Here is a 72,089-nt window from a genome sequence, read left to right as displayed (position 1 = left end):
AAAGCCTCCAAGAAATATGAGACTATATGAAAAGACCGAATCTACGTCTGATTGGTGTACCTGAATGTGAGGGGGAGAATGGAACCAAGTTGGAAAACACTCTGCAGGATATTATCCAGGAGAACTTCCCCAAACTAGCAAGGCAGGCCAACATTCAAATTCAGGAAATACAGGGAACGCCACAAAGATACTCCTTGAGAAGAGCAACTCCAAGACACTTAATTGTCAGATTCACCAAAGTTGAAATGAAGGAAAAAATGTTAAGGGCAGCCAGAGAGAAAGCTTGGGTTACCCACAAAGGGAAGCCCATCAGACTAACAGCTGATCTCTCAGCAGAAACTCTACAAGCCACAAGAGAGTGGGGGCCAATATTCAACATTCTTAAAGAAAAGAATTTTCAACCCAGAATCTCATATCCAGCCAAACTAAGCTTCATAAGTGAAGGAGAAATAAAATACTTTACAGACAAGCAAATGCTGAGAGATGTTGTCACCACCAGGCCTGCCCTAAAAGAGCTCCTGAAGGAAGCACTAAACATGGAAAGGAACAACCGGTACCAGTCACTGCAAAAAAATGACAAATTATAAAGACCATCGAGGCTAGGAAGAAACTGCATCAACTAATGGGCAAAATAACCAGCTAACATCATAATGACAGGATCAAATTCACACATAACAATATTAAACTTAAATGTAAATGGGCTAAATGCTCCAATTAAAAGACACAGACTGTCAAATTGGATAAAGAGTCAAGACCCATCAGTGTGCTGTATTCAGGAGACCTATCTTACATGCAGAGACACACATAAGCTCAAAATAAAGGGATGGAGGAAGATCTACCAAGCAAATGGAAAACAAAAAAAGGCAGGAGTTGCAATCCTAGTCTCTGATAAAACGACTGTAAACCAACAAAGATCAAAAGAGACAAAGAAGGCCATTACATAATGGTAAAGGGATCAATTCAACAAGAACAGCTAACTATCCTAAATATATATGCACCCAATACAGGAGCACCTAGATTCATAAAGCAAGTCTTTAGAGATCTACAAAGAGACTTAGACTCCCACACAATAATAATGGGATATTTTAACACCCCCCTGTCAACATTAGACAGATCAATGAGACAGAAAGTTAACAAGGATATCCAGGAATTGAACTCAGCTCTGCACCAAGCGGACTTAATAGACAGCTACAGAACTCTCCTCCCCAAATCAACAGAATATACATTCTTCTCAGCACCACATCACACTTATTACAACATTCACCACATGGTTGGAAGTAAAGCACTCCTCAGCAAATGTAAAAGATGAGAAATTATAACAAACTGTCTCTCAGACCACAGTGCAATCAAACTAGAACTCAGGATTAAGAAACTCACTCAAAACTGCACAACTACATGGAAACTCAACAACCTGCTCCTGAATGACTACTGGGTACATAACGAAATGAAGGCAGAAATAAAGATGTTCTTTGAAACCAATGAGAACAAAGACACAACATACCAGAATCTCTGGAACACATTCAAAGCAGTGTGTAGAGTGAAATTTATAGAACTAAATGCCCACAAGAGAAAGCAGGAAAGATCTAAAATTGATACCATAACATCACAATTAAAAGAACTAGAGAAGCAAGAGCAAACACATTCAAAAGCTAGCAGAAGGCAAGAAATAACTAAGATCAGAGCAGAAATGAAGGAGTTAGAGACACAAAAAACCCTTCAAAAAAAATCAATGAATCCAGGAGCTTGTTTTTTGAAACAATCAACAGAATTGATAGACCACTAAGCAAGATGAATAAAGAAGAAAAGAGAGAAGAATCAAATATACTCAATAAAAAATGATAAAGGGGATATCAGCACCAATCCCACAGAAATACAAGCTACCATCAGAGAAAACTATAAACACCTCTACGCAAATAAACGAGAAAATCTAGAAGAAAAGGATAAATTCCTGGACACATACACCCTCCCAAGACTAAACCAAGAAGAAGTTGAATCCCTGAATAGACCAATAACAGGCTCTGAAATTGAGGCAATAATTAATAGCCTACCAACAAAAAAAGTCCAGGACCAGACGGATTCACAGCAGAATTCTACCGGAGGTACAAGGAGGAGCCAGTACCATTCCTTCTGAAACTATTCCAATCAATAGAAAAAGAGGGAATCCTCCCTAACTCATTTCATGAGACCAGCATCATCCTGATACCAAAGCCTGGCAGAGACACAACCAAAAAAGAGAATTTTAAAGCAATATCCCTGATGAACATCAATGCAAAATCCTCAATAAAATACTGGCAAACCGAATCCAGCAGAACATCAACTAGCTTTTCCACCATGATCCAGTGGGCTTCATCCCTGAAATGCAAGGCTGGTTCAACATATGCAAATCAATAAATGTAATCCAGCATATAAACAGAACCAAAGACAAAAACCACATGATTATCTCAACAGACGCAGAAAAGGCCTTTGACAAAATTCAACAACACTTCATGCTAAAAAGTCTCAATAAATTAGGTATTGATGGGACCTATCTCAAAATAATAAGAGCTATTTATGACAAACCCACAGCCAATATCATACTGAATGGGCAAAAACTGGAAGCATTCCCTTTGAAAACTGGCACAAGACAGGGATGCCCTCTCTCCCCATTCCTATTCAACATAGTGTTGGAATTTCTGGCCAGGGCAATCAGGCAGGAGAAAGAAATAAAGGGTATTCAATTAGGAAAAGAGGAAGTCAAATTGTCCCTGTTTGCATATGACATGATTTTATATCTAGAAAGCCCCATCGTCTCAGCCCAAAATCTCCTTAAGCTGATAAGCAACTTCAACAAAGTCTCAGGATACAAAATCAATGTGCAAAAATTACAAGCATTCTTACACACCAATAACAGACAAACAGAGAGCCAAATCATGAGTGAACTCCCATTCACAATTGCTTCAAAGAGAATAAAATACCTAGGAATCCAACTTACAAGGGATGTGAAGGGCCTCTTCAAGGAGAACTACAAACCACTGCTCAACGAAACAAAAGAGGACACAAACAAATGGAAGAACATTCCATGCTCATGGATAGGAAGAATCGATATCGTGAAAATGGCCATACTGCCCAAGGTAATTTATAGATTCAATGCCATCCCCATCAAGCTACCACTGACTTTCTTCACAGAATTGGAAAAAACTACTTTAAAGTTCATATGGAACCAAAAAAGAGCCCGCATTGCAAGAGAATCCCAAGCCAAAAGAACAAAGCTGGAGGCATCACGCTACCTGACTTCAAACTATACTACAAGGCTACAGTAACCAAAACAGCATGGTACTGGCACCAAAACAGAGATATAGACCAATGGAATAGAACAGAGCCCTCAGAAGTAATACCACACATCTACAACCATCTGATCTTTGACAAAGCTGACAAAAACAAGCAATGGGGAAAGGATTCCCCTTTTAATAAATGGTGCTGGGAGAACTGGCTAGCCATATGTAAAAAGCCGAAACTGGATCCCTTCCTTACACCTTATACAAAAATTAATTCAAGATGGATTAAAGACTTAAATGTTAGACCTAAAACCATAAAAACCCTAGAAGAAAACCTAGGCAATACCATTCAGGACATAGGCATGGGCAAGGACCTCATGTCTAAAACACCAAAAGCAATGGCAACAAAAGCCAAAATTGACAAATGGGATCTAATTAAACTAAAGAGCTTCTGCATGGCAAAAGAAACTACCGTCAGAGTGAACAGGCAATCTACAGAACGGGAAAAAATTTTTGCAATCTACTCATCTGACAAAGGGCTAATATCCAGAATCTACAAAGAACTCAAACAAATTTACAAGAAAAAAACCCCATCACAAAGTGGGCAAAGGATATGAACAGACACTTCTCAAAAGCAGACATTTATGCAGCCAACAGACACATGAGTAAATGCTCATCATCACTGGCCATCAGAGAAATGCAAATCAAAACCACAATGAGATATCATCTCACTCCAGTAAGAATGGCAATCATTAAAAAGTCAGGAAACAACAGGTGCTGGAGAGGATGTGGAGAAATAGGAACACCTTTACACGTTGGTGGGACTGTAAACTAGTTCACCCATTGTGGGAGACAGTGTGGTTATTCCTCAAGGATCTAGAACTAGAAATACCATTTGACCCAGCCATCCCATTACTGGGTATATACCCAAAGGATTATAAATCATGCTGCTATAAAGGCACATGGACACGTATGTTTATTGCGGCACTATTCACAATAGCAAAGACTTGCAACCAACCCAAATGTCCATCAGTGGTAGACTGGATTAAGAAAATGTGGCACATACACACCATGGAATACTATGCAGCCGTAAAAAAGATGAGTTCATGTCCTTTATAGTGACATGGATGAAGCTGGAAACCATCATTCTCAGCAAACTATCACAAGAACAAAAAACCAAACACCGTATGTTCTCACTCATAGGTGGGAATTGAACAATGAGAACACTTGGACATAGGAAGCTGAACACACACCGGGGCCTGTTGTGGGGCGGGGGGAGTGGGGAGGGAAAGGATTAGGAGATATACCTAATGTAAATGACGAGTTAATGGGTGCAGCACACCAACATGGCACATGTATATATATGTAACAAACCTGCATGTTGTGAGCATGTACCCTAGAACTTAAAGTATAATAATAATAAAAAAGAAGACCAAATACCGCATATTTTCACTTATAAGTGGGAGCTAAATGATGAGAACATATGGACACATAGAAGGGAACAAAACACACTGGGGCCTTTTGAAGGGTGGAGGATGGGAGGAGGGAGAGGATCAGGAAAAAGAACTAAGTATTAGGCTTAATACCTGGGTGATGAAATAATCTGTACAACAAACCCCAATGACACAAGTTTACCTATGTAACAAACCTGCACTTGTCCCTGTGAACTTAAAAGTTAAAAAAGAAGATACACCACAGTTTATTTATTCATTCATCTACTGAAGGGCATCTTGTTTGCTTTCAAGTTTTGGAAATTTTAAATAAAGATGCTATTGTAATAAAAAAAAACTTGTGTGTTTCCCTTGTCAAAGTAGATTTACACCTTCTCAGACAGTGATTTAAACCATATTGCAGGCTAGCCCAAGCTAGATTATTTCCCGTATCTCCATCCTTATTTATTATTATATAAATCCATTCCCATTTACCTGGACTGCACCCAGGTATCCTATCTCTAAATTGCATGGTTTTTTTTTGTTGTTGTTTTTTTCATTATACATTGTTGCTGAAAAGCTTGAATTAAAAGTGAGGGAAGGCTGGGTGCGGTGACTCACGCCTGTAATCCCAGCACTTTGGGAGGCTGAGGCGGGTGGATCATGACATCAGGAGATCGAGACCATCCTGGCCAGCATGGTGAAACCCTGTCTCTACTAAATAAAAAAATTAGCTGGGCATGGTGGTGCACGCCTGTAGTCCCAGCTACTCAGGAGTCTGAGGCAGGAGAAACGCTTGAACCCGGGAGGCGGAGGTTGTGGTGAGCTGAGATCGCACCACTGCACTCCAGCCTGGAGACAGACTGAAACTCCATCTCAAAAAAAAAAAAAAAAAAAAAGCGGGTGGAAATATAGCTTTCCCTAAAAATATAGTTACTCCTACATGAATGTGAAAACTAATGAATACCTATTATTTTGGTATCTGTAAATTTGGTGAGATATAGAATCATTTCTTCATTGTTTAATATTTATCAAAAGCTACAATGATCTGATCAACCTAATAAAATGATGAGAAAAACAAGAAAGTTGAAAATGAATCCTAAAGATTTCACAGAGTCTGTAAACTGTATAATACTTTAGCCAAGACCATAAAAACCTCTTTTTTTGGGAAAAGTCTTCTGGTCCTCAAATCCATGGTTACAGTATAAGCATGAATTTGAAACTTCTGAATGGTAAATTGTTCATTTATATGTCTGATAGTAAACAGGACTATATCTGATAAAATATAAAATCAATGATGCATTATAAAATCAAGTAGATCAATAAACCATGAGACAATAGTTTTTTTTTCCTTGATTCTAGTGGTTAAATTATGTTAAAACATTCCTTTGGCAGTCGTTATACTATAGCTTTTCCAGTAAGGAAGAAAATGCTGTATAATAAACAAATAAGGTTTTATTAATAAATATAACTATATCATGGCAATTTTGCATATTTTGAGGTCAGATATTTTTAGAAGAAATTTAGAAAAATTTTGACATATTTAGAAGTCAGAATTTTATTTTAGAAGAAAAGTTTTTATAGTGATGTTATTGGAGAAGTGTCCAAGATAGCTGACCAGAAGCAGGTTAGGTGTGGGGCTCTCACAAAGAGGAATGGATAGGGTGAGTAAATATAGCACTTTCAACTGAAACATCTAGCTACTTGCCTTGGGACTAATCAAGAAAACAACTTGACCCCTGGAGAACAGAGAAAAGCAAGGCAGGACGATGGCCCACCTGGGAGTGACATGGACCCAAGGGAAGTTCCCCGCTCAGGGAAGTGGTGAGTGAATGTGTGATCCCAAGAAACCAGACTTCTCCCACGGATCTTTGCAACTCTTGGGTCTGGAGATCCCCTCATGAACCCACTCCATCAGGGCCTTCAGTCTGACACACAGAACTATGTTGAGTCTCTGCAGAGCAACTGCTCGGGCACGTGCAGAGACCCAGGAGCTTTAGGTACTCCAGCTCTGGGCTTCCCAGCAAAAGTAATTGAAATTCCAGCAAAGTGGGAGGTTAGACTCCCCATAAATACTCCTAAGAAAGAGGCTGAATCCAGGGGACCAAGCAGCAATGGTCTGCGGACCCCACTTCCATGGCACCTCACAGGATAAGACCCACTGGCTTGGAATTCCAGCCAGGCACTGGTAGCAATGTTGTGCCTCCTTGGGACAGAGCTCCTGGGGAAGGGTGGGCCACCATCTTTGCTGTTTGGGTGATTTAGCCATTTCAGCCTGTGGGCTTTGGAGAGTCTGAACTGACCTGGGGTGGAAGGGATCCCCCAGCACAGCACAGCTATTCTACCAAACTGTGGCCAGACTGCTTCTTTGAGTGGGTCCCGGATCCATTCCTCCTCACTAGGCAGGACCTCCCAACCGGAGTCTTCAGCCACCCCTGCTGGTGTTCTCTAACAGAGATTTGAGAACTCCCAGGGACAGAGCTTCCAAAGGGAGTGGCAGGCTGCCATCTTTGCTGTTTGGGTGACTTAGCCATTCCAGTCTGTGGGATTTGGAAAGTGCAAGCTGACAGGGGCAGAAATGGTACTCCAGCACAGCACAGCACAGCTGCTCTATGAAAGCATGGCCAAACTTATTCATTAAGTGGGCCCTCCTTCCTGTTCCTCCTCACTGGGTGGGACCTCCCAACTGGGGCCTCCAGCCATCCCTGCTGGTGTTTTCTGGCTGACAGCGATTTGAAAAGTCCTGGAGACAGAGCTCCCAGAGCGAGGGGTGGGCCACCATCTTTGCTTTTTGGGTGACTTAGCTGTTATAGCCTGCAGGCTTTGAAAAGCCCAAGCTGAACAGCGGTGGAAGTGGCACCCCAGCACAACACAGCAGCCCCATGAAGACATGGCCAGACTGCTTTTTTAAGCAGGTCCCCGACCCTGTTCCTCATTACTGGGTGGAGTCTCCCAACCGGGATCTCTGGATACCGCCGCTAGTATTGTCTGGCTGACAGAAGTTTCAGGCCTCCTTGGGACAGAGCTCTCAGGAGGAGGGGCAGGCCACCATCTTTGCTGTTTGGGCAACTTAGCCATTCCAGCCTTCAGGCTTCAGAGTGTCTGAGGCGACCAGGGCCTGAACTGGAGCCCCAGCACAGCAGAGTTGCTCTACAAAAATGTGGCCAGACTACTTTTTTAAGTGGGTCCCTGATCCCATTCCCCCTGTCTGGGTGAGATCTCCCATCCGGGGTCTCCATCCACAGTGCATTTGAGCCAGAAACATGTATGTACCTCCTTGATGCAAAGCTCCCAGAGGGAGGGGCAGGTTGTCATCTTTGTTATTTTGCAGCCTTCACTGGTGATACCTCCAGGTACTGGTAAATTTGAGGTGACTAGGGACTGGAGTGGACCCCCAGCATACCACAGCAGCCGTCTGGAAAGGTGGCCAGATTGTTAAAAGAAAAAAAATCATTCTAAGGTCATCTACCTCAAAGACTGAAGATAGATAAGCCCACAAAGATGAGAAAGATCAGCACAAGAACACAGAAAACTCAAAAACTGAGAGTGCCCTCTTGCCTCCGAATGACCATGTCACCTCTCCAGCAAGGGCTTGGAACCAGGCTGAGGCTAAGATGGCTGAAATGACAGAAGTAGAATTCAAAATATGGATAGGAACAAAGTTCACTGAGCTAAATGAGTACATTGTAATCTAATGCAAGGAAGCTAAAAATCGTGATAAAACATTGCAGGAGCTGACAGTGAAAATAGCCAGTACAGAGAAGAACTTAACCAACTTAACAGAGCTGAAAAACAAAATAAAAGAATTTCATAATGCAATCACAAGTATTAATAGCAGAATAGAACAAGTGGAGGAAAGAATCTCAGAGCTTGAAGACTGGCTGTCTGAAATAAGGCAGACAGACAAAAATAGAGAAAAAGGAATGAAAAATGAACAAAAGTTACAAGAAATATGAGATTATGTAAACAAACAGAATCTATGACTGATTGGTGTACCTGAAAGAGATAGGGAGAACGGAACCAATTTGAAAAACATATTTCAGGATAACATTCATGAGAACTTGCCCAACCTAGCTAGAGAGGCCAACATTGAAATTCAGGAAATGCAGAGAACTCCAGTATGATACTCCACAAGAAGATCCTCCCCAACACATATAATCATTGGATTCTTCAAGATTGAAATGAAGGAAAAAATGTTAACGGCAGCTAGAGAGAAAGGCCAGGTCACGTACAAAGCGAAGCCCATCAGAATAACAGTGAATCTCCCAGCAGAAACCCTACAAGCCAGAAGAGAGTGGGGGCCAATATACAACATTTTCAAAGAAAATGAATTGCAACCCATAATTTCATGTCTGGCCAACTAAGCTCCATAGGCAAAGGAGAAATAAGATCCTTTTCAGACAAGCAAATGCTGAGGAAATTGTTACCAACAGATCTGCCTTATAATATCTTCTGAAGGAAGCAGTAAATATGGAAAGGAAAGACCATTACCAGCCAATACAAAAAAAGCGCTGAAGTACACAGACCAGTGAAACTATAAAGCAACCACATAAACAAGTTTGCAAAATAATCAGCTAACCTCATGATGACAGGATCAAATCCACACATAGCAATACTAACCATAAGTGTAAATGGGCTAAATGCCCCAATTAAAATATACAAAGTGGAAAGCTGGAAAAAGAACCAAGACTCATTGGTATGCTGTCTTTAATAGACCCATCTTACATGCAATGACACACAGAGTCTCAAAATAAAGGAGGAAAATCTACCAAGTAAATGTAAAACAGAAAAAAGCAGGGGTTGCAATCCTAGTTTCTGACACAACAGTATTTAAACCAACAAAGATCATAAAAGAAGGGCATTACATAATGATAAAGGGTTCAATTCAACAAGAAGATCTAAACTATCCTAAATATATATGCAACCAACACAGGAGCACCCAGATTCATAAAGCAAGTTCTTGGAGTACCTTTGAAGAGACTTAAACTCCCACATGGTAATAGTAGGAGACTTTAACAGCCTATTGACAATATTAGATATATCACCGAGACAGAAAATTAACAAAGATATTTAGGATCTGGGCTTAGCACTGGATCAAATGGACCTGATAGATATCTACAGAACTTTCTACCTCAGAACAACAGAATATACACTCTTCTCATTGCCACATGGCAGTTATTCTAAAATCGATCACATAATCAGAAGTAATTGCAAAAGAACTGAAATCATAAGAAATAATCTCTCAGACTACAGTGCAATCAAATTAGAAAAGGAGATTAAGAAATTCATTCAAAACCTTGCAATCACATGGAAACTTATTAACCTGCTCCTGAATGACTTCTGGGTAAATAATAAAATTAAGGCAGAAATCAAGAAGTTCTTTGAAACTAAAGAGAACAAAAATACAACATACCAGAATCTCTGGAACACAGCTAAGGTAATGTTAAGAGGGAAATTTATAACACTAAATATCCACATGAAAAAGTTAGAAAGATCTCAAATAAACAACCTAATAACACAACTAAAAGAACTAGAGAACCAAGAGCAAACAAATCTCAAAGCTAGCAGAAGACAAGAAATAAAGTCAGAGCTGAACTGAAGGAGATAGAGACATGAAAAACCATTTAATAGATCAATGACTCCAGGAGTTGGTTTTCTGATAAACCATAATAACTTAGATAGAATACTAGCTAGACTAATAAAGAAGAAAAGAGAAAATTCAAATAAACACAATCAGAAATGACAAGGGAAATACTACCACTGACCCCACAAAAATGCAAACAACTGTCAGAGTATATTAGGAACACCTCTATGCACATATACTAGAAAATCTAGAAGAAATGGATAAATTCCCAAATGCATACACCCTCCCAAGACTGAACCAGGAAGAAATTGAATCCCTGAACAGACCAATCATGAGTTCTGAAGTTGAGGCAGTAATAAATAGCATACCAACCAAAAAAAGGCCTGGGACCAGATGGATTCACAGATGAGTTCTACCAGATGTACAAAGAAGAGCTGGTACCATTCATTCAAATTGAAACTATTCCAAAAATCGAGGCAGAGGGACTCCTCCTTAACTCATCCTGTGAGGTCAGCATAATCCTGATACCAAAACCTGGCAGACATACAAAACAAAACAAAACAAAACAAAACAAGACAAAAAAGAAAACTTCAGACCAATATCCTTGATGAACATCAATGCAAAAATCCTCAACAAAATATTGGCAAGTTGAATCCAGCAGCACATCAAAAAGCTTATCTGCCATGATCAAGTAGGTTTCATCCCCAGGATGCAAGGTTGGTTCAAAATATGCAAATTAATAAATGTGATTCATCACATAAACAGAACTAAGGACAAAAACCACATGATTATCTTCATAGATGCAGAAAAGGCTTTTAATAGCCATTCATTTAAAAACTCTCAATAAAGTAGGTATTGAAGGAACATATCTCAAAATAATAGGAGCCATGTATGACAAACCCACAGTCAATATCATACTGAATGGGCAAAAGATAGAAGCATTCCTCTTGAAAACCAGCACAAGACAAGGATTCCCTCTATGACCATTCCTATTCAATGTAAAATTTGAAGTTCTGGCCAGGGCAAACAGGCAAGAGAAAGAAATAAAGGGCATCCAAATAGGAAGAGAGAAAGTCAAACTATCCCTGTTTTCAAATGATATGATCCTATATCTGGAAAACACTAGTCTCAGCCCAAAAGCTTCTTAAGCTGATAAGCAACTTCTGCAAAGTCTCAGGATACAAAATCAATGTGCAGAAATTACTAGCATTCCTATACAACAACAACAGTCAAGCTGAGAGCCAAATCACAAATGAACTCTCATTCAGAATTGCCCCAAAATAATAAAATACCTAGGAAGACAGCTAACTAGGGGGGTGAAAGATCTCTACAATGAGAACTGCAAACCACTGCTCAAAGAAATTAGAGATGACAAAGAAATGGAAAGACATTCCATGCCCATGGATAGGAAGAATCAGTAATGTTAAAATGGCCATATGGCACAAAGCAATTTATAGATTGAATGCTACTTCTATTAAATTACCATTGACAATCTTCACAGAAACAGAGAAAACTATTTTAAAATTTATATGGAACCAAAAAAGAGCTGAATAGCCAAGGAAAATCTGCAGCAAAAAGAACAAAGCTGGAGACACCATGCTACCTGACTTCAAACTATACTACAGGGCTGCACTAACCAAAATAGCATGGTACTGATAGAAAAAGAGACACATAGACCAATGAAACAGAATAGAAAAACCAGAAATAAGACCACACACTTACAACTATCTGATCTTCAACAAACCTGACAAAAACAAGCAATGGAAAAAAGGATTCCCTATTCAATAAATGGTGCTGGTACAACTGGCTAGCCATATGCAGAAGATCAAACCTGAAGAGCTTCCTTACACCACATACAAAAATTATCTCAAGATGGATTAAAGACTTAACTGTACACACCTTCCTGTGGAAAGCCACAAAATCACCACCAATTAGCATTTAATTATCAAGAATTAGAACATTTACAGACTGTGAAAAACATTTCATCTTTACAAATTCTGCCTCCCTCAGGTGATTATGAGCAGCTCTCGAGTGGCATAACTGTGATGCATCCACCTGGTGATAATGACACAACTATGTTAGAATTTGAATGTCAAGATCCTGTGCAGAAGGATGTAAAGATTAAGAATGCAGATTCATGGAAAAGTTTAGGCAAACCATTGAAACCATCAGGTATACTGAAGTCCTCAGGTGAGCTCTTCAACCAATTTAGAAAAGCAGCCATAGAAAAGGAAGTAAAAGCTCAGACCCAGGAACTGTACGGAGACATTTGGAACAAAAGACAAAGGAACCAAAAGCATCTCAAGAAAATCAGAGGGATCTGGGAAATTAATTGACTGTAGAATCTTTTTCAGATAAAATGCAAAACAAGTGCTATGGAGAAGAGCAGAAAGAACATATGCAGTCAATGGAAGCTCAAGATAAATGCAAACTCTGGTTTCTCGAAGACCGTAATTTAACATGGGAGAAAGCACAAGAGTGGAGAAGGAGAGAAGCAATGGCAGGTACCATTGGTATGACTTCAAAGAGACATGACAATGTTTGAAAACAACTTTGATTAAAACTCAGTTTTTAAATTAACCGTCAACTTAAAATGAATGGTAAAAGATCAAAATGCATATGGTAAAATGATTGCTTTCAGATAACAAGATACCAATCTTATATTGTAGTTTGACCACTCTAAAATGATTAAATGGTTTTCACTTACAAAAAAATAGAAAGAAAAGACAACTGTAAAACCCAAAACAATGAAAACCCTGAAAGACAACCTAGGCAATATTATTTAGGACATAGGAATGGGCAAAGGTTTCATGATGAAGATGCCAAAAGCAATTACAACAAAAGCAAAAATTGACAGATGGAATCTAGTTAAACTTAAGAGCTTCTGCATAGCAAAAGAAACTATCAATAGAGTAAACAGACAAACGATAGACTGGGGGAAAATTTTTGCAAACTATACATTTGACAAAGGTCTAATATCCAGCATCTATAAGAAATTAAACAAATTCACAAGAAAAAAAAAACAAACAACCCTGTAAAAAAGTGGGCAAAAGACAGGAATAGACATTTTGCAAAAGGCATACATGTGGCCAACAATCATATGAAATAAAGCTCAACATCACTAATCATTATTGGAATGTAGATCAAAGCCACAGTGAGATACCATCTCACACCCGTCAGATTGTCTCTCTCTCCACACACATACCATCTTATTTTTCCTGAACTGTTTGAGAATGTCTTGTTGATGCGATTCCTCTTCTCTCTAAATACTTTATTGGATATTTTCTAAGAATAAGAATTCGCTTACTTGATCATATAACACTTATCAAAATTAACAACTTGACATTGATATAATACTATTATCTAGTGTATAGATGTTATTGAGTTTTTGCCAGTTGTCCTAATACAGTCCTTATAGCAAAAGAAAACTCAGCATTATGTACTGTGTTCAGTTGTGTTTTGTATTGTGTTCAGTGTCTTATTTTATTGGGAAAATTTCAAGGCTTTATTTGTATTTTACAACATTGGCAGTTTTGAAATGTATAGGTCTGTAATTATGTAGAATGTCTCTCCATTTGGGTTTATTTTTTGTTTCTTATTATTAGTTTTAGCTTAAGCACTTTTGGCAGGATCACCACAGAAGCAATTCTGAATTCTTAGTGCATCATGTCAATAGGGCACGTGAAATTGATTGGTCCCATTACTGGCAATGTTCACTGGCATCATTTTGTTGCAATGGTGTCTGCAAGATTTCTCTACTATAAAGTAGTTAACAAGTATCTTGTGGGGATATACTCTGAGACTATGTAAATATCCTGTTTAGAACCAAAAAATTGGAAACATGTCAATATTGGAGATTGTTTAAATTATGACATATACAATGGAATATAATACAATCACTGTAAATAATGTCTTATGAGAATGTTTAAACTGTGAAAATATATTTATTGTGCTATGTTAAGTGAAAATAAAAGCTGGTTACAATGCAGTAGGTACACTATTGTCTCATAATTTGCACATACATACTCCAAGCCTGGACAGATATATGCTGCTGTAGGTTGGGTTTCCTAGAAAGCAGACTCAGGAATGGATATGAGCAAGAAGGATATTTACTAGGGAATACTCTCAGGTTCAATTCCTGTATGGGGGAAAGGAACGAAATGTGACTGGGTAGAGGGAGAAGTTTTGCTGTGGCTTTGGCCACAGCAAGTAGTCATCTGATTACACAGGCATGGCTATTTCTAAATTGAGGAAGAGTTCCAGAATTGAGGAAGGGGGAAAAGTGGAGAAAAGAGGGAAAGGGAAACCATGGGGCAATTGGGGAGTCTTTGTAACGACACAGAAATTAGTCATTGTATGTAGACTGCCCCCTTGGAAGGGGCTGTGACTTTAGGCTAGGTGTCACTCCTCAGCCAATGAAATTTCCAAAGAAGGCTGAAAGTGGAAAGCTGGCAGTCACAACCTTTCTAATAGTTTGAAGGATAAATCCCTGAAGGGGAGACTGGGTGGCACATCACAGCATCCATGGCATGTGCCATAATATTACTGATGCAATTACTAATTATTCTATTTTCTATTTTGCCTGTATGTGTTACAAATGTTCTAAAATAAACAATTATAATACTTACAATTAGAAAAACATCAATAAAACTTTTGTTTTCCAAAGAGAAAATTGCTGCACTGTTTTAGAAAGGAAATACTATGTATGCTTGTGGTCCTGGGACTTGAATATTTCTTTAGAGTTAGGATGGCATAATGAGCTTTGGTGCTGTGTGAAACTGGTTTCAAATCCACTCTACTTTATGGCCTTCAGCCTTAATATCTTACTTAATATCTCAGAATTTCATATTTCTCATTTGTAGTGGGAGAAAGCTGAGTGTGTGGTGGAGGGCTAGGTTTTGGGAGAGGGATAGCTGATACCTATCTTGTGAATGTGACAACTAGAGATAATATTGATAAAGTGCCTGTTACATAGACCTCAATAGACATTATTTGTTCATTTGTTTAGATTGTATATTTTGTTAAGGCCTCTGGATTTTGCTATTTGTTTTAAAATATCTATACACATATCTTCCCAAACATTATCTCTCTATAAAAGCCTAGAATAACTAAAAATGAAAGTTTTTTTCAAAAATGTTCAATTTTAGAATCTATCAGGAACAGAGGCAAGGCATTCTCTAGGTATTTTCTTAACCCTTTATTTTCAACTAAATGCTCATATATCAAACAAATGAACCGAGAGCAAGGGAAAAGCAATAGATTGTGTTCTGTCATGTATAGGACAACTTTCTAGATTTAAGGGTATATAATTTTTCTTGGTATTGTTCAATACTACATTGATTTAAAAATGTTCCTTTAATATAATGTTTTAAGCATCATAGTATAATCAACCTTCTGTACAAAATTTAAATCCTCATGACTACTTGTTGAAAAATTTGTAAGAAAGCACAATGTGGTCAATTAAAACAAAATGACTTAAATGCAGCTTTGGTATGCTGAGCAATATTAATTTCAATTAAAGCTTAGAAAATTTTGTTGTGTTTTTTATGTCATGCATTTCTTGCCACTCTCACTACCTCTGTGAAAATTCTAGTCTAATTTTCATTCTATAAATTATATTTTCTCTTTAATGCATTTAATTCTCACTCTAAATCATTGACTTGAGCTGATGAATAATAAAACTAAAATTTCATATTGGTATCAGTTTATATCTCTATTTGTCAGATATGTTCAGCAATGCTCCTTGAGCCAATCTGAGAAGTAATGGTGGCAAAGATTGTTCATAGGCTTTCAAACCTAGTACTGTATAGTGAGGACTTTCTGTGTTTGGGAGCTTTGCCCCTTTTCAAAAATTACTAGGTTATAAAAATTCCGCTCAATTTAACCATAGACACAACTTACTATTTAGAAAGGATTGGACAATTAATTTGTCAAATAACTGGGCACTTTGTTAAAAAAGCAAAATGTTGCTAATTTACAAAATCGTCAGTCAAATCAGTTGCTTAACATTGTGTAGAAACATAACATTTGAATGCATTTTGCAGGTTTAATACATTATGGTAGCATCGTATATGTATAGTATAATAATTTACAATAATTTACTAATATCTATTTGTAATGGATAATTTTGCGTGCCAACTTGAGTGAGCCATGGAGTGCCCAGATACTTGGTCAAACATTATTCTGAGTGTTTCTATGAGGGTGTTTTAAAATGAGATTGATATTTTAATTGGTAGACTGAGTAAAGTAGATTGCTTTCCCCAGTGTAGATGTGCTTCATCCAATCAGCTGAAAGCCTGAATAGAACAAAAGTCTGACCCTTCTCCAAGTAAGAATTTTTTCTGCCTGACAGCCTTCAAACTAGGAAATCAGCTTTTTTCCTGCCTTCAGACTTGAACTGAAACACTGGCTCTCCCTGGGTCTAGAGCCTGCTGGCCTTCAGACTGGGACTACACCATCAGCTCTCCTGGTTCTCAGGCCTCTGGACTCAGACTAGAACTAAATCATCTGCTCTCCTGGGTCTCCAGTTTGTTGTCTCACCCCACAGACCTTGGGACTTGTCAGCCTCCATAATCACAAGTCAATTTCTTATAATAAATCTCTTTCTATAGATATCCTAATGGTTCTGCTTCTCTGGAGAACTCTAACTAATACGCCATTATAATAACATAATTAGTCATATGTTTAGTGTTTATAATATGCCATTCGCCAATGTTCAAATAATCAAAACATTTAATCCTCAGAACATTTTGAATGAAGTATGTTTTTTTCTTGTGTCCATTTTTAGAGCAGGAAATGAGTCTTGGAAAGGATGAACAACTATAAAATTCCACACTGTTAATAAGCATTGAGGCCGGTATTCAAGCCCAGGATGCCCCATTCTAGAGGTACTATGTGTAACAATATGCTATATGATAGCTCCTTCTCCTTTAAAAATTACAGCAGGTAACCTTAGGAAGAAGTGACAAAGTGTATTTATCAAATATTTTCTTGGGTCCTCCCTTTAATGGATATAAGATATTGAACAGGTGGGTTTGTGTTTACTGTCTTATTTGAATTTGACTTGCACTTTTAGGCCAAAAGTTTAACCATTTCCTGACTTAACTGTCTTTCAACAGCCCTGGGAGTAAAATATGCACAGGTGTTATCCCTTTTATGAAACTGGCCCATACATAAAAGGCAACACAAATCAAGCTGAGACTAAGCCTCAATGTGCCTGATTCTTTGGAAAAAATATCTATTCAAATTATTTACCCATTTTTAAATTAGGTTATTTGGTTTCTCTCTCTCTCTCTCTCTCTCTCTCTCTGTCCGTGTGTGTGTTTGTTGTTTTTGTTTTTAGCTATTGAGTTGTTGTAGAAATTCCTTATATATTTTGGATATTAACCCCTTAACAGATAAATGGTTTGCAAATAATTTCTTCCATTTCATAGACTGTGTTTCTACTCTGTTGTTTCTGTTGCTGTGTAGAAGGTTTTTAGTTTCATGTAGTCCCACTTGCTTGTTTTTGCCTTTGTTGCCTGTGCTTTTGGTGTCATATAGGATTAATTGTTGCCAAGACCAATGCTGTAAATCTTTTCGCCTATGTTTTCTTTTAGGAGTTTTACAGTTTCAGGTCTTAGGTTTAAGTCTTTAATCCATTTTAAATTGATTTTTGTGTATGGTGTAAGAAAAGAGTCCAATTTTATTCTTTTGTATGTGGATATCCAGTTTTCCCAGCAGCATATGTCAAAGAGACTGTCCTTTCTCCATGGTGTGTTTTTGGCACCCTTGTCAAAAATTAGCACATATAAATGACCAACACATATATGGAAAGGTGCTTGACATTACTAATAGTTAGAGAAATGCAAATCAAAATCACAATGAGATATCACCTCACACTTGTAAGGATTACTATTAGAAAAACAACAAAAGATCACAAGTATTGGTAAGTATGTGGAGAAATTGGAACCCTTATACACTGTTGGTGGGAATGTAAAATTGTACAGCAGTTATGGAAAACAGTATAGAGGTTCCTCGATAAATTAAAAATAGGAATACCATATGATTTAACAATCCTACTTTTTGTGTGTTTATCTAAAAGAATTGAAATCAGGATCTTGAAGAGATTTGCACTCCCATATTTATTGTAGCATTATTCACAATAGCCAAGATGTGGAAAAAGCCTAAATATCCACCAATGAATGAAAATATAAAGAAAACGTGGTATGTACATATAGTGGCATATTATTCAGCCTTACAAAAGAAGCAATTGTGCCATATACAACAACATGGATAAACCTAGAGCAGATTGTGATAACTGAAATAAGCCAGTGACAGAGGGACAAATACTGCATGATTTCATTTCTATGAGGTATCTAAAATAGTCAAATTCATGGAAACAGAGAGTAGAATGGTGGTTGCTGGTGGCTGCGGGCAAGGGAAAATGGGAAGTTGCTATTCAATAGGTGCAAAGTTTTAGTTTTGCTATATGAATAAGTTCTAAAGATCTGCTATACAACATGGTGCCTATAGTTAACAATACTGTAATGTACACTTAAAAATTTAAGATGGTAGATCTCATGTTAAATGTTCTTAGCACAATAAAAAAAGAAGTGCTTGATACTTACTATAATTTTCTACTGTGTGTAGGCATAGCGCATTTCATTTAGCTCAAATAAATGCAAACACTGGGTAATTTAGGCTAAATCTAGAAATTTGAAGCCAAATATATTGCTAAGTATTATTGGACTTATTATTATTCTTTGAATGGTTCCTCAATGACCCTTCAAGTAAATCAGCCATTATTCCTTTCCAAAGCTGTCTAGAGGATTGATTTTGTTGGTGTAGAAGTAGCTAATCAGTCCATCATTGAATGTCCACACTTCCTATTACAAACACTCCATATTGGTTTTATCACTGTGATTTGGCAAGAATATAAAATTCTGGGTAGTTTTCATTGTGATGAGGGCAGGCCACCTGCATTTCAGCTTTGAAAAGTTACAACTTTGTGAATAATTTAATGGTTGCTATAGTTTGTGTCCAATAAAAGCTTAAAATAACATAGATTTCTTCCTGACTCCTTCTATGCATAGATGATACTCACATGTAATTTGAAACTTTTTCAGTATATTTGTTTTCTACTTTCAAAATTTTTCATATTGTCTACTGAATTGCCTGCATTTTTGAATTATAGGGAGGCAAGCCACAACTTCACTTGTGTTTGAAACTGCCTTTCGATAAATGGGCATAAATGCATTTTATGATGACCAGTTTATTTTAGAAATGCACCCAGATTTCCTGTTTTTAAATTGCACAGTGATTTCTTGATGGCAGTGTTTGCCTGAATGGACTGAAAATACATGGGCAATTCAGAAGACATAACCACCTTGAACACGTTTCTTGAAAGCCTCGTGGCTTCTAATTTCTCTTAGGTTAAATAAGAGTTGACTGCCTCATTTACTACGGCAGCCAGACTCAGCCTGAAGGGCAGCTGGTCATCCAGGTATCTTAGACGGTAACAAATGTAGTCGAAATATAGTGCCTTAAGTTTCACTATTACCTATTAAAATCCCTTTAGAAAACTTTTCAATGTTAATTAAAACACAAATATTCCTGGACAGTGTAATGCTACTATTACTTTAGATATTTAAATTTTACGAAGTGAAGAGGATTTTTTTCATAATTGACATTTAGCTTGCATTTAGTGTATGTAATCACCAGAGAAGTGAAGAGAGTATTAACATATATTGGTGCCTAATAAATCCCACGTGCTCTACCAAACATTTTAATTTGATATATGATAAATGCATTCAATTTATATAACAATTGTACAGTTAAAACTACTCATAGAAGAGTCTCTGTCTCTCCCAACATCCGTATTAGCAGTTCTTAGGGAACAAAGTAGCTTTGCCTGAGCTATGTGCCCATTCCTCAACTATCTTTGAGAGTAAGGAAGTAGAATACTCTGCTTGACCATACCTTGTTGTGATTCCACTCATGTGGCTGAAGTTATAGCAAGATTAGGTTCACCAGAACCACAAAACTTGGGGACCTCACAGGAAAACAGAACAATTATGTGAAGAGAGAAGGAAAGTATGATTAGAAAATAAACTTTAGAAAATCTGGGTGACAAATTCTAACATTTGATTTGATAGACATATATAAAAGTAAGTTGAAGGAAGAGAAAATAAATATAGAAGCAGAAATTAATGAATAGAAAAAAAAGCCAATCAATAAAAGTTAATTTGTAGAAAATACTGATAAACAAGAAAAACACCTGGGAAGAAGGAATAAAGAGAAAATGAACAAATGATATTGGGAATAAAAGGATAACATAAGAATAGATAGAAGGTATCATAAAAGACTAAACGATTTTGAAAACTAAAATCATATATATAATCTGTGCCCTATAGAAGCTTAAAATAATGTAGATCTCTTCCTGACTCCTCCATGAAATGATGTATTGGACACCTTTCTCCATCTTCCATGCAGTCAACCCACATTTTACTGTAGTCATTGTTGTGCCAAACAGCTTTGCATGGGTGTGACCTAATAGCTGTGGTCACCTCATTTTTCTTTCCAATGTGCAGGAAGCCATAACACTCATATGCATATGCCATCTGGAAGTAAGAGGGATTTAATAGCCCATGGGGTCATCCTTGTCTGATGAGGTAAAGGAGCTACTGGGTGAATGGTAAACCATTCTAAAGTGTATTCTATATGGCTTTCCATCAGATCCCTAGTGGAATCTAGCCCCACTTGGCCACAGTCATGATCAACTCAATAATGCAACCTTGGAAAGGCTATTTTTCCTTCCTTCTTTCACTCCTCTCCAATCTCACACACCCATTCCCTGGGATAATACCACTCAAATATATTATCTGCCTAGAAGCCCTTGTCTCAGGCTTTTGCCATATAGGAAATAATTTCATGCTTAAACAAATGGTCAGTTTTCCAGACAAATATATATGATCAGAGTGATACCGGAAGAAGTAGAAAATCTAAGTAGACTGATTATCATTAAAGAAATTGAACTGAAATTTAAAAATATTGCCCTAATTCCTACTCCATTCTAAAGTATCAGGCCCAAGTGGATGTGATTTTTATTACACTTTTGAGGAATAATCTCTATTACATAAATCTCTTTCAGTCTGGAAAATAAGGATATGCTCCCAGCTTACTTTATGAAACTATTAATGAATAGTTTCTGAAAAATAGACAAAGAAAGTATAACAAAAGAAAGTTATAGTAAGTCTCTTTTCTGGACATAAATAGAAAATTTCTAAATAAAGCATTAGAAAATTGAGAGAAATTTGGCAATATATAATAAGGTTGAAAGTGCTGATATCATGTGACTCAATACTTCATGTTTAGGTATATAACATAGAGAAATTCATGCACATCTACACATGGTTGGTTGCCTAATCAAGCTTTACAATACTAAGAATAGGAAGAAATTTAAATGTTTATCATAGTGAATTGATAAATGATGATATGTTGATGAGATGGAGTATTATATAGCAATTAAAATGATATAAACTAGATCTTTATATAATTAACATGGATAGATTGGTATAAATTAATGAGTTACCTTTATATATTAACATAGATTTCAAAAACATAATGTTGAGCCAAAATGTAAGTCAAAGGATGATGCCTATGCTATTTAACTTTTTGTATACACTTAGGAGGAGCAAGTGCAGTTTTGGCACATGGATGAATTGTGTAGTGGCGAAGTCTGGGCTTTTAGTGTAATCATCACCCGAATAGTGTACATGGTATCCATTAGGCATTTTCTCATCCCTCACTTCTCTCCCACCCCACTACTCTTCCATGTCTCCAGTGTCTATTATTCCACACTTTATGTCTATATGTACACATTATTTAGTTTCTGCTTATAATGAGAATGTGCAGCATTTGACTTTCTGAATTATTTCACTTAAGATAATGGCCTCCAGCTCCATTCATGTTGCTGAAAAAGAGACATTTCATTCTTTTTTTTGGCTTAATAGTATTCAATGGTATACATATATATCTATACCACATTTTCTTTATCCAATCATCCGTTGATGGGCATTTAACTTATTTTTAAGGCAGCCTAAACAATACTGAATGAATACTTGTAATGTGTAAGAACATGATGGGGAGTATACACACCAATTTCATGATCATTGATGGCTCTGGGTAGGGATGGAGGGGAATTGGTTTGAGGAAGACTACAAAGGAACTTGAACTCTATCTATAATATTTTATTTATTTTAAAGAAAAGAGACAAATTGTAAAGTAATTATGATAGTGTTGATATTTATTAGTTCTGGACAGTGGATAAAAGTACTTGTGGTTTATAGTTCTTTCTAGTTTTCTATATATTTTAATAGTTTTTTTTTTGAGACAGAGTCTTGTTCTGTCACCAGGCTGGAGTGCAATAGAGCGATCTCAGCTCACTGCAACCTCCGCCTCCTGAGTTCAAACGATTCTCTTGCCTCAGCCCCCTGAGTAGCTGGGGCTACAGGCGCGCGCCACCATGCCCAGCTAATTTTTGTATTTTTAGTAGAGACAGGGTTTCACCATGTTGGCCAGGATGGTCTCAGTCTCTTGACCTCGTGATCCACCCGCCTCCCAAAGTGCTGGGATTACAGGTGTGAGCTACCGCTCCCGGCCTTATTTTGATAATTTTCATAATAAAATTGCAACCCTGATTGGTAGATAGTGTTCTAATATTTTTATATTCAGGCAGCACGTACAGTTCATTAAGAAAATGAGAAGGTGCTGTAATCAGTAGAAAAAGGGCAAATATTTAAGAAAAAATATAAAAAATCAGAGTATATAATTACTATTTATGTAAATGAATACCATCAACCAAGAAATACAAATTAATAATGAGATTCCCCTCGGCTTCTTTAACATAAGCCATTGAAATACGTGTGTGTGTCTGTATGTATATGTGTATGTATATATCTATATATCTATGTATGCATTTATATACATCCTTATCAGTCTTTCTGTCCATTGAGCCATTGATCCTTCTATCCATCCATTCATCCATCCAATGCAGTGTTAGTGAGGGAAACACATAGAATATACTGATGACAGTGTAAAACCTTTCCTGTAAGCAATTTAGTGATATTTATTAATGTTTTTACCATTTTGCTAATTCTTCTCTAGTAATTTATCCTAGGAAAATAATTGATCTATGAAAAGACATATTTATTATACAGCTACTTTTCATAATGAAACATTGGAAATAGCTTAAAGATTTATAGTAAGTCACTGGTTAAATACCTTATGGTCCATTTATAGTATGAAATTCTATGTAACCATTCAAAATTAGATTTATATCTATGGATAGGAGTTAATTTCTACATCATAGTCTGAGGTATATATATATATGTGGTATATATATATGTATATATACCACATATATATATTATATATATATATGTGGTATATATATATGTATATATACCACATATATATATTATATATATATATATATATGCCATGAACATGAAGTCCTTGTATATACCATATAAAGCATACACACACACAAAGACATACATACTGGAAGGAAATACACCAAAATATTGACAATCATTAATTCTGAGTTTTGGGATAATGAGGGTGGTTGTTATGACATTATTTGTTCTTTTTAGATATTACAAACTTTCTATAATGAATGTATGTTTTTTATAAGCAGAGAAAAAAATCTGTTCCTAAGATGCTGAAATAATCCTTGTCTAGTACATCTATATATAGTGGAGTGAACCCTGCAATACACACTGCCACTTACTTTTACTTTTTAGTAACAGTATCCAATATCAACAATATAACAAATATCAACTATAATAGTAAATGGATGGTTAGATTATTGTGCAATACAGCACCATGTATAGGATACCTAAGTCAGGCCCATTTACTTATTGTGCCTCATCTTTTGGACAGTGATTAAATAAGGCTGCTAAATTATTTGAGTCCATTAACACTCCAAGGCTGTAAATAGCGGTGAAATTCTCCCTTTCACAGACACTGTACCTTTTAATTATCCATGAGAAGGGAAATTAAATTTATTTGGTACTCACCTAGGATCCTAGTCATTTCCAGAAAAAAGAGAGTAATAGTGGACTATTTTTCTGAATCCTAAAAGTTGAGTAAAATTATTCTCAAAGGCCATGCTTGAATATTTCAGTAGCCAGCTAGTACTCCTGCTATAATCTATCAAATATTGGGGTAGCCCCTTAAGGGTCTATGAGCTCTTGGAAATTGTCTAACAGTGAATAAAATACTTAGTACATTTTGGGGGAAATTATATAAGACACCAAGAGAAATGTTGCCTTGCAAAAAAGAAAATAGGTAAAAAATTTAAATGATTAATGTTATTAATAATATCCACACCTGTTTAGGTATATTTTTAAACATCTCCTAAAAGAAGACTGTGCATATTTATTAAAATAACTATTCATATTTCTTATTGTTAGGATATGGCACAAAGAATATTAGGAAAGCAATCTAATTTAGATTATAAGCATTTAAAAAACGATGGTAATATAGTGAGTAATGACTCATTTATCTAGAATAAGGTTAATGTAACCTTACCCCTTTTAGTACTCAAGGTTTTATTAGTTTAAACTAATTTTTTATTTTAAAAATATTTTTCCAATATGCCATGTACTGGACTAGGCTCAGGCAATGGATGTATCAATAGGCCAAAATCTTTTATAAGTTTAGATTATAATTATTGGCTTCATTCCTGATTACCCCACCAAGCTATGAGTTATCTGAGGGAAATTATATGTCTTATTTTTTAGTATATTAGCACAGCTCTTAGTGTATAGCAGGCATTTAATAAATGTTTAATGAATATAAAATGTCTTTTTATATTCTAATGCCTTTCTTAGCTGTCAGCTGTCATATCTTATGGTTGTCTGCTATTTATCCTTCTAATCTGATTTATATTCATTCATTTATATATCTGTGTCTATTATGTGCAAGATTCTATTTAAAAGCTTTGAGAGATACAAAGATGAGCAGCATATGGAACTTTCCCACAAGGAACTTATAAAGTTTCCTTTTTAGTTGATGCAGTTGAAAATATAAGAAGTGTATAAAAATGCACATAATAAAAGCATGTGCTAAGTGTCAGACACTAGTGAAAAACTGGACAAATCAAATAGCCTTGTCCTAGTCCTCATTACCCTGACCTTTCTGCAACCTTCATGGGGCATTAAAGGATGGCAAACTGATTCTTTATAAAACATAAATGAAGAAACTGGCATTGTGGAGAGTAACTTAGACATGGATCCTGCCAGTAAAGATCTTCTATGTTGGTAAAGAAGATAACACATTAACATAAATAACTAGAAGAATAAGGAGAAATTTTCAGTGCTATGTGAAAAATACAGACAATAAGTGATTGGGACTCAGGGAAAGGAAAGATCATTTTGGGTTTTCTTCATATGAAATAAGTATGTGGTTTTTGACAACTGGCTTCTCAGAAGACTTTTTCTCTTTCATAAAGTTTATGGCATGTTTTTCCTGATGGTTGAAGTTACTAGAAATCTGTTCTTTGGATAAGTGACATGTTACTCTGTATGCTTTTTGATACATTTATTTACAAAGGCAGAGAAATAGAAGAAAGAAGGAAATTTAAGAGCAGAGGATATGTATTTGTTGGAAATAGGATTTCTTCATGAATGCATTTCCAATTGGGAGGAGATGGATCATTGGAGGTATATACAATTACTTCTTTCCTGTGTATGAAAAGAGAAAAAAAATCCATATAGATATAGGTGATACAAAAAAATCAATGTGATTGATTTCTTAAGTTTCACATGGAAAATCTGTATCATTGCCATATAATTAAAATTAATATTTATATTCTCTATATGAGATATTAATACTCTGTAGTAAAAGAAACATAATAAGACAAAAGCAATAAATGGAGAGTATTTTAGACTAGCCAGGATAAAACGGTTACCATTTGGAGTACAAAAGATCACATCTTTTTGGTAAAATAGCAACATATAAATTGATTGAAAGGTTAGTTTGCTTAATTGTCAGAAATTATCCCCTGAATTTACCACTTTTCTGAGGGAGCGTGGTTCTTTTAGTGGAAGAATTGGTTAGGCTGGCTATTATCTGTGCAGAAGGATTGAGCTTTGCAAAAACAACACCTGGCACGATTAAACCGGACTGCCAAGGTACAGCCAATAGTGAAGGATAAGAGTGTAATAAAATTTTACTCATGTAGGCAGAACCACTCTACCAGAAATAGCAAAGTGAACCAGAAAAAAGGTAATGTGAATATAATTCAGTCTAAAAAGTTTATGAGACTGGCATGGTACATTATTTTGGGAAATTTCAAAAACCAATGTGACATAGCCTTTTCCTCAACAAATCCACATTGTTAGAGGTTCAAGGTGTTATTGCAAGGAATGATAATGATATATATGAATGCACAAGAAACTGTGAGTTTGTTAAATAAAGCACGTTTTTTATATATTTCAGCTTCTAAAGGTAGAATAAAAATGGCCACAGCCTGGGGATTGTATATTTCTATGCACGGCAGTTTCCATTGTCTACTTCCTTGCATTGAGCACATAAAAACTTAGCGGTTGGCGTGGTGATGTCTGTTCATTGAGAGATGCCAGCAGTGATTGTTAAAATAATGTGATTTATTCATTCTGCCTTTTGAATTTTTTAAATTAATTTTTTATTTCAATAGGTTTTTGGGAAACAAGTGGTGTTTGGTTACATGAATAAGTTATTTAGCAGTGATTTCTGAGATTTCAGTGCGCCCATCACCCAAGCAGTGTACACTGTACCCAATGTGTAGTCTTTTATCCTTCACTCCCCTCCCACTCTTTCCCTGAGTCCCTAAAGTCTACCGTATCATTCTTATGCCTTTGCATCCTCATAGATTAGCTCCCAATGATGAGAGAGAACATAAGATGTTTAGTTTTACATTCCTGAGTTCCTTCACTTAGAATAATGGTCTCCAATTCCATCCAGGTTGCTGCAAATGCCATTAGTTCATTCCTTTTTATGGCTGAGTAGTATTCCATGGTATGTGTGTGTGTATATATATGTGTATATATGTATACACACACGAGTATATATATGTGTATATATAACATTTTCTTTATCCCCTCTTTGATTGATGGGCATTTGGGCTGGTTTCATATTTTTGCAATTGCAAATTGTGCTGCTATAAAGATGCATGTGCAAGTATCTTTTTGGTATAATGACTTCTTTTTTTCTGGGTAGATACCGAGTAGTGAGATTGCTGGATCAAGTGGTAGATCTACTTTTAGTTCTTTAAGGAGTCTCCACGCTGTTTTCCATAGTGATTGTACTAGTTTATATTCTAACCAACAGTGTAAAAGTGTTCCCTTTTCACCACATTTACGCCAACATCCATTTTTTTTTATTATGGCCATTTTTGCAGGAGTGAGGTGGTATCCCATTGTGGTTTTGATTTGAATTTCCTTGGTAATTAGTGATGTTGAGCATTTTTCCATACGCTTGATGTCCATTTGTATGTCTTCTTTTTCCTCTTTTGAGAGTTGTCTGTTCATATCCTTAGCCCACATTTTGATGGGATTGTTTGTTTTGTTCTTGCTGATTTATTTGAGTTCTTTGTAGATTCTGGATATTAGTCCATTGTGGGATGTGTAAATTGTGAAGATTTTCTCCCACTCTGTGGGTTGTCTGATAACTCCGATGATTATTTCTTTTGCTGTGTTCCTTGTTCCCCCCTTGTTCGCCGCTGCCAACATATGTGGGGCCTCTCCCATAGGAACTCAGCATGAGTGCACCTATAGACAACCTTCCTGGAACAATTCAGGGTGATTGCATCCTCAGAGGAGGAGCACTCCCCAGGTTCAGGCTTGCATGAGAGGCAGAATCACAATTCCTTTCTATTCAGAACATCAATATTTCTACAGATGTAAAGAGGTGCCTGTCTGATCTGAATAGCCAGAACACTAGGACAGGAGTGAAGCTTGGATGTAGATAGCCTTCCTGCTGGCCTGGCAAGGGAACTGAGGTAACTCCCACTCTTGACCCTGATAAAACCTCAGTGCATCTAATTGAGAGCCTTCCCAGCCACCCTCATCAAGGTGGGGGCCTCCACCCACCACTGGATATTGCTTCTACCCATCTGCTTTAGCTACAGCTGGTTCCTACCCAGGGATACCTCCCCTACTGGTTTGACTCCTGAAGCATCAACTCAGCAAACAAAATACTGGGGAAAACTACTAGACGTAAGAAATGAGACAGACAGCAGCACCGTAATTGTGGGACATCAATCCTCCACTGACAGCACTAGATAGATCATTAAGACAGAATGTCAACAGTCAAAAAAGGAAAAATGGGCTTAAACTATACCCAAGAACCAATGGAATTAACAAATATTTACAGAATATTTTTCCCAACTAATGCAGAATATATATTCTTCTCATCAGCACATGGAATATTCTCCAAGATAGACCATATAATAGGTCACAAAACAAGTTTCAATAAATTTAAGAAAATTGAAATCATATCAAGTATTTTTTCAGACCACAGCACAATAAAACTGGAAATCAACTGTAAAGGGAAACCTCAAACTATACAAATACATGAAAATTAAACAATCTACTCTTGAATAATTTGGGGGTTAATAATGAAATCAAGTTAGACATTTAAAAACTATTTCAAATGAATGATAATAGTGACAAAACTTATCAAAACCTCTGGGGTACAACAAAAGCAGTGTTAAGAGGAAAGATCATAGCACTAAATTCCTACATCAAAAAGTCTGAAATAGCACAAATTGACAACCTAATATCACACCTCAAGGAACTAGAGAAATAAGAAGGAATAAAACCCAAAGCCAGTGAAAGAAAATAACCAAACACCTCATGTTCTCACTCATAGGTGGGAATTGAACAATGAGAACACTTGGACACAGGAAGGGGAACATCACACACCGGGGCCTGTTGTGGGATGGGGGGATGGAGGAGGGATTGCATTAGGAGATACACCTAACATAAATGACAAGTTAATGGGTGCAGCACACCAACATGGCACATGTATACATATGTAACAAACCTGCACGTTGTGCACTTGTACCCTAGAACTTAAAGTATAATAATAATAATAAAATAAAATAACAAAGACAGAGCAGAACTAAATGAAATTGAAACAACAATAACCAATACAAAAGATAAATGAAACAAAAAGCTGGTTCTCTGAAAGATAAAATTGATAGACCACTAGTGAGACTAACCAAGAAAAGAAGAGAGAAGATCCAAACAAACTCAATTAGAAATGAAACTGGAGATATTACAACTGATATCTCAGAAATACAAAAGATCACTCAAGGCTACTATGAACACCTTTAGGCCCACATACTAGGAAACCTAGAGGGAATGAATAAATTCCTGGAAACATGCAACCCTCCTAGATTAAATCAGGAAGAAATAGAAACCCTGAACAGACCAATAACAAACAGTATGATTGAATCAGTAATAAAAAAATTGACAATGAATGCAAATCAAAGCCACAATGAGATACCATCTCACACAAGTTAGAATGGCGATCATCAAAAAGTCAAGAAAAAACACATGCTGGAAAGGATGTGGAGAAATAGGAACGCTTTTACACTGTTGGTGGAAGCGTAAATTAGTTCAAGCATTGTGGAAGACAGTGTGGCAATTCCTCAAGGATCTAGAACCAGAAATACCATTTGACCCAGCAATCCTATTACTGGGTATATACCCAAAGGATTAGAAATTATTCTACTATAAAGACACATGCACATGTATGTTTATTGCGGCACCATTCACAATAGCAAAGACTTGGAACCAACCCAAATGCCCATCAATGATAGACTGGATAAAGAAAACATGGCACATATACACCATGGAATACTATGCAGCCATAAAAAGGATGACTTCATGTCTTTTGCATGGACATGGATGAAGCTGGAAACCATCATTCTCAGCAAACTAACACAAGAACAGAAAACCAAATATCACATGTTCTGACTCATAAGTGGGAGTTGATCAATGAGAACACACGGACAGAGGGAGGGGAACATCACACACTGGTGCCTGTTGGAGGGTGGGGGGCTAGGGGAGGGATTGCCTTACTAGAAATACCTAATGTAGATGATGGGTTGATGGGTGCAGCAAACCACCATGGCACATGTATACCTATGTAGCAAATCTGCACATTCTGCACATGTACCCCAGAACTTAAAGTATAATAAAAAAAACTTTAAAAAATTGCCAATAAAAAAGTCTAGGACCAGATGGATTCACAGCTGAATTTTATCAGACATTCAAAGAAGAATTGGTTCTTTGAAATGATTCCAAAAGACAGAGAAAGGAAGGAATCCTCCCTAAATCATTCTATGAAGCCAGTGTCACCTTAATACCAATACCAGGAGAAGACATTTCAAAAAAGGAAAACTACAGACCAATATCCCTGATGAACATAGATGCAAAAATCCTCAACAAAATAGTAGCTAACCAAATCTAACAGCACATCTAAAAGATAATACATTATGACCAAGTGGGTTTCATCCCAGGAATGGAGGGATGGTTTAATATATGTACCATGTCAATACATGTGATACATCACACAAACAGAATTACAAACAAAAACCATGTGATCATCTCAGTAGATGCAGAAAAAGCATTTGATAAAATCCATTATCCCTTTATGATAAAAACCCTCAACAAAATGCAACAAATGGCAAAAAGGAACTTACCTTAAAGTAATAAAAACCATATATGACAAACCCACAGACAATATTATATTGCATGGGGAAAAGTTGAAAGTATTCCCCCTGAGAACTGGAACCAGACAAGGCTATCCATTTTCACCACTTCTATTCAACAAAGTACTGGAAGTCCTAGTCAGAGCATTTGGGCAAGAGAAAGAAAGAAAGGGCATCCGAATTGGAAAAGAGGAAGTCAGACTGTCAGTGTTTGCCAATGATGTGATTGTATACTTTAAAAACCCTAAAGGCTTGGCTGGGCGCGGTGGCTCAAGCCTGTAATCCAAGCACTTTGGGAGGCCAAGGCGGGTGGATCACGAGGTCAGGAGATCGAGACCATCCTGGCTAACATGGTGAAACCCCGTCGCTACTAAAAAAATACAAAAAATTTAGCCAGGCATGGTGGCGGGCGTCTGTAGTCCCAGCTACTCAGGAGGCTGAGGCAGGAGAATGGCATGAACCCGGGAGATGGAGCTTGCAGTGAGCCGAGATTGCACCACTGCACTCCAGCCTGGGCGACAGAGTGAGACTCCGTTAAAAACAAAACAAAACAAAACAAAAAAAAAAAACACCCAAAAGACTCATCCAAAAGGCTCCTAGATCTGATAAACAAATTCAGTAAAGTCTCAAGTTACAAAATCAGTGTGAATAAATCAGTAGCACTGCTATACAGCAACAATGACCAAGTTGATAATCAAATCAGAAGCTCAATCTCTTTTACAACAGCGGCAAATAAAATAAAAGACCTAGGAATACACTTAGCCAAAGATGTGAAAGATCTCTACAAGGAAAACTACAAAACAACACTGAAAGAAATAGATGACACAAACAAATGGAAACACATCCTATGCTAATAGATGAGAAGAATCAATATTGTGAAGATGACCAAAGCAATCTACAGATTCAGTGCAATTCCCATAAAAAAAACCATTATTATTCTTTAATGAACTAGAAAAAAAAAATCCTAAAATGTATGTAGAACCAAAAAAGAGCCTGCATAGCCAAAGCAATACTAAGCAAAAGGACCAAACTTGGAGGTGTCACATTACCAGACTTCAAATTACACTATAAGTTTATAGTTACCAAAACAGCATGGTACTGGTATGAGAACAGGCACTTAGACCAACGGAACAGAATGGAGAACCCAGAATCCAGAAATAAAACCAAATAATTACAGCCAACTAAACTGCTACAAAGCATACAAAAACATAAATTGGAGAAGTGAAACTCCGTTCAGTAAATGGTGCTGGAAAATCTGGCTAGCCACATGTAGAAGAATGAAACTGGATCCCTATCCCTCACCTTATACAAAAATCAACTCAAGATGGATGAATGACTTCAACCTAAGACCTGAATCCATAAAAATTCTAGAAGAAAACTTAGGAAAAACTCTTCTGGACATTGGCTTTGGGAAAGAATTTATGACTGAGACCCCCATAAGCAAATGTAACAAAAACAAAAATAAATAAATGGGACCTAATTAAACTAAAAAGCTTCTACACAGCAAAAGATATAATCAGCAGAGTAAACTGACAACCCACAAAGTGGCAGAGAATATTTGCAAACTATGCATCCGACAAAGGACTAGTATCCAGAATCTACAAGGAACTCAAATCAATCAGCAGGAAAAAAACAAATAATCCCATCAAAAAGTGGGCAAAGCAAATGAATAGACATTTCTCAAAAGAAGATATACAAACAGCCAACAAATATGAAAACATGCTCAACAGCACGAATCATCAGCAAAATTCAAATTAAAACCACAATGAGGTACCACCTCATTCCTGCAAGAATGGCCATAATTAAAGTCAAACAACAACAGATGTTGGCATGGACGTGGTGAAAAAGGAAGGCTTATACACCGCTGGTGGGAATGTAAATTAGTAGAACCACTTTGGAAAACAGTATGGAGATTCCTTGAAAGACTGAAAGTAGATTTACCATTCAATCCAGCCATCCCACTACTGGGTATCTGCCCAAAGGAAAAGAAGTTATTATATCAAAAAGACACATGCGCAGGCATATTTATAGCAGCACAATTCACAATTGCAAAGATATGGAACCAAGCTAAATGCCCATCAACCAATGCGTGGATAATGAAAATGTGATATCTCTACACCATGGAATACTTCTCAGCCATAAAAATTAACGAAATAATGTCTTTTGCAGCAACTTGGATGGAGCTGGAGGCCATTATTTTAAGTGAAGTAACTCAGGAATGAAAAACCAAATACTGTAGGTTCTCATTTGCAAGTGGGAACTAAGCTATGAGGATGTAAAACATACAGAGTGATATAATGGACTTTAGGGACTTGGTGGGGGCAGGTTGGGAGGCGAGTAAGGGATAAAAGACTACATATTGGATACAGTGTACACTGCTTGGGTGATGAGTGCACTAAAATATCAGAATTCACCCTGAAAGAACTCATCCATATAACCAAAAATCATCTGTACCCTAACAACTCTTGAAATTAAAAAACGATCCTTAGGGATAATTTCCAGATAGCTTTAGGAATGTTAGAAATGGAAATTTCTAACATTGTGAATAGGAGAAGTCACTTTATAAAAATTAAAAGAAATTACCTTTTTTTCTCATAGAATTTTAAATATAAAACCATTTCATTCTACTTGTCAACATGCTTCTCTAGAAACTGTGCAATAATTAGTCTTTCCCCAAAATAGAGCTGATGGGATTTTGACTATTCTCTAGTTGCATGAACTGTCAATTATAAATGGCTCTTGATGTGCCTATAGCAAAATTATGCATGTGTGCTACTCATAGGTGATAGAAATGAAACAATCATTAGCTATATGGAACTGCAGTAGTCCTATTGTACTATCTTCTGATTAAAAAAGAGAACAAACATGCAAAAATATAAACCTTGATAGGAATATGAATATTGTACTGATAATGTCCTAGCTATATGTAATATGTAAATTACATATATCCAGGACAAGATTAATGAGACATGAATATGTTTGGCAGTTAAGTGTTCAGATTCTGAAGTGATGATATTAGTAGGAGAACAATTGGTTGGATTTCTATTGGAGAAAGACACTTCACATCCCTTATAAATATCTTAGCCATTTCTTGGTTACTATTATACAAAGACATATTGTCAGGATTGTGTCATTATTCCAACCAAACCAGATAATTCTGTTTTAAAAAATACCAAACTAACCTAATAAACACAAAATGTCTGTTTGAGTGACTGATATGTTACTTTTCGGACATGTGTATGGTGCATGAAGATACTACCTTATCATTCAATACTAGATACTGTATTTTTGTAATAAAGCTTTCAATATTTAATGAATTGTCCTTATCTCTTTAAGGGCCTTCCAAATTGTCACTACTAAATGAAATCACATGTTATAAAGTATTGTTTTGTAACTTAGTTCACATTGTATATTATTAGTCTTTTAAATATATTTAATCACCAAAAGATCTATGACAAAGCCATCAAAAACATTAAGCGGGGAAAGGGCACGCTATTCAACACTTGGTGGTGGGATAATTGGCAAGCCACATGTAGAAGAATGAAACTGGATTTTCATCTCTCACGTTATACAAAAATCAACTCAAGATGGATCAAAGACTTAAATCCAAGACATGAAACCTTAAAATTTCTAGAAGATAACATTGGAAAAATTCTAGACATTGGCTTAGGCAAAGGCTTCATGATCAAAAACCCAAAAGCAAATGCAACAAAAACAAAGATAAATAGATGGGACTTAATTAAACTAAAAGGCTTTTGCACAGCAATAATAATAATAATAATAATAATAATCAGCAGAGTTAACAGACAACCCACAGAAAAAGAGAAAATCTTCACAATCTATACATCCTACAAAGGACTAATATCCAGAATCTACAAAGAACTCAAACAAACCAGCAAGAAAAAAACAAACAAGCCCTTCAAAACGTGGGCTAAAGATATGAATAGGTAATTCTCAAGAGAGAAAATTAAGATATACAAATGGCCAAGAAGCATATGAAGAAATGTTCAACATCACTAATTATCAGGGAAATGGAAATCAAAACCACAATGTGATACCACCTCACTCCTGCAAGAATGGCCATAATCAAAAAATAAAAAAATAACGGATGTTGGCATGGATGTGGAAAGGGAACACTTACACTGTTGGTGGGAATGTAAACTAGTACAACCACTATGGAAACAGTGTGGAGATTCCTTAAAGAACTAAAAGTAGAACTACCATTTGTTTCAGCAATCCCACTACTCAGTATCTACCCAGAGGAAAAGAAGTCATTATACAAAAAAAGATACTTGCACACATATGTTTATAGAGCACAATTTGCAATTGCAAAAATATGAAGCCGGCCCCAATGCCCATCAATTAAGGAGTGGATAAAGAAAATATGATATATATATATATGTATATAGACTACTACTCAGCCATAAAAAGGAATGAATTAATGGCATTCACAGCAACCTGGATGGAATTGGAGACCATTAGTATAAGTGAAGTAACTCAGGAATGGAAAACCAAACATCGTATGTTCTCACTCATAATTGGGTGAGCTCTCTTGAAAGTTAGAGAAATAATTCAAATGAGCCTGAGAATAAATGGAAATTTATGGTTTCATATTAATAAAAATTCCAAAAGTGAATTTGTTTTAAGGTAATACTGGCTGGAGACTCAGTATTGCAGGGTGATGTGGCTTGAATGTTTGCCCCCCCGAAGCTCATGTTGAAACTTAATCCCCAGTGTAACAGTATTAAGAAGAGGGGTGTTTAAGTGGTGAATGGGGCCAGAGGCGGTGGCTCATGCCTGTAATCCCAGCACCTTGGGAGGCCAAGGTGGGCGGATCTCTTGAGGTCAGGGGTTCAAGACCAGCCTTGCCAACATGGCAAAGCCCCATCTCCACTGCACTCCAGCCTGGGTGACAGAGCAAGACTCTGTCTCAAAAAAAGAAAAAAAAGATGATTGGTTCATGAGAGTTCTGCTCTCATGAATGGGTAAAGTCTATTCATGGATTAAGTGACTCATGCAAGTGACTCATGGGGTATCATGGGAGTGAGTTTTTTTTTAAATCATGAGAGTGAGTCTGTTATGAAAGCCAGTTTTGTTTTTGCTCTTGCCCTCTCACCATATGATGTCTTCCATCATGTTATGACACAGTAAAGGCTCTCACCAGGTATGGCCCCTTGGCTTAGGACTTACCAGCCTCTAGAACTGTAAGAAATACATTTTTTTCTTTATGAATTACCTAGTCTGTGGTATTCAGATATAGCAATAGAAAATGGACTAAGACATAGGGTCATCTGTCTCTGTCACTGTCTCTGTCATTCTCATATATATAAATATTAGAGAAATATATATAATATATATAGAAAGATACACATATACATATATAATTCATATATAGAAATGTATACATATACAAAGAGGTATAATTTATATATTGAAATATATACATATTTCTCTATCTCTGCCACCATTTTTCAACTCTAATTATCTCTCTTTGGCTTCATTCTTTCCCACTGTAGACAGGTTTTCTGCAAATGGCAGGGAATATGTCCTCAAGCAACTAAGCAACTCCATGTCTCAGAGAAGGAATTTGACTTAGCATGTTTGTAAATCTATCCCTGGACCAATCGCTGTAGTTTATAAGATGTGAGTTCCTAATGTTTTTCATTCTAGCCACCACTTGGTATTATCAGTCTCTTTGATTTTATCCCTTCTAATGGGTTTGCAATGGTATATATATATATATATATATATTTATTTAAATAAGGAATGGGTAGTAAACTTTTTTTGGGGTTTCTGTTTCAATTGTCAAAAAATGATATATTTGACATATTGGTATGATATATTATATTGATAGATTGCCTAGTATTGTATCTTCCTTGCATTTTTAAGGTGAAACTTACTTGATCATGGTAGGTTGTTCTTTTACTATTGAATTTTATTTTCCAGGATTTTATTCAGCATCTTGCATCTCTATTTAGAAGTGAAATTAACATTTTTGAACTATAATAATCACGATTTTTTATGGGAGTTACTATAACTTTGTAGAACACATTGGATAGCTATCCTTAAAGGTTTTTAAAAGTTAAAAAACAAACAAACAAAACTTGAGTCAAATTATCTGGCTGTGGGGAATCTTTGGAAATGCCAGATTTAGTCTTAAAGTATTCATATTTGGAATGATGGTGAAACCAAAAGCTGTATTGGTGTTATGAATCTTTCTTCCTGTAGGAGCTTAAATAACATTGTTCAGGTAGGTCTTGGGGAATATAGGCCTAGCCACATTGTAGAAAGTGAGTGGGAAAAGCACCACTGTATGTACACAGGAGAAAAGAAAAGGAGTAGGAAGGAATAAGTTAGGAACTCTGACTGCATTTAAAACGTTTATAAGATGACAGGCAGCTTTAACATTTATGAAGTTTCTGTGAACATATGAGCTTTCCTGAAAGCCTACATTTAGGTGTTTAAGATAATATTTACCTATATATCACATTCAATATTATATAAATTTCCAGTACAATCAACATATCTTTGACAAACTTTTAGTGTTCTGATAATTAAAAGTAATGAAATCACAGAATTCTTATGATCTTATGTGCATTTCTTTCAGTACTAGCTATTAGGAAGGCAGAGTCACAGGTTTGGGAGAATCAAAGTTGATCATTTGCAAAATCTCTATGGGAAAACTCCTGAGAACTGCAGATTAAAATCCATGTCAGAGCGTTGACTATTCCAGTTATGAAGAAATGAATATGTCAGCATGGTGTGTGCCCTAGTAAGACACATTTCCAGAAGTCACACATCTCATATTCTCTAGAGAACTCAGTAGGGCAAGATATTCAGGGATGACAAAAACCTAGTGCCCATGGTTTTGGACAGATAGCCCACAGCCTTGCTCCTCACCTCTTTTATCTCTTGGAGTGACTTATTTCCTCTAGTTGCTTTGACCTGCTGTTCTTGCAGCTGCTTCATAGGGAAATGTGGAGGGAAGAGAATAATTGGAAATTGTAGAGTCTTTGGTGGAAAAATATGTCCCTAAGTTGGTATTTTAACTATAGTACTACACAAGTACTATTTCTTGTATTTAATATTCTAAGATTCTAGGATATAGTAATCTTTTTTTACTTTATATGTATAAGAAGGTTATAACTAAGGTGTGTAGTCAGTTACAAGAGATAATTTTTGAGTGAATATAAGAACGAATGAAATGAGTTCATAATCTATCAGAATAACCCAATTATATGATTTTAAAGAAATTCTCCTAAGAAAAATATAAAAATAGCTATTATATAGTCTAGAGATAACTTTATGGATGTCTTTCCTCTCCTCACTTATATCTTTTACATATTTCTTTTGCATCATGTCTTTACCCCTGCTGTCTCTTTTCTTCCCTTTCACACATATACACACATATACATACACATACACACATGTACATACACATATACGTATATACATGTATATATGCATGTGTATGTGTGTATAATGAATATATGTGTGTGTCTGTATGTACATATAATTATATATATAATAGTAAATATGTATAAACATTCAATGCCACATGTGTGTTTCATTTAGAATCCGCTCCTTTTTCAGTCCCTGTTATGGTTTGAATGTGTCCCTCCAAAAAATCATGTGTTGGAAACTTAATCCTCAATACAAGAGTGTGGGAGGTAGGGTCTAATGAGACATGATTAGGCCATAATGGCTAAGGGAATATCAATGCTGCTATCATGAGAGTGGGTTCATTATAAAAGGGCATATTTGACCCCTTTTTGCTGTCTCATGCTCTTTGCCCTTCCACCATGGGATGACACAGCGAGGAGGCCCTCACTAGGCACCAACCCCTTGATCTTGGTCTTCCCAGCCTCCAGAACTGTAAGCCAATAGATTTCTGCTCATTATACATTACCCATTCTATTGTACTCTGTTCTAGCAGGGCAAAATGGACTAAGATGGTCCTCCTCTCCATTTCTCTCTTTCTGTTTTCCATCCCCTTTTAACTTTCTTTTTCCATGTTCCCCCTCCCAAAGTCCACATCTCTTTGATTTCTCTCATTCCTTTTCTAAACCAATCATTAGTTCTCTCTTCCTTCACATTTCTCTAATCTCTCCTCATTTTTTTCTTTCTCCACACTCTTCCATGTTTCTCCCATATTAGAAACACACACACTCTCTCTCTTCTTCTGAGGCTCTCTTCCCTCTCCTCCATGTTTTTCTCCCTCCCCTTTCAGCTCAAGCTAACATATTTTACTCTCCTGGTATCTCTGCTAGGTTTTTCTCAGTATCGTAATTTTTTTGGGATTTATTTTTCTTCATTTATCTGTGTCTTCTTCCTTGTTTTTCTACTTTTATGGATTTGTATCTTTTTTACTCAGTACCCTTCTGAGTTTCTATCACTTCTCTCCATGTTTTTCTAGGTTGCCACACCTTTGGCTGTGTTACTCCCTTTTCTTCTAATGCATTTCTCTCTCTCCCTGCTAAACTTCTCATTCTACAAGTCTGATATGGTTAGGCTTTGTGTCTCCACCCAAATCTCATCTCATCTTGAATTGTAATCCCTACAATCTCCATGTGTCAAGGGAGAGAATGATGGGGGCGGTTTCCCCCATGCTGTTCTCATGATAGTGAGTGAGTTCTCCTATAAGGGGCTCTTCCCCCTTCACTTGGCACTTCCTCTTCCTGCTGCCCTATGAAGAAGGTGTCTTGCTTCCCTTTTGCCTTCTGCCATAATTGTAAGTTTCCCAAGGCTTCCCCAGGCATGCTGAACCATGAGTCAATTAAACCTCTTTCCTTTATAAATTACCCAGTCTTGGGCAGGTCTTTATACCAGCATGAGAACGGACTAACAGATATACACATCATGAGCCTGCCATATCACAGGAAAAATAATTTGCACCTTCAGCACTAGTTTATATCCACACAAGCACATTTATCACAATATATCACTTATTTATTTCTGAATGCTAGGTAGAGTGGTTGCTGCTAAGACAGGATATGGTGAGGACTATGAGAAAGTGCAAACCTGGATTTGAATCCTACCTGCATCAGTTGGACAAGTTTCTTAGCTTCTCTAGGCATGTTTTCCTAACTGGTAATTATAAGATGAACCATATAATTTATTGTCTAAACTGAGGCACTTTTATTGAGAGTGAAAGGGTGGTTCTAAAAACAATTAAAATTAAACGATAGTTGGAAATATTTATGTATTGACCCACAAATTGATTTTGTTTTTTTAATGGACTTATAAAATAGTTTTATGCAAAAACTTTTTAAAACTAAAATCTTCCTAAAGTAAAAATAACATGTTTGTGTATAGTAAAGCAAATTACAAAAAATTTATACTGATTATCTGAACACTAAAACAACATAAGTAGACTAATTATTGTTTGAGACTTAGTTACATACGTTTTTAGCTTATGCTCTTAAGCTACAGACTTTGATGTTTTTTGGTTACCCCAGAAGCATACTGGATCTTAATTTGCATAGTACCTTGAAGGTGAAGGCCTTAGTGTTGAAGGTGGGAAGAAAGTCAGGGGTTGTATTGTGTTTATATACATATATCCAGTTAATTCTTGTTTTTTCCCAGTATGTTACCCACCACCACTCTGGACTGTTCCTAGTGTCCTCCTGTCCATAAGATCCTTTGTCTTAACCTCTTCTAAAAATAAACCTCGAAGTGGGAGATGGTTGGTTAATTTTCTGTCCAGAATGAGGGTGGGCATTTGGGGATCTAGAAAGCTGAGTGTTTCTGAGATTTGCAGTTAATCTTCCTTATTTAAGAATCCCCTCCAACACAGTTCTACTTCCAGTGACTATTTAGTGAGCCTTTTGGGGGATTCTATGAGTCAAATTAGCTTGGTTATTGCCTTCTTCACTACTAGTTTATATTCACTTTTCTTAGGAACTACTGAGTCATTTTCCATTTTCCATATACTTTTCAGCTTCCAAAATTTTGTCAGTGTCATCTCCTCTCCCATCTTCTCCAATTTTGTGTTTCTGTACCTTTAAAACATCCCCTTGGCTTTAAACTTTTTTCTTTATTAATAGACTTACATTTTTTAGAGCAGTTTTAGTTTTACAGAAAAATTGAGCAGAAAGTACAGCGTTCCCAAATATTACTTCCATCCCCTACCCCACACAGTTTCCCCTGTTATTAACTTGTTGCATTAGTGTGGCACATTTGCTACAATTGATGAACCAATATTGAATATTGATACGTTATTAACTGAAGTCCATAGTTTACTTTAGGGTTCACTCTTTGTGTTGTACAGTTTTGACAACTGCATAATGTTATATGTCCACCATTACAGTATCACACAGAAGAGTTTCACTGCCCTAAAAATGCCCTGTGCTCCACCAATTCATCCCTCACTTCCTCTTCTTGAACTCCTGGCAACCACTCATCTTTTTACTGTCCCTTATAGGGACAGTAATGATATATTTGACATATCTGTATGATATATTATATTGCCTTTTCCAGTATGTCATATAGTTGGAATCATATAGTATGTAGCCTTTTCATACTGGCTACTTTCACTTAGCAATATGCATTTAAGTTTCCTCCAGACCATTTCTTGGCTTGATAGCACATTTCTTTTCATAACTGAATAATATTCTGCTGTATGGGCATACCACAGTTCACTTATCCATTTGCCTATTGAGAGACATCTTGGTTGCTTCTAAGCTTTGGCAATTATGAATAAAGCTGCGGTAAATATTTGCATGCAAGTTTCTGTGTGGACATAAATTTTCAGCTTACTTGGGTACATACCAAAGATTGTAACTTCTGGGTCACATAGTAAGACTATATTTAGCTTTGTAAGAAACGGTCAGACTGTCTTCCTAAGTGGTTTTATACTTTTGCATTTCCCACTCCTGCCTCACCATGAATGAGAGTTCTTGTTACTATACATCCTCACCAGCATTTTGTGTTGTTATTGTTTTTGAATTTAGACATTCTATTAGTGTAGTGATATCTTGTTTTAATTTGCAGTTCCCTAATGACCTATCAGGTAATAGGTCATATTAGTTGTTGAACATATTTTCGTATGCTTATTTGCAATCTATAAATCTTTTTTCATCTGGTGTCTGTTTAGATCTTTTGTCCATTTGTAATTTGGTTGTTTGTTTTCTTATGGAGATTTAATAGTTATTTGTGTATTTTAGATACCAGTCCTTTATCAGATATGCTTTGCAAATATTTTTTCCTAGTCTGTGGCTTGTTGTTTCAATCTCTTAACAGTGTCTTTTGCAGAGCAGAGCTTTCAATTTTAATGAAATCCAAGTTATCAAATTTTTCTTTCATGGATTTTGCTTTCAGCATTATATTTAAAAGTCATTGCCAAACCCAAGGTCACCTAGATTTCTGCCTATGTTATCTTCTAGAACTTTCATAGTTTTGTATCTTACATTCAGATCTAGACCTGTTTTATGTTAATTTTTGTGAAAGGTATAAGTCTCTGTCTAGATTCATTTTATTATTATAGGCTGTCCAATTGTCCAAGCATCATTTGTTGAAAAGACTCTTCATTGAATTGCTTTTGATCCTTTGTCAGTGATCAGTTGACTGTAGTTGTGTGGTTTTCTATATTTGTGTTTCTGGGCTTTATATTTTCTTCTGTTGATCTATTTGTCTCTTCTTTTGCCAGTACCATACTCTGTTTACTACTCTGCCTGTATAGCTACAGTGAAGACTGTAAAGTAAATCTTGTAAAGTAAAGTAAATCTTGAAGTCAGGTAGTGTCAGTTCTCCAACTTTATTATCCCTCAATATTGTGTTGGCCATTCTGGATATTTTGGCTTTTGATATAAACTTTAGAATAAGTTTGTCAATTTCTACAGATATTTGATTGGGATTGTGTGGAATCTCTAGATAAGTTTGGGAAGAACTGACATGATAAAAATATTGAGTCTTCCTTTTCATGTATATAGACTTTTTTTTTTTTTTTTTTTTTTTGAGATGGAGTCTCGCTCTGTCACCCAGGCTGGAGTGCGGTGGCGCCATCTCTGCTCACTGCAAGCTCCGCCTCCCAGGTTCACGCCATTCTCCTGCCTCAGCCTCTCGAGTAGCTGGGACTACAGGTGCCCACCACCGTGCCCGGCTAATTTTTTGTATATTTAGTAGAGACGGGGTTTCACCATGCTAGCCAGGATAGTCTCCATCTCCTGACCTCGTGATCCGCCCACCTCGGCCTCCCAAAGTGCGGGGATTACAGGCATGAATACATAGACTATTTCTTTATTTCTTTAGGTGTGTGTGTGGTTTTAAGAAATTCTTTCATAAGTTTTGCAGTTTCCCTCAAAATGAATGTTGTACATATGTTGTTAGACTTATACCTAAGTATTTCATTTGTTTGGCACTAGTACAAATGATGTTGTGTTCTTAATTCCTAATTCCAATTGTTCATTGCTAGTATGTAGGAAAGCAATTGATTTTTTGCATATTAATCTTGTATCCTGCAACCTTGCTATAATCGTTTATTAGTTCTGGGAGATTTTTGTTGTTGTTGGTTCTTTTGAGATTTTTCTACATAAACAATCATATCATCTGGGAACAAAGACCTTTTTTCCTTTCTTCCAAATCTATATACCTTTTATTTATTTTATTTGTCTTATTAAATTAATTAGGACTTCCACTATGATGCTGATTAGGATTGGTAAATTGGAGTGGGGGCATCCTTGCCTTGTTCTTGATCTTAGAGGAAATGCTTCTAGTTTCTCACCATTAAATATGATATTAACTGTAGGATTTTTGTAGATGTTCTTTATCACATTGAAGATGATCCCTGAGAGTTTTTGTCATGAACGGGTATTGGATTTTGCCATATGTCTTTCTGCATCTGTTGATATCATCGTAGGACTTTTATTCTTTAGCATGTTAATGTGATCTATTGCAATAATTTACCTTCAAATGTTGAACAAACCTTGCATATTTGGAATGAATCCCAATTGGTTGCACTGTATAGTTTCTTTTATATATCATTGAATTCCATTTGCTAATATTTTGTTGAGGGATTTTGCATTTCTATTAGTGGGAGATATTGGCCTATAGTTTTTCTCTTCTTGTAATTTCTTTGGCTTTAGTATTAGTATAATACTGGCATCATAGAATGAGTTAGAATGTATTTGCTCACTTCTATTTTCTGGAAGAGATTTTAAAGAATTGGTATCATTTCTTCCTATAAATTTTTGGTAGGATTCAACCTACCAAACACTATTTCAGCTTAGTGATTTCTGTTTTAAGAGGATATTAATTATTGATTCAATTTCATCAATTGATATTGGCATACTCAGATTATCTGTTTCTCCTTGTATGAGTTTTGGTAGTTTGAGTCTTTCAAGAAATTGGTCCATTTCATATAAGTTTCATTTCATCAAAATCATGGGCATAGAGCTGTTCATAACATTTCTTTATTATCCTTTTGATGTTCATAGGCTCAGTAGTGATGGCTCCTCTTTCATTTATGATATTAGTAATTTGTATCTTCCTTCTTTCTTTCTTAGATAGCCTGATTAGAGGTTTATCCATTTTATGGATCTTTTCAAAGAACCAGCTTTTGGTTTCATTGATTTTCTTTCTTGATTTTCTGTTTTCAATTTCATTGAGTTATGTTCTAATTTTTATTAATGCTTTCCTTTACATTAGCCTTGGAGAAAGTCTATTTGGTCCTCAATGACTAGTGACAAGTCTGTCCATTTGTGTCGACAGACTCAGTCTTTCTTCCTGTGATGAGTTAAGCTAATGAAACCTCAGGAAAGGCAGTTGTGATCTTATTTGGAAAGTATGACTTCTAGGTAGATAAGATAACTTCAGAGAACAACTTCACTTTGTGCTTTGGGAGACACAGAGGATTGAAATAGGGGTGGGGCAGGGAGAGGTCAGAGAGACCTTGAGTCTTCTTTTTCAGTTCAGCCTGTCAAAGCACCATATTTTGGAGTATTGGTTTCTGATCCCCAACACAATCAATGTTACATACTACTCTCAAAGTATTGCTTTTGCTGCAACTTGCAAATTTAAATAGGTTACATTTTCTTATTCATTTAGTTCAAAGTATTTTAAAATTTCTCTTGAGGCATCTTCTTTCTTTTGTTTTTGTTTTTGTTTTTGAGATGGAGTCTCACTCTATCGCCCAGGCTGGAGTGCAGTGGTGTAATCTCGGTTCACTGCAACCTGCCTCCCAGCTTCAAGTGATTCTCCTGTTGAGGCATCTTCCTTCACTTGTGTGTCACTTAGGAGTGTGTTGTTTAATCTCTAAGTATTTTAGGATTTCCCATTTATCTTTCTGTTATTGATTCCTAATTTAATTCTTTTATGGCCTGAATGCATGCTTTGTATAATTTCTACTCTTTTAAATTTGATGTGCTTGTGAGACTCATGATAACCACAATACAAAAACCTATAATAAACTAATAAAACCAACAAATTAAACTTACTATCAGAGAAAAATTACTTAACTACAAAAGATGACAGTAAGAAAGGGAGAAAGGAAGCGAGGAGTTACAAAGCAATCAGAAAACAAGAAACAAAATGGCAGCAGTAAGTCTTCCCTTATCAATAATAATACTGAATGTAAATGGACTCAGTTCTCTGATTAAAAGACATAGAATGACTTAATGGATAAAGAAAGAAGACTCAACTATATCATGCCTACAAGAAACTTACTTCACCTCTAAAGACACACATAGACTGAAAGTGAAAGGGTAGAAAAAGATATTCCATGCAAGTGGAAATCAAAAAAGAGCAAGGGTAGCTATACTAACTTCAGACAAAATAGACTACAAGTCAAAGACTGTACAAAGAGAAAAAGAGTGTCACTATATAATAAAGGAGTCAATACAGCAAGAAGATATAATAATTATAAATATCTATGTGCACAACACCAGAGATTCCAAGTATATAAAGCAAACATTAATAGGTCTGAAGGCAGATATAGACTGCAATATAATAATCATAGGGGACTTCAGCACCAAACTTTCAGTGATGGACAGATCATCTAGACAGAAAATCAACAAAGAAACATTGGAGTTAAACTATATACTAGACCAAATAGGCCTAACTGCCATCTGCAGAACATTTCACCCAACTGCTGCAGAATACACATTCTTTTTTATTGGTTCGTGGAACATTCTCCAGAATAGACCATATATTAGTTCACAAAACAAGTCTCAAAAAATTCAAAAAGGAAAAATCATATCAAGTATATTTTTCTAACAACAATGGAATAAAACTAGAAATCAATAACAAGAGGAATCTGAGAAAATTCATGGAAATTAAACAACATGCTCCTGAATGACCAATGAGTCAATGAAGAAATGAAGAAGGAAAATTAAAATGTCTTTAAACAAATTAAAGTGGAAGTGCAACATACCAAAACCTATGGGATACAGTAAAAGCAGTACTAAGAGGGAAGTTTATAACAATAAATGCCTATATCAAAAAAGTTGAAACACTTCAAATAAGCAATCTAACAGTGCACCTCAAGGAATGAGAAAAGCAAGAATAAACCAAACTCTAAACTAGAAGGAAAGGAATAATAAAGATTAGAGCAGAAATAAACAAAATTGAGACTAAAGAACACAGAAGATCAATAAAATGAAAAGTTGATTTTTTGAAAAGATAACAAAATTGGCAACCTTTAGGTAGTCTAAGAAAAAAAGAGAGAAGACCTAAATAAATAAAATCAGAAATGAAAAAGGAAACATAACAACTGACACTTAAGAAATCCAAAGAATCTTTAGAGACTATTATGAACAACTATACAGTAGCAAATTGGAAAACCTAGAAGAAATACGTAAATTCCTGGATGCATACTACCTACCAAGATTGAACCATGATAAAACAGAAAACCTCAACAAACCAATAATAAATAATGATATGAAAGCCATAATAAAAAGTCTCATCTCAGAGAAAAGCCCAGAACCTGGTGGCTTCCCTGCTGAATTCTACCAAACATATAAAGAAGGACTAATCCTGCACGATTTTTAATTTGATTAGATCCCTTTTTTCCTGGCTTTTTTGAGATAATCATTCTTTCCTTCCCTCCTTTTTTCTATTAATATGGTGAATTACATTACAGATTTGTTAAACTAACTTTCCATTCTTGATATAAACATATCTTTGTCATTCTGTATTAACCTTTTTATCCATTGCTGGATTCCGTTTGCTAATATTTTACTTATATTCTTTGCATTTCTTTCCTGATTTTGAGTTTGGCCAGTGACTTTATACTTTGTGTCCTCATAGTTTTTTAATTTTTTTATTAAAAAAAATTTTTTTTGACTTCTATTCTTTTTTTTATTTTTTATTTTATTATACTTTAAGTTCTATGGTACATGTGCACAATGTGCAGGTTTGTTACATATGTATACATGCACCATTTTGGTGTGCTGCACCCATTAACTCATCATTTACATTAGGTATATCTCCTAATGCTATCCCTCCCCCTCCCCCAACCCCATGACAGGCCCCAGTGTGTGATGTTCCCCTCCCTGTGTCCAAGTGTTCTCATTGTTCAATTCCCACCTATGAGTGAGAACATGCAGTGTTTGGTTTTTTGTCCTTGCGATAGTTTGCTGAGAATGATGGTTTCCAGCTTCATACATGTCCCTACAAAGGACATGAACTCATCCTTGTTTATGGCTGCATAGTATTCCATGGTGTGTATGTGCCACATTTTCTTAATCCAGTCTATCATTGATGGACATTTGGGTTGGTTCCAAGTCTTTGCTATTGTGAATAGTGCTGCAATAAACATACGTGTGCATGTGTCTTTATAGCAGCATGTTTTATAATCCTTTGGGTATGTACTCAGAAATGGGATGGCTGGGTCAAATGTTATTTGTAGTTCTAGATCCTTGAGGAATTGCCACACTGTCTTCCACAATGGTTGAACTAGTTTACAGTCCCACCAACAGTGTAAAAGTGTTCCTATTTCTCCACATCCTCTCCAGCACCTGTTGTTTCCTGACTTTTTAATGATCGCCATTCTAACTGGTGTGAGATGGTATCTCATTGTGGTTTTGATTTGCATTTATCTGATGGCCAGTGATGATGAGCATTTTTTCATGTGTCTGTTGGCTGCATAAATGTTTTCTTTTGAGAAGTGTCTGTTCATACCCTTCGCCCACTTTGTGATGGGGTTTTTTGTTTTTTTTCTTGTAAATTTGTTTGAGTTCTTTGTAGATTCTGGATATTAGCCCTTTGTCAGATGAGTAGATTGCAAAAATTTTCTCCCATTCTGTAGGTTGCCTGTTCACTCTGATGGTAGTTTCTTTTGCTGTGCAGAAGCTCTTGAGTTTAATTAGATCCCATTTGTCAATTTTGGCTTTTGTTGCCATTGCTTTTGGTGTTTTAGACATGAAGTCCTTGCCCATGCCTGTGTCCTGAATGGTATTGCCTAGGTTTTCTTCTAGGGTTTTTATGGTTTTAGATCTAACATTTAAGTCTTTAATCCATCTTGAATTAATTTTTGTATAAGGTGTAAGGAAGGGATCCAGTTTCAGCTTTCTACGTATGGCTAGTCAGTTTTTCTAGCACTATTTATTAAATAGGGAATCCTTTCCCCATTTCTTGTTTTTCTCAGGTTTGTCAAAGATCAGATTGTTGTAGATGTGTGGTATTTTTTTTTTTTTGCCCAGCTTTTGTATCAAAGTCATACCAGCCTCATAAAATAAATTAGGGAGTGATTCTTTAGTTTTTCCTTCTTGAAATATATTCTGTAAGATTGGATTTATTTATTCCTTATGTGTTAAGAGAAAGTTCTATTTTCTTTTGCTGTGGCAAATAATTACAAAAAATTTTAGCAACTTAAAACAGCACCAATTTATTATCCCACAGTACTGTGGATAAGTAAGGGGGCAGGGCTGGTTTCATCTCTTTGAATCTCATAAGACCAAAATTAAGGTGTCAGTAGGGCCATATTTCTTTCTTGAGCATCAAGGGTAGAATCCATTTTGAAGCTCATCAGGTTGTAGTCAAAATTCAGTTCCATACAGCTATAGGAATGAGGTTTCCTTTTCTTTGAATAAGATAATTAGTAAACTTAATTCCATCTGCAAAGTCCCTTTGACATGCAACATAACATGTTAAAAAGCGTAACACCATGGAAAAAGATTATGGGGGCCAAAAATTCTGCCTGTCAAAAGTTCAGTTGAAAAACCATTTGTGCTTGCTTTCTCTCTGTAGAAAATTCTAACTACTGATCTCATAAATAATTATAATAATTTTAAGATTTTATATTTCTCCTTAACTCAGTTTGAAAAATGAAATTTTTACAGAAATTTAGTCATTTTATCTACATTTTCAAATTATTTATATATTTTTCATAATATTATCATTTCAAAAAAATTTCAACTTATATTTTAGATTCAGGGGGTACATGTACAGGTTTATTAAGTGGTTATATTGCATGATGATGAAGTTTGGGGTATGATTGTTTGCATCACTCAGGTAGTGAGAATAGTACCCAATAAGTAGTTTTTCAGCCCTTCCCCCTGAGTAGTTTCCAGTGTCTGTCATTCTCATCTTTATGTCCATGTGCACATAATATTAGCTCCCACTTCTAAGTGAGAACATGTGGTATCAGTTTTCTTTTCTTGCATTAGTTTGCTAGGATAATGGTCTCCAGCTCCATTTATGTTTCTTCAAGGATATGATTTTATACTTGTAGGGATGCGTAGCATTCTATGGTGTATATGTACCACATTTACTTTATCTAGTCTGCCATTGATGGCCATTTAGGTTGATTGCATGTCTTTGCTACTGTGAATAGTATGGCAGTGAAGATATGCATGCATGTGTCTTTATGGTAGAACAATTCATATTCCTTTGAGTATATACCCAGTAATGGGATAAACTGGGTTAAATGGCAGTGCTGTTTCTGGTTCTTTGAGAAATCACCACTGCTTTCCACAATGGCTGAACTAATTTACACTTTCAACAACAGTGTATAAGCATTCCCTTTTCTTTGCAACCTGGCCAGAGTCTGTTATTTTTTGACTTTTTAATTAAAGCCATTCTGACAGATGTGAGATGATATATCATTGTGGTATTGATTTGCCTTTCTCTAATGATCAGTGATATTGAGCTTTTTTCCATATGATTGTTGGCTGCATGTATGTCTTCTTTTGAGAAGTGTCTGTTCATGTCCTTTGCCCACTTTTTAATGAGGTTGTTTTATTTTTCTTGTAAACTTGTTTAAGTTCCTTATGGATACTGGATATTAGACCTTTGTCAGATGCATAGTTTGCGAAATTTTTCTCCCATTCTGTAGGTTGTCTGTTCATTCTGTTGACAGTTTATTTTGTTGGGCAGAAGCTGTTAAGTTTAATTAGATCCCATCTGTTAATTTTTGCTTTAGTCATGATTGCTTTTGGTTTCTTTTCGATGAAATATTTGCCCATTCCTATGTCCAGGAAGGTATTGCCTACATTGTCTTCCAGGGTTTTTATAGTTTTGGGTTTTACATATATGTCTTTATTCAGTCTTGAGTTGATTTTTGTATATGGTGTAAGGAAGGGGGTACAGCTTCAATTGTCTGCATATCATTATCCAGTTATCCCAGCACCATTTATTGAAGAGGGAATCCTTTCCCCATTGCTTGGTTTTGTTAGCTTTGTCGAAGATCAGATTGTCCTTGATGTGCAGCCTTATTTGTGGGCTCTCTCTTCTGTTCCATTGGTCTATGTGCCTGTTTTTGTACCAGTACCATGCTGTTGTGGTCACTGTAGCCTTGTAGTATAGTTTGAAGTGAGGTAATGTGATTCCTCCAGCTTCGTTCTTTTTGCTTAGGATTGCCTTAGCTATTTAGGCTCTTTTTCAGTTCCATATGAATTTTAATATAGTTTTTTTTCTAGTTCTGTGAAGAATGTCATTGGTAGTTTTATAGGAATAGCATTGAATCTGTACATTGCTTTGGGCAGTATAGCCATTTTAATGATATTTGATTCTTCCTATCCTTGAGCATGGGATGTTTTTCCATTTGTTTGCATCTTCTCTGATTTATTTGAGCAGTGTTTTGTAATTCTCATTGTAAATATCTTTCATCTCCCTGGTTAGCTGTATTTCTAGGTATTTTATTCTTTCTGTGGCAATTGTGAATGGGGTTGCATTCCTGATTTGGCTCTTAGCTTGACTGTTGGTCATGTATAGCAATGCTAGTGATTTTTGTATATTGATTTTGTATCCTGAAGCTTATCAGCTGGAGGAGATTTTTGGGCTGAGACTATGGGGTTTTCTAGATGTGGAATCATGTCATCTGCAGACAGAGATAATTTGACTTCCTATCTTCCTATTTGGATATGCTTTATTTCTTTCTCTTTCCTGATTGCTCTGGCCAGGGCTTCCAATACTATGTTGAATAGAAGTGGGGAGAGAGAGCATCCTTGTGTTGGTTTTCAAGGGGAATGTTTCCAGCTTTTGCCAATTCAGTATTATGTTGGCTGTGGGTTTGTGATAGATGGGTCTTAACTCTTTTGAGGTATGTTCCTTCAATACCTAGTTTATTGAAAGCTGTTGAATTTTATCTAAAGCCTCTTCTGCATTTATTGAGATAATCGTGTTTTTTTGTCTTTAGTTCTGTTTATGTGATGAATCACATTTGTTGATTTGCATACATTGGACCAACCTTGCATCCCAGGGATAAAATCGGCTTAATCGTGGTGGATTAGCTTTTTGATTTGCTGCTGGATTTGGTTTGCAAGTATTTTGTTGAGAGTTTTTGCGTCAATATTCATGCAGGATATAGGCATGAAGTCTTCTTTTTTTGTTGCATCTCTGTCAGGTTTTGGTATCAGGAAGATGCTGGCCTCATAGAATGAGTTGGGAAGGAGTCCTTCCTATTTTTTGGGAATAGTTTTAGTAGGAATGGTAGCATCTCTTCTTTGTACATTTGGTACAATTAGGCTGTGAGTCTATCTAGTACTGGACTTTTGTGGTTGGTAAGCTATTTATTACTGATTCATTTTCAGAGCTCAATATTGTTCTGTTCAGGGAATCAATTTTTTCCTGGTTCAGTCTTGGGAGGATGTATGTGTTTAGGAATTTATTAAGCCTGATGATTAATCTGTGGGGTCAGTGGTAACATCCCTTTTGTCATTTCTAATTAGGTTTTTTTTGAATCTTCTTTCTTTTCTTCTTTGTCTAGCTAGTGGCCTATCTGATTAGTTTTTTTCTAAAATCCAACATTTGGATTTGTTGATCTTTTAAGTGTTTTGTGTGTGTGTGTGTGTGTGTGTGTGTGTGTGTGTGTGTGTCTCAGTATCCTTCAGTTCAGCTCTGACTTTGGTTATTTCTCGTGTTCTGCTAGCTTGGCATTGGTTTACTCTTGGTTCTCTAGTTCTTTTAGTTGTGATTTTAAGTTATTAATTTGAGATCTTTCTAACATTCTGATGTGGGCATTTAGTGCTATAAATTTTCCTCTGAACACTGCATTAGCAGTGTCCCAGAGATTGTGGCATATTGTCTATTTATTCTCATTAGTTTCAAAGAACTTCTTGATTTCTGCCTTAATTTCATTATTTATTCAATAGTCATTCAGGAGCAGCTTGTTTAATTTCCATGTGATTGAATGGTTTTGAAAACATTTTTTAGTCTTGGTTTGTATTTTTATTGCACCGTGGTCTGCAGTAAAGAAGGCAATGAGAATAATGCATACTCTGTTGTTTTGGGGTGGAGAGGTATGTTGGATCCATTTTTTTCTAATGTTGAGTTCAGGTCCTGAATATCTTTGTTAATTTTCTGCCTCAATGATCTGTTTAATACTGTTAGTGGAGTGTTGAAATCTTCTACTATTATTGTAAAGGAATCTAAATCTCTTTGTAGGTCTCTAAGAACTTGCATTATGAATCTGAGTGCTCTTATGTTGGGTGCATATATGTTTAGAATAGTTAGGCCTTCTTGCTGAATTGAACCCGTTACCATTGTGTAATGCCCTTCTTTGTCTTTTTTGGTCTTTGTTGGTTTAAAGTATGTTTTGTCTGAAATTAGGATTGCAACCCCTGCTTTTGTCTGTTTTCCATTTGCCTGGTTGATTTTTCTCCATCCCTTTATTTTGAGCCTATGTGTGTTATTGCATGTGAGCTGGATGTTTTGAAGACAGCATGCCAATGGGTCTTGGTTCTTTATCCACCTTGCCACTCTGTGTGTTTTAATTGGGGCATTTAGCCCACTTACATTTAAGGTTAGTATTGATATGTGTGAATTTGATCCTGTCATCATGATGCTAGCTAGTTATTTTGCAGACTTGTTTATGTGGTTGCTTTATAGTTTCACTGGTTTGTGTACTTAAGAGTGTTTTTGTATTGGCTGGTAATGATCTTTCCTTTCCATATTTAGTGCTTCCTTCAAAAACTCTTGTAAAACACGTCCGATGGAAACAAATTTCCTCAGCATTTGCTTCTCTGAAAAGGATCTTATTTTTCTTTTGCTTATGAAGCTTACTTTGGCTAGATATGAAATTCTTGGATTTATTTTTTTTTCTTTAAGAATGTTGAATATTAGCCCCCAATCTCTTCTAGATTGTAGGGTTTCAGCTGAGAGGTCTGCTGTGCGTCTCATGAGCTTCCCTTTGTATGTGACCTGACCTTTCTCTCTAGCTGCCTTTAACTTTTTTTTTTTTTTTATTTTAACCTTGGAGAATCTGATGATTACGTGTCTTAGGGATGATCTTCTTCTGAAGTATCTTACTGGGGTTTTCTGCATTTCCTGAATTTGAATGTTGGCTTCTCTAGCAAGTTTGGGGAACATTTAATAGATGATGTCCTAAAATATGTTTTTCAGGTTGTTTGCTTTCTCCTCATCCCTTTCAAGGATGCCAATATCCTATATTTTGCAGAAGTTATGTTCATTCCATTTCATTCTTTCTTCTTTATTTTTGTCTGACTGTCTTATTTCATAGAGCCAATCTTCAAATTTTGAGATTCTTTCTTCAACTTGGTCTATTCTTTTGTTAACACTTGTGATTGCATTTTGAAATTCTTATAGTGTATTTCTCAGCTTCATCAGATCAGTTTCTTTTTCTTACAAGCTATTTTGTCTGTTAGCTTCTACATTGCTTTATTGTGATTCTTAGTTTCCTTGAATTGGGTTTTGTCATTCTCCTGAATCTTGATGATCTTCATTCATACCCATATTCTGAATTCTATTTCTGTCATTTCAGCTAACTTAACCTGGATAATTATACTTTTTGGAGAACTAGTGCAGATGTTTGAAGGACATAATACACTCTGGCCATTTGAGTTTCTGGTGTCCTTCCATTGGTTCTTTCTCATCTCTGCATGTGGGTGTACCTTTAACTGCTGGGCTGCCTCTGACTGAAGTGGTCAGGTGGGGACAGAGTGATTGTGCTGGAGTCCTAGGTTGGGTGACTCTGCCTAGGAAGAAGTGAGGACCAGGAGAACACTCTGGTTACTTTTCCATGAGGTGGGTGCTCTGTACTAGGGGTCGTGACCAGCTCCTGGTCTCTGGTCTCCATGGTCTCTCCAGAGCCTAGAGACAGCAAGCATGAGGGCTTTGAGACAGCAAAGTTGGCAACGTACCCCTCCCACTAGGAGCTCTCTCTCAAGGAGTCACAGAGCTGCTACTGGCTTGATAGCCCCAGCCAAGGGTGGCTGTAGACCCAAGCTGGGAAGACCTACTCAGTGAGGAGATATGGGATCAGGGTCCTGTGTAACAAGCAGTCTGGCCACTTTTCCATAGGGCTGCTGCAGTATGCTGAGGGTTTGCTCCAACCCCTGATCAACTTGACTTTTCCAGCACCTCAAGGTATCAACAGTGATGGCTGCGAAACAGCAAAGATGGCGGCCTGACCCTGCCTCTGGGAGCTCCATCCCAGGGAAGTACAGACCTGTTGACAGCCTGAATACACCAGCAAAGGTGGTTGTGGACCTAGGCCTGGAGATTCTGCCCAGTGGGGGACTACTTCTGTCCCTAGTCACCTTGGACTTGAACCAGCTTTTCGTTTCATTTATCTTTTGTATTTTTATTTTCTTTCAATTTTATTTAGTTCTGCTCTGATCTTTGTTATTTTCTTTCTTCTGCTGGGTTTGGGTTTGGTTTGTTCTTTTTCCTTCATTTCCTTGAGTTGTGACCTCAGATTGTCACTTTGTGCTCTTTCAGACTTTTTGATGTAGGCATTTAATGCTTTGAACTTTTTTTCTTAGCACCACTTTTGCCATATCCCACAAGTTTTGATAGGTTGTGTCACTATTATGGTTCAGTTCAAAGGATTTTTAATTTTTTATCTTGATTTCAATGTTGACCCAATGATCATTCAGGAGCACGTTATTTAATTATCATGTATTTGCATGGTTTTGATAGTTCCTTCTGGAGTTGATTTCTAATTTTATTCCACTGTGGTCTGAGAGAGTACTTGACATGATTTGATTTTCTTAAATTTACTGAGACTTGCTTTGTGGTCTATCATATGGTCTATCTTGGAGAACGTTCCATGTGGTGATGAATAGAATGCATATTCTGTAGTTGTTGGGTAGAAAGTTCTATAAATATCTCTTCAGTCCATTTTATGTAGGGTGTAGTTTAAGACCACTGGTTCTTTGTTGACTTTCTGTCTTGATGACCTGTCTAGTGCTGTCAGTGGAGTATTAAAATCCCCCACTATTATTGTGTTTCCATCTACGTCATTTCTTAAGTCTAGTAGTAATTGTTTTTAAATTTGGGAGCTCTAGTGTTAGGTGCATATATATTTAGTATTGTGATATTTTCCTGTTGGACTAGTGTTTTTTATCATCATATAATGTCCCTCTTTGTCTTTTTTAACTGCTGTTGCTTTAAAGTTTGCTTTGTCTGATATAAAAATAGATATTCCTGGCTGAGCATGGTGGCTCACACCTGTAATCCCGACACTTTGGGAGGCTGAGGTGGGTGGATCACCTGAGGTCAGGAGTTCAAGACCAGCCTGAGCAATATGGTGAAACCCTGTCTCAAGTAGAAATACAAAAATTAGCCTGGCATGGTGGCAGGTGCCTGTAGTACCAGCTACTTGGGAGGTTGAGACAGGAGAAGTGCTTGAACCCAGGAGGCAGTGGTTGCAGTAAAGCTGAGATGGTGCCACTGCACTCAAGCCTGGGTGACAGAGTGAGACTCTATCTCAAAAATAAAATAAAATAAAATAAATAAAAATAAAAAGTGATTCTTGCTCCCTTTTGGTGTCCATTTGCATGGAATATCTTTTTCGAGGAGTTTTTTTCTGTGTGTGTGTGTGGGTTAAGTGAGTGTACTGAAGACAGCAGATACTTGGTTGGTGAATTCCTTTTTTTTTTTTTAATTATACTTTAAGTTCTAGGATACATGTACAGAACATACAGGTTTGTTACATAGGTATACGTGTGCCATGGTTGTTTGCTGCACCCATCAACCGATCATTTACATTAGGTATTTCTCCTAATGCTATTCCTCCCCTTGTTCCCCGCCCCCTGACAGGCCCTGGTGTGTGATGTTCCCTTCCTTGTCCCCATATGTTCTCAATGTTCAACTCTCACTTATGAGTGAGAACATGCAGTGTTTGGTTTTCTGTTCTTGTGTTAGTTTGCTGAGAATGATGCTTTCCAGCTTCATCCATGTCCCTGCAAAGGACATGAACTCATCCATTTTTATGGCTGCATAGTATTCCATGGTGTATATGTGCCACATTTTCTTTATCCATTGTAACATTGATGGGAATTTGGGTTGGTTCCAAGTCTTTGCTATTGTGAATAGTGCTGCAATAAACATACATGTGCATGTGTCTTTATAGTAGAATGATTTCTAATCCTTTGGGTATATACCCAGTAATGGGGTTCCTGGGTCAAAGGGTATTTCTAGTTCTAGATCCTTGAGGAATATTGCCACACTGTCTTCCACAATGGTTGAACTAATTTACACTCCTACCAACAGTGCAAAAGTGTTCCTATTTCTCCACATCCTCTCCAGCATCTGTTGTTTCCTGACTTTTTAATGATCACCATTCTAACTGGTGTGAGATGGTATCTCATTGTGGTATTGATTTGCATTTCTCTAATGACCAGTGATGATGAGCTTTTCTTCTTATGTTTCTTGGCCACATAAATGTCTTCTTTTGAAAAGTGTCTGTTCATATCCTTCACCCACTTTTTGATGGGGTTGTTTGTTTTTTTTCTTGTAAATTTGTTTAAGATCCTTGTACATTCTGGATATTAGCCTTTTGTCAGATGGATAGATCGCAAAAATTTTCTCCCATTCTGTAGGTGGCCTGTTCACACTGATGATATTTTCTTTTGCTGTGCAGAAGCTCTTTAGTTTAATTTGATCCTATTTGTCAATTTTGGCTTTTGTTGCCATTGCTTTTGGTGTTTTAGTCATGAAGTCTTTGCCCATGCCTATGTCCTGAATGGTATTGCTTAGGTTTTCTTCTAGGATTTTTGTCATTTTAGGTCTTATGTTTAAATCTTTAATCCATCTTAAGTTAATTTTTGTATAATGTGTAAGGAAGGGGCCTAGTTTCAGCTGTCTGCATATGGCTAGCCAGTTTTCCCAACACCATTTATTAAATAGAGAATCCTTTCCTCATTGCTTGTTTTTGCCAGGTTTGTCAAAGATCGGATGGTTGTAGATGTGTGGTGTTATTTCTGAGGCCTCTGTTCTGTTCCATTGGTCTATATATCTGTTTTGGTACCAGTAACATGCTATTTAGGTTACTGCAGCCTTCTAGTGTAGTTTTAAGCCAGGTAGTGTGATGCCTCCAGCTTTGTTCTTTTTTCTTAGGATTGTCTTGGCTATACGGGCTGTTTTTTGGTTCCGTATGAAATTTAAAGTAGTTTTTTCTAGTTCTGTGAAGAAAGTCAATGGTAGCCTGATGGAAATAGCATTGACTCTGTAAGATACTTTGGGCAGTATGGCTATTTTTACAATATTGATTCCTCCTATCCATGAGCATGGAATATTTTTACATTTGTTTGTGTCCTCTCTTGTTTCCTTGAGTAACGGTTTGTAGTTCTCCTTGAAGAGGTCCTGCCTGTCCCTTATAAGTTGTATTCCTAGGTATTTTATTGTTTTTGTAGCAATTGTGAATGGGAGTTCACTTATGATTTGGCTCTCTGCTTGTCTATTATTGGGGTATTGAAATGCTTGTAATTTTTGCACATTGATTTAGTATGCTGAGATTTTGCTGAAGTTGTTTATCAGCTTAAGGAGTTTTTGGGCTGAGATGATGGGGCTTTCTAAATATACAATCATGTCATCTGCAAACAGAGACAATTTGACTTTCTGTTTCTATTTGAATACTCTTTGTTTCTTCCTCTTGCCTGATTACTCTGGCCAGAACTTCCAAAACTATGTTGAATAGAAGTGGTGAGAGAGGGCATCCTTGTCTTATGCCCATTGTCAAAGGGAATGTTTCCAGCTTTTGCCCATTTAGTATGATATTGGCTATGGGTTTGTCATAAATAGCTCTTATTTTTTTGAGATACCTTCCATCAATACCTAGTTTATTGAGTGTTTTTAGCATGAAAGGGTGTTGAATTTTATTGAAGACCATTTCTGAATCTATTGAGATAATCATGTGGTTTTTGTCATTGGTTGTGTTTACGTGATGGATTATGTTTATTGATTTGCTTAGTTTAACCAGCCTTGCATCCCAGGGAATAAAGCCGACTTGATCGTGGTGGATAAGCTTTTTGATGTGCTGCTGTATTCGGTTTGCCAGTATTTTATTGATGGTTTTTGCATCGATGTTCATCAGTGATATTGGCCTGAAATTTCACTTTCTTGTGTGTGTGTCTCTGCCAAGTTTTGGAATCAGGATGATGCTGGCCTCATAAAATGAGTTAGGGAGGAGTCCCTCTTTTTCTATTGTTTGAGAGTTTCAGAAGGAATGGTACCAGCTCCTCTTTGTACCCCTGTAGAATTAGGCTGTGAATCTGTCTGGTCTTGAGCTTTGTTTTGTTTGTAGGCTATTAATTACTGCCTCAATTTCAGAACTTGTTATTAGTCGATTCAAGGATTTGACTTCTTCCTGGTTTAGTCTTGGGAGGGTGTATGTGTCCAGGAATTTATCCATTTCTTCTAGATTTTTTAGGTTATTTGCATATAGGTGTTTATAGTATTTTCTGATGGTGGTTTGTATTTCTGTGGGATCAGTGGTGATATCCCCTTTATCATTTTTTATTGTGTCTATTTGATTCTTCTCTCTTTTCTTCTGGTTAGTGGTCTATGTATTTTGTTGATCTTTCCAAAATACCAGTTCCCGGATTCATTGATTTTTTTGAAGGGTTTTTCATGTCTCTATCTCTTTCCATTCTGTTCTGATCTTAGTTATTTCTTGTCTTCTGCTACATTTTGAATGTGTTTGCTCTTGCTTCTCTAGTTCTTTTAACTGTGATGTCTTGCTGGGTTCTAGGTGACACTGGGGTACAAAAAAAAAAAAAAAAAGAAAAAAAAAAGAGAACTGCAGCAAGCTTGCTCTCTCCCTAACAGCCACCCAGTTTTGTGCTTGAAACCCAGGGCCCTGGTGGTATAGGCACATGAGGTAATCTCCTGGCCTGTGGATTGCAAAAAGCATGGGAAAAGCATAGCATCTGGGCTGGATAGCACAGTGCCTCACAGCTTCCCTTGGCTGGGAAAGGGAGGCTCTCCGGCTCCTTGCACTTCGGGTAAGGCAATGCCCCACCCTGCTTCTGCTCACCCTCCTTGGGCTGCACCCACTGCCTAACTAGTCCCAATGAAATGAACAGGGTGCCTTAGTTGGAAATGCAGAAATCACCTGTCTTCTGCATTGGTCTCACTGGGAGCTGCAGACCAGAGCTGTTCCTATTCGGCCATCTTGCCAACCACACCCTCAAATGTTCTCCCTTGACATTTATTACAGGGAAATCTACCAGCAATGGATTCCCTTAGCTTTGTTTATCTGAGAGATTCTTAATTGCTTGCTCATTTTTGAAGAATAATCTTGCTGGACATAGGATTTTTGATTGAAAGTTTTCTCTGTCAGTATTTAAAAATATCATCCCACTGTTTTCTGATTTTCATGGTTTATGAGGAGAAATTGACTGTTATTCTTATTGAGGCTCTCTTTTATGTGATGAGTCACATGTCTGTTGCATCACTCCTCTCTTGCTGCTTTAAGGATTTTGTCTTTCTTTCTGTCTTTTCATGGTTTGATTGTAATATGTCTCAGTGTGGATCTCTGGGTTTATCTTGCTTGAAGATTTTTCATCTTCTTGAATGTAGGCTCACGTCTTTTCAAATTTGATGAGTTTGTGAACATTATTTCCTCAAATTTTCCATTTCTTTCTCTCTTCCCTTTAGAACCTTTATAATTCATATGTTGCTATGTTTGATGGTGTCCTGCAGGTCTCTGAGGCTGTGTATGCATTTTTCTTTGTTCTTTTTGATTTCCACTCCTCTGATTGGGTGTTTCAATTGCTTTATCTTCAAGTATGCCAATTTTTTCTTTGCGTTTTCAAATCTGTTGATCCCTTCAGTGAGTTTAGTTCAGATATTGTGTTTTTCAACTTCAGGATTTGTATAAATTTCTATAATTTTTGTTTTTTTCTTGAGACAGGGTCTTTGCTGCACCCTGGTTGGTAATTGATGTTCATTGGTATTCAGTGCTCATGAATTCCCCTCACCCCTCAGAAGTTGCTGTTCTTTCCTATTGGCAGCTGCAGTTGTCCACTTGTCCAGAAGCTATCTTATCCCTTTGTTAGTACAAAGCCTGGTTCTCATAGTCCCTGCCAGTTTATTCTGTTCTTGAGTTTAACCCTTGTTTGGACATGCATAGTGTGCAGTGTCCCCCTTCCCCAGGCTGTGAGTATATGTGAATAATAAACTCATCTGTCTCAGTCTCACCTGTCTCCAGTGTTGGATATTGTGTGTTCAGCCATTTCATACTATTTAGAATAGGGAATTTTTTCTTCAGCAATGGAGTGAGTAGGAGGTGATGAGAACAGTATGGCTCTATTACAAAAATACTTTTTATATACTATATAAAATAAAATAAAATAAAATATTAAGCATTTTTCCAACATGATTGTGCCATTTTACATTCCCACCATTAATGGTACATGTTTATTTTAAACATTCTAATAATCTCTGTTTTTTGAATGGTAAGTTTAGTACATCTACATTTCTTGAATTTCTGATATATTTGGATATATTTATATCATCAAATTTTTCCTTTCTATATGCCATGTTTTTTCTTTGACTTTTCCTCCAGTTTCTCTCCTTTTGTTTGAATCATTGAGTTTTCTTTTTCCTGTCAATCCATACTCTATTGGCTTTGAAGTTGAACATTATATTTCTATTGTTTTAGTGATTAAGCTTGAATTGTCAATATGCCTAGCATAAAAGACAAAACAATTTTTTTAAAGGAAATAAAGTTTTATAACTTCTTTTAAATGTCTGCTTAGTCTCCATTGGGGGAATATGCCTTAACTGACTTAACCAATACCCTTGTTTTACACATTTAGGTTGTTTATAAATCATTGCTTTCATGTACGTTGCTGCCATAAACACTTTTGTAGCTAAATCTCTGTGTATACTATTTTTTATAAAGAGTCCAACAGAATAGTTTTCAAACTAGTTTTCACTGTAGTAAGAACACTTAACATGAGATTTTCACTCAACAGATTTTTGTGTATAATGTGCTAAGTGAAATAAGCCAATCACAGGAAGACAAATACTGCATGATTCTATGTATATCAGGTATCTAAAATAGTCAAAATCATAAAATCAAAAAATGAAATCATGGTTTTCAGGGCTGAATGGAGGGGGGAATGAGAAGTTATTAATTAATGGGCATAATGTTTGCATTAAGCAAGATAATTAGTTCTAGAGATCTGCTCTGCAACACTGTACATATAGTCAACAATGCTGTATTTTAAAAGCAAAGACGAAACTTTAATCAGTCTGAATAGAGGGAACCTTAACCTATTTTAACCCTACGTTTTCTTAAAATTTAGTGTTATCTAGTCTTTTAGTTTTACCATGTTTTTATATCCTCAAATTCAGTTATTATTATTCTTATTTCATACAGTTATTTTTTGTCTGTTGTTGCCCACTTTTATTGCAAGTATTTTTCTTTCCATTGCATCTAAGTTTAAAAAAATTAGTTAAATTTCTGTCTCATAGAAATCTATGCATCTCTTGCATAGATAGCGAGGGTATGTTAATGATAAACATGTGTGTTTGTTAGAAAATATATTTATTTTTTGCTCCTGTTCAAGTAGATATTTATCTGAGTGGCAACTAAATGGGTCATGGTAGTGCCACAAACATTAGATGGTACAATTCTCACTTCAATGGAGGATAACAAAGGATTAGCAGCTTGATGGTGTATGTGGTCCTCCAATCTATTGTGATACTTTAAAGAGGGGTTGGACAGGGCACGGGTGGATGTATCATGACTGTACTTCTGAAAAGTTATTCTACCTTCCTGCCACTTTTTACTATCTGGTAGCTTCTAATTTCTACTGGAAAGGAGGAGGTAAGGCCTTCTGTGAAGAGTGGGGAACATATGGTGACGTTAGAGATTTAAGAATGCAGGTTTGAAATAGCTGCTGTGGAGACTGAAAGAAAGGCTTATCTAGGGGAAAAAAAAGAAATATTCTCAGACAACGGTGAGACATCCTTTGAGGTTGGAGACCATGCATTTAATTTATAGTGTCACTGATTTTCATAATTGCTTATTTGTATCCAGCATGGAAATATAGTCCTGAAGAAAAAGCCATATTCATCTATGTTTGATGTGTTGCCAATCAGGTGACATGTTAAAACTGTGGAAAAAGGGATATTGGGATTTAGGCAAGAGACTTCTTAAATGTAATGGCCCATGGGATCTAAGCTGGTTAAGGAAGAAAGTAACCAGCAATGTCTGGGTGGTTTAAGAACAGAGGAGTATGTTACAGAGCAAATTAGAAAAATATTACTCTGAAGAGAATGTGTTATTTTAGTTCAATATTTCAGGAGTTGGGGAATTTCAGGAGATAACAAGGTCTAGGGTGTGGCTGTTAAGTGGTGACTGAAGTAGAATGGAGGTGAAAATAATTCAAAATGGAAAGCTAAAACAACCGAGAGGCTTGGAAGCTGAAGAATTCCTTCATATAACAGGCTCCCTGTTTTTAAATGTGTATGAACACGATAGAACCAAGACATAACGTGTAACAAACTGAGTTGAATATTCAACAAATTGAGCCTTATTAATCTTCTTTACAGGAGGGATATAGCTCTGTCTTTTTCATATTCAAGTTTGTTATTGAAAACATATCAGAAAACAATATAATTAATTACTATAAGGTTTCTTAACATTGTGTGCTTTTTCACATTCTTTCACTTCAACATTCAGAGATGTGGACATTTATAGCTAGAAGTGAATGATTCCAAGAATCTTAACATTACTAAAAACCTAAAGTCATGTGAAAGGTAATTTTTAGTATTTAAATAAAATTTAATTTTATATGACAATTTTGGGAAAATTTTGGAAGATAAGGATAAAACACAATTTTGCTGCAACTTACAAGTAAAATATCCAAAAATATCAATAGCCTTTAGGCTTCACTTCACATTTCTTTCACATTATAATGAATTAAGAAATTCCATGTATTAATTAAAGAGCATGTATAAAATCACTTTAGAGACTGTGATGAAAGACATTAGATTGGAATGATGCAGTCTCAATTAATAGTTGTGAAACTTTAGGTGCTGTGATTCTGAAATATTTTGGACTAAAATAAAGTTTAGCTTTCATATGAGATAATCTTCTGTCCATAATGGTTAGAGGAACAATAACTGACAACTTTGAAACCCTTTTCAAAGAATGAAAATTTTGTCATCAACAGGAGTGATTTTTAATTTTTTATTCAGCAATTTATTTCACCTCTCTTTAAAAATGTCAAGAGAATATTGTAAATTTTGACATAATTTTCCAACTGTATACTTCAGCCAGAAAAAATAAATTATTTCATAAGAAATGTTAAAATTTGTTAAACATATTAATTAATACCTCAGTCATGTACTGTATTAAATATTGTGTATAGATACATAATAGAAATTAAATTGACTATTGAAAACAATTTTAATTTTAGTTTATTCTTCCCTTCCTCCATCTCTTTCTTTCATATTTGTATTTGTTCATTGCTACAGAAAACTTGAGATATTGACTCAAGTACTGCACAGCAAATTAGTTAATTCACTGCATTTTGTATATCACTGTATTCATTTCGTAATGCTAATCAAGAGAGACATTGCACAAAAGAAACAAGCTTTCTTGGGATCTTGAATCTGAGACCTTCCGCTACCCCCTGATCTGAGATCCTCTATTACCTAGTAAGCATTATGAAAACATGGAAGAACTCTAATCTCATTTGTGTTGTAGTATAATAATCAACTTACAACTTCCATAGGGGGCTCAAGTTCTCACGTAATTACAAGGTTAGTACCAGCATGTGGTTATTTATGTCATGTAGATTAAGTAAATAAAAATATGTTGGATTATATTGAACTAAAAGGTTGAAAGCCAGGAATATGAGTTTGGCATGAATAGTCTGTTTAATGTAGATCTCTCTACATTTCACATGTACCCTGTAGGTCTCTGCATCAGAAATTATTAATATTCCTCTATACAATGGAGATTCATCATCCATTGTAGAAAGGTATTCTCTCATGGGTATTAATCCTTACTAAAACCATTGTTTTATTTATTTTAGAGTTCAAAGCTTAGTCAGACTTGGATTTATAATGTAATTAGGGAAGGGGCTTGGTGTTTCTGAAATGACCCATTTTGGCATAAAAGACTGAAAGATTTAGGGGATTTCTGTGACTTTATTGAAATAGCTAATGCAAAAAGATGTTGACAGTTAGAAATTAAGAACTGTTAGATAATGCAAGAATTTAGCACTCAGGAAATTTGATACTATATAAAACAGAATGAATTTTGGGAAATAAAGTGGATTGCTAAATTATATCTATGTGAATGACAGAGGACGTAGTGATAGCTCTATACATTTACAAATACAAGAGACCGTTTTAGGTACTTGTTGCTAACTAAAACTCAGAGCTAGAATTCCCTTTATGGTCACCCAAAATTTTAGTATGTTTGGATTTAAACTGGGGTGGTTTGAGTTTTGGGGATGGGAAGTGAAAAACTATTTGTGATGTATTGGCATCATATTCTCATGAATCAGTTCATATTATCCTGACTCATTGTCTAATCAGTCAATGGTCTTAAGCAAAGGAACACTTTTTGGAGATTAGCTACCAAAAGAGAATTGAAGTAGTCCACCCAACTGATCTATTAAGTTGACATACTTGATTTGTGTGCTATTTGTTTAGTTTTGTTTCGAATGCTCTGCTTAGTTTTCTGGTTTTATTGTACAGGAAGAAGAAGAAATGTTAAGAACACAGTATTTTACATAACCACATTATAGTGAAGATGATGGATTTCTACATAGTATTTCATTGAAGTATAGAAACGTGACTTTGGAAGAATCATGGTATGTTGGATAAGCATAGAGATGTTGATAGCAAAATTATTTTATTGTGGTTATTTTATCTGAAATTGGAATTGACCTAATATTTTCCCCTCATATGAGATCCAGGTATCCTAAGGGAAATTGAAAAAGTGACTGCTAGGTATGAGAATGGAAAAATTATAGAATAAGTAGAATCCTTTATTCATTATAGCCACATGTTTCTAATTCTATATGTTTTATTTGAACGTATTTTTCCCATATCCAATAGGTTTTCCTTTAATTTAATTTCATTATATAAAGTTTATAACATGATTTTTTTGTTTTGAGATGGAGTTTTGCTCTTGTTGCCCAGACTGGAGTGCAATGGTGTGATCTTAGCTCACTGCAACCTCCGCCTTCTGGGTTCAAGCGATTCTCCTGCCTCAGCCTCCTGAATAGCTAGGATTACAGGTGCCCACCACCACGCAGGGACAATTTTTTTGTATTTTTAGTAGAGACAGGGTTTCACCATATTGGCAAGGCTGGTCTCAAACTCATGACCTCAGGTGATCCACCCGCCTTGACCTCTCAAAGTGCTGGGATTACAGGTGTGAGCCACCGTGCCTGGCCTATAACATATTTTGATATACATACACATGGTGAAATGATTCCTACCATCAAGCAGATTAACATATCTATCATCTCGCAGAATTATCATCTTTTTCCCAGTGGTAAGAGCATCTAAAATCTATTCTCTTAGCAAAATTTCTTCATATAATACAATCTTATTGACTATAGCCCTCATGCTGTGCATTAGATCTCTAGACTTACTAATCTTACATAACTGCACATTTGTAATCTTTCACCTACATCACCCCATTTCCTCTCCCTTCCTGCTCTTGATCACCTCATTTCTACTCTCACATTCTATGTAATCTATTTTTTATAGATTCCACACATAAGTGAGATTATGCAGTATCTTTCTTTCTGTGTCTGGCTTATTTTACTTAACATAATGTCCTTCAGGTTCATCCATGTCCTGCAAATGGCAGTTATTTCCCTCTTTTTTAAAGATGAATAATATTTCATTGTATACGTATACCACAATTTCTTTATCCCTTCATCCACTGAGGGACATTTAAGTTGATCCTTATCTTGGTGATTGTGAATAATGCTACAGTGAACATGAGAGTGCAGATATCTCTTTAATATACTGATCTTATTTCCTTTGGCTATACACCCAGAAGTGGGATTGATGGATCATATAGTGCTCTATCTTTAACTTTTTAAGAAACTTCCATACTGTTTCCACACTAAGTGTACCAATTTACATTCCCACCAACAGTGTTCAAGGGTTCCCTTTTCTCCACACCCTCACCAGCATTTGTTATCTCTTGTATTTTTGATAATACCCATCCTAACAGGTGTGAGGTGATATCTCATTGCAGGTTTGATTTGCATTTTCTTGATGATTAGTGGTATTGGGCACCTTATCATATAGCTATGGTCCATTTGTATGGCTTCTTTGGGAAAATGTCTATTCAGTTTCTTTGCCCATTTTTAAAACAAGTTTCTTTCTTTTTTTTTTTTTTTTGCTATTTAGTTGTGTGAGTTCCTTATATATTTTCAATATTACCTCTTATTGGATATATGTTGCACAAATATTTTATCCTATTCTGTAGGCTGCCTTTTCATTTTACTGATTGTTTCCTTTGCTGTGCAGAAGTTTTTTAGTTTGATTGAGTCCCACTTGTTTATTTTTGCTTTTGTTGCCTTAACTTTTGATGTCACATCCAAAAAATCATTGCTAAGGCCAACATCAAGAAGCTTTTCCTCTGTTTTTTCTTCTAGTTTTTTTAATGTTTCAGGTCTTATGATTAGGTCTTTAATCCATTTGGAGTTATTTTTTGTGTAAAATAAGTGTCCAGTTTCAGTCTTTTGCACGTGAATATCCAGTTTTTCTAACATCATTTGTTGAGGAGACTATCCCTTCTCTATTGTGTCTTCTTGGTGGCTTTGTTGAAAATCAGTTGACTGCATATACTTAGGTTTATTTCTGAGCTCTCTATTCTGTTCTACTGGTCTGTGTCTGTTTTTGTGGCAGTGCCATATTATTTTGATTATTATAGCTTTGTAATGTAGTTTAAAATCAGGGAATATGATGTATCTATCTTTGTTTTTCTTTCTCAAGATTACTTTGGCTATTCAGGATGTTTTGTGGTTCCATACAAATATTAGAATTGTTTTCTTTCTTTCTGTGAGAAATGCTATGGGAATTTTGATAGAGAGTCTGTCAAATCTATATATTGGTTTGAGTACTATGGACATTTTAATAATATTAAGTCTTCAAATCCACAAACATGGGTTACATTTCCTTTTATTTATGTCTTCAGTTTCATCAATGTTCTATGGTTTCAGTGTACAGATCTTTTACTTCCTTGGTTAAATTGATTCTTGAGTATTTTATTCTTTTTGATGTTATTGTAAATGATATTTTTACATTTTTAGCCTGGATCGTTATTGGTGTAAAGAAATGTAGCTGATTTTTGTATGTTGATTTGGTATCCTGCTATTTTCCTGAATTCATTTTTTTTAGTTTATTTATACAGTTTTTTTGAAGTCTTTAGGCTTTTCTACATATAGGATCCTGTCATCTGCAAATAAAGATAATTTTACTTCTTTTTGTCTGATATGGATGCCTTATATTTATTTTTTCTTGTCTGATTGCCCTTGCTTCCAGTACTATCCTAAATGGAATTGGCAAGAGTGTGCATCCTTGACTTACGCCAAATATTTGAGGCAAAGCGTTCAGTTTTTCCCCATTGATTGTGGATGTTAGCCATGGGCCTTTTATAAATAGCCTTTATTGTGTACTGAGGAAATTTTCTTCTATACCTATTTTATTCAGGTTTTATCATAAAGTATGTAGAACTTTGTCAGTTTTTTTTTACTGCGTCTATTGCAGTGATCATGTGATTTTTATCTTTTATTCTGTTAATGTGATGTACCACAATGATTGATTTGAACATGTCAAATGAGCTTGCATCACAGGGAGTCCTTTCCCCATTGCTTGTTTTTGTCAGCCTTGTTGAAGATCAGATGGTCCTAGGTGTGCAGCCTTATTTCTGGGCTTTCTCTTCTGTCCCATTGGTCTATGTGCCTGTTTTTGTACCAGTACCATGTTGTTCATGGTGTATAATCTTTTTAATGTGTTCTTGAATTCAGTTTGCTAGTATTGTTTTGATGATTTTTGCATCAATGCTCATCAGAGATATTGGCCTGTAGTTTACCCTTAAATTTAGATAGGAAAAAGAAATGCCAATAGCTTTAATAATAATATTAATAGATACAACACACACACATTTTAGTCCTTTTTCTCCCTACAAATTATAATATATGGGACAATTATCAACTCTTCCGTGTTCCATTTACTTTATCTTATAAAATATGCATAGTAATATGTATAGTGTCCAAAGGCAAGATGTTTTTAGGGTCCTTTCTATTTCTATGACTTTTGATTCATAACTGGCAAAATGGTAAGGGATCTCATTAAAATGTCACTTCCCTGGACCACAAATGTTATTGCACCAAAATTTTAGAACAGTCTATGATACAATTCTATTGAGCAGCATCATTTTGAAATATATGTTTAATGAGTATTTAACTAAAAGATGGAAGCATAAGTCGAGTTATGGCTTCTTTACATTTAAAAAGTAAGTTAGTGTTTTGAATACTGATAATACAAATAAATTATAACTACCAAAGGGTAAAATAATATTTTTATTGATTCTTGTTTGCATTATATTCACCCACCATGATTAAATTATGTCTCGCTTTTTAGAAAATGTTACATCTTCTTTAGTTACTCGACACAGAAAAAAACAAGCATTTGCCTAAAACAAGAATTCAGATTACACCCTCAGACCTACGTTATGTGTATGCATACAACTGGTCTACCTGTTTTAAGTGAACTTATATTCAACAGCAAGGAAGTTAGTGAATGGTTTTGCCCATATCTTTTAATATAAGGAATCATCAACAAACTGTCACCATGGTAATGCTTACAGAAAGACTGATACTTCCAGGTATCAGTCTTTTCTGCTGCCACGTAGATAGTGTAGCTGCTTGGATCCAGTTGATGCCATGCTGGAAACTATTCTATCATAATTCTATCAATTGGAGTGTTGGCATACCCATGATTCCCTTGTAAGTTCAATCAAATGCCTCATAACAAACATCTGATTCAGTGGTAAATAATCCAGTTGGTAGATAGTGTAATTTTATTTATGTATTTATTTTAATATATTTTTAATTTCAATAGCTTTTAGGGTACAAGCGGTTTTTGGTTACATGGTAGAACTATACACTGGTAAATTCTGAGATTTTAGTGTGCCCATCGCCTGAATAGTGTGCACTGTAACCAATGTGCAGTTGTTTTATTCATCACCCCTCCCATCCTCTCAGTTCTGAGTCTCCAAAGTCTGTTATATCACTCTGTATGCCTTTGTGTACTCATACATTTGTATATATTTTGAGAAACATCTATTCATGTAATTTGCCCACTTTTTAATGGAATTATTTGTTTTTTTTCTTCCTGATTTGACTTCCTCGTAGGTTCTGGATATTAGTCCTTTGTTGGATGAATAGTTTGCAAATATTTTCTCCCATTCTGTGGATTTTCTGTTTTCTCTGCTGATTGTTTCTTTTGTTGTGCAGAAGCTTTTTAGTTTAATTAGTTCTCATTTATTTATTTTTGTTTTTGTTGCTTTTGCTTTTGGGATCTTAGTTATGAATTATTTACCTGGTCCAATGTCCAGAAGAGTTTTTCCTAGGTTTACTTCTAGAATGTTTATGGTTTTAGGTCTTAGGTTTCAGTCTTTTATTCACCTTGAGTTGATTTTTGTATAAGGTGAGGGATAAGGATCCAGTTTCATTCTTCTACATGTGGCTTGATAGTTTTCCCAGCACCGTTATTGAATAGGGTGTTGTTTCCCCAATTTATATTTTTGTATGCTTTGTCGAAGATCAGTTGCTTCTAAGTATTTGGCTTTATTTCTGGATTCTCTATTCCGTTCCATTGGTCTATGTGCCTACTTTTATACCAATACCTTACTATTTTGTTAAATATGGACTTGTGCTATGATTTGAAGTCTGGTAATGTGATGTCTACAGGTTTTTTTTTTAATTTTTTATTTATTATTATTATTATTATTTTGAGATGGAGTCTCGCTCTGTCGCCCAGGCTAGAGTGAAGTGGCACGATCTCAGCTCACTGCAAGCTCTGCCTCCCGGGTTCATGCCATTCTCCTGCCTCAGCCTCCCAAGTAGCTGGGACTGCAGGTGCCCGCCACCACACCCGGCTAATTTTTTGTATTTTTTTTAGTAGAGACGGGGTTTCACCGTATTAGTTAGGATGGTCTCAACCTCCTGACCTCATGATCCGCCTGCCTTGGCCTCCCAAAGTGCTGGGATTACAGGCGTGAGCCACCGTGCGTGGCCTTTTTAATTTTTTAAATTATTTCCTTAGGTTTTTGGGGAAGAGGTGGTGTTTGGTTACATGAGTAAGTTCTTTAGTGGTGATTTGTGAGATTTTGGTGCACCTATCACCCAAGCAGTATACACTGTACTCAATTTGTAGTCTTTTATCCCTCACTCCCCTCCTACCCTTTCCCTCAAATCCCCAAAGTCCATTGTATCATTCTTATGCCTTTGTGTCCTTATAGCTTAGCTCCCACTTATGAGTGAGAACATACAGTGCTTGGTTTTCCATTCCTGAGTTACTTTACTTAGAATAATGGTCTCCAATTCCATCCAGGTTGCTCTGAATGCCATTATTTTGTTACTTTTTATGGATAAATAGTATTCCATGGTGTTTATGTATATATACATATATCTCACAATTTCTTTATCCACTCATTGATTGATGGGTACTTGGGCTGCTTCCATATTTTTGCACTTGCAAATTGTGCTGCTATAAACATGCATGTGCAAGTATCATTTTTGTTTACTGACTTCTTTTCCTCTGGGTAGATACCCAGTAGTGGGATTGCTGGATTAAATGGTTGTTCTACTTTTAGTTCTTTAAAGAATCTCCACACTACTTTCCATAGTGGTTGTACTAGTTTATATTCCCATCAGCAGTGTGGAAGTGTCCCCTTTTTACTGCATCCCCACCAACATCATTATTATTTTTATTTTTTGATAATGGCCATTCTTACAGGAGTGAAGTGATATCGTATTGTGGTTTTGATGTGCATTTCCATGATAATTAGTGATGTTGAGCATTTTGTCATATATTTGTTGTCCACTTGTATATCTTGTTTTGAGAATTGTCTATTCATGTCCTTAGCCTATTTTTTTTTGATGGAATTGTTTGTTTTGTTCTTGTTAATTTGTTTGAGTTACTTGTAGATTCTGGATATTTGTCCTTTGTCAAATGTATAGATTGTGAAGATTTTCTCCTACTCTGTCATCTGTTTGTTTACTCTGCTGATTGTTTCTTTTGCTGTGCAGAAACATTTTAGTTTAATTACTTCTCACCTATTTATCATTGTCGCATTTGCTTTTGGGTTCTTGATCATGAAGTCTTTGCTGAAGCCAGTGTTCAGAAGGGTTTTTCCAATGTTTTCTTCTAGAATTTTTATGGTTTCAGGTCTT

This window comes from Pan troglodytes, chromosome X (genome assembly GCF_028858775.2).
Source record: "Pan troglodytes isolate AG18354 chromosome X, NHGRI_mPanTro3-v2.0_pri, whole genome shotgun sequence".
Taxonomy (NCBI): Eukaryota; Metazoa; Chordata; class Mammalia; order Primates; family Hominidae; genus Pan; species Pan troglodytes.
This window is presented reverse-complemented; position numbering follows the sequence as displayed.